The sequence below is a fragment of the Urocitellus parryii genome, chromosome 13 (assembly GCF_045843805.1).
Source record: "Urocitellus parryii isolate mUroPar1 chromosome 13, mUroPar1.hap1, whole genome shotgun sequence".
NCBI classification, from domain to species: Eukaryota; Metazoa; Chordata; class Mammalia; order Rodentia; family Sciuridae; genus Urocitellus; species Urocitellus parryii.
Window position 1 is genome coordinate 40,015,323 of NC_135543.1, and position 60,948 is coordinate 40,076,270.

Here is a 60,948-nt window from a genome sequence, read left to right on the forward strand (position 1 = left end):
TCGGTCATAAAGAAGTTAGGAATACTGGGTAACTACACATTTTTAAATTAAATTTCCCCCTTCTAAACCTCATTGTCAGATTCTAAAAGGGTTTGCATCAAATGACAGTTACAAAAACAAGTGACATTTAGACCAATGGAACAGAATAGACAGCCCAGAAATAAATCCATGCTTTTAGAGTTAATTGATTGGCTAAAGAAGCCAAGAACACAGTCTCTTCAATAAATGTGGATGGGAAAACTGAATATTCACATTCAAAAGAATAACATTAGACCTTCATCTTATATCACTTATAAAAATAAACTCAAAATGGATGCAAGACTTACACCTAAAACCTGATATTGTGGAAGTATAAAAAAGAAAACATGTGGATAATACCCCATGACTTTAGGCAACAAAAACAAAGAGACAAATGGAATTGCATTAAAATAAATAACTCTGTACAATGAAGGAAACAAATCAACAGAGTGAAGAGACAGTTTCCAGAGTGGGAGAAGAGATTTGCAAACTATATATCTGATAAGAGGTTAATATCTAAAATAGAGAGGATACTCAAACAATTCAATAGTAACAAAACAAGCAACCTAATTAATAAACGGGCAAAGGTCCCTAATAGATATTTCAAAAGAAGACATACCAATGGTTAACAGGTATATGAACATATGGTCAGCATCAGTAATTGTGAGTGGAACGTGACACCCGTTAGAAAGACTATTGTTAAAAAGAAGAAAGATGGCCAGTGTGGGTGAGGATGTGGAGAAAAAGCAAACTTTGTACACTGTTGGTGGAAATGTATTCCTAGAGTCTTTATGCAAAATATATGGAGATTCCTCAGAAAACTAAAAATAGAATTGAAATCAGTACATTGAAGAGATAGCTGTACTCCAAGTTCACTGCAGCATTCTTCATAATAGCTAAGGTATGGAATCAACCTAAGCATTCGTTAATTAATAAATGGATAAAAATGTGGATGAAAAAGAACTCCCTTCACCTCCTATAATGCAAGAATGAAGACAATTCTCAGCAATCAGAAAGTGTCATGATCACTCTGATGGGATGCACGTGTAGTCATTTCTCTCTCTCTTTCTCTCTCTTTCTTTCTTTCTTTCTTTCTTTCTTTCTTTCTTTCTTTCTTTCTTTCTTTCTTTCTTTCTTTCTTTCTTTCTTTCTTTCTCTCTCTCTCTCTCTCCCTCCCTCCCTCCCTCCCTCCCTCCCTCCCTCCCTCTTCTCTCTCTCTCTCTCTCTCTCTCTCTCTCTCTCTCTCTCTCTCTCTTTCTTTCTTTCTTTCTTTCTTTCTTTCTTTCTTTCTTTTTCCTGGAGACTGAATCCAGGGGTGCTTAACAATTGACCCACATTCCTGGCAATTTTTTATTTTTTATTTTGAGACAAGGTCTCACTAAGTTGCTTAGGGCCTTACTAAAGTTGCTGAGGCTGGCTTTGAAATTGTGATCCTCCTTCCTCAGCCTCCTGAGCCTCTGGGATTACAGTCATGAACCAGCATACCTGGCTCAAATTTAGCTGTTTTGTTTTAACAAGTCACAACAGTTAAAAACAAGTATCGGAACATTTTTGGACAGTATCTTTGTTTCTAAAAAGGACTAGTTCACCAGGCAGATGGATAAAATCAGAGTTATCCAGTTACAGAAACAAGATCCTGGGTTATTAGGATAATTTGTAATATTTTGATGAGGCAATAAAATACCTCTATTAAAAAAAAGTGGCATACACACACACACATTTGTATATATACACACACAATGGGACGCTATTCAGCCTCAAAAAGAAAAAAAAACTCCTGTCATTTGTGACAACATGGATGAACCTGGTGGACATAAGAAAGATTAAGTGACATAAACCAAGCACAGGAAGATAAATAATGCCTGATTTCACTCATACATACAATGTAGAACTCATACAAACAGGGAGTGATGTGGGGATTGCCAAAGGCTGGGGCAGGATGGGGTGGAGGGTTTGGAAAATGTTGGTCAAAGGACAGAAAATTTCAGTTCAACAGATTTATTGTACATCATGAGGACTACAGTTTCTAATGATGTATTGCATATTTGTAAATTGTTGAGAGAATTTGTTTTAAGGATTCTTAGCCCCACACCAAATGATAAATATGTGAGGTAGTATGTATGTTATAAAGCTTGTTTTAGCCATTCTACAATATGAATGTGTACATGTGTATGTGTATATATATATATATTTATATAAACACATCATGTAGAATATGATAAATAAATACACTTTTTACTTATCAATTAAAATAAAGACATACATACATTTCTCCAATTGCCCCTCCACACCCCTTCCCCCAAAAGAGCAAGTCTGGATTCCTGGGTCCCTCTGACTTGCTGTTTTACTTGGAGGAAGCGATTGCCCTTTAATTTCTACTCTCCTAAGGTTGTCAATGTTTCTTCGTTAAGTCTTCAAAATATTTGAAGGCAGCTCAGGTCAATTAAAATTAATTACCAGAATATTCATAAGCTGCAATGAGAATAATAGAATAACTTGCTGAAATACAAATAATACAGGGCCTTATTTTCTTTTTAAATTTTCATTCTGGATTTTAAAAATCTATACGTGTATTCCTTTAATAGGACACTCATTTCAAATACACAGAGCACACCCTGAGTAGTTTCTTCAAGACACGAGAGTCACGAATGTAAATATTTTTAACACTAGCTTACTTTGCTGTGTATTTTAGGCTTTAACAATGTCAAGCATTTTCATATGAGCTTTATGTCCTGAAGCATTTTCACATGAGGTTTATATCCTGGAGGAGTCCATAAAGAAATTTATCTCTGCTAAACCATGGGTCAAGGTTAATAGCAACAGAACTGTCTACTCCCAACTTCCTGAAGTTGGCAGGGTTCAAACTTTCAAGGCAAAGCTGATAGTGTCAAGGTAAACAGGAAGGTTTTTGATATGGATACCAATCTCTAGGAAGGCACTGTGCGCTCCCACAATTATACCATGAAACCACCACTGCCACTCAGATGTGCAAACGACATCACATTGTTCCTGATTATCTCAGCCAGCAATCAAGACTTTCGCCTGGGTTTGGTCTGAACTCAGGAGACTAATGGGGCAAGTCTCGACAAGGAGGAGCTGTGGGTCTGGATGCCAGGATGGAAACTTGTTCAGGGATGGGTCATAGAAACCGTCGCCAGCAGGACACCTGGAAGAGCCCTTGAGGCTGCCCTGACATCTTGATCGCTGCTGCTCCCTCAGACAATGGACACTGGACACAGGCCAGAAATACAAAGTGCATTCCTGTGTCGGTATTCAACACACCCAAATCTTGCATCTTAAACAGCTGTCAGGCATTTTAGCTTTCATGTGCTCTAAAAGAGTTTTGATTTTGAGATTTGTCTTTTTTTTTTCAATTTAGAATACACTTAGTAAATGTGCATTTAAATTTTAACTAGACTAATTGTTCCATATGTAAAGATGGATTTGAATATGTCAAAAGAATATTTTTGGCTAGGTGAGAGAGATGGCCTGTTTCTCTGACATGGCAGACCTTGAGTTGTCACCTCTTTGCAAGAATCATCATGAAGTCAATTGTTGTGAAAAGGAGCATCAGAAGTCAGCTGGAGTCTTGGAAGAAGATCAAGTTTTATCGGCTTAAATAAATCTACCAATGTCAGATTCTGAAATCTTCAGAGCTGGAAGATTTGAATTTGAAGAATTCAGACCCAAGAGAAGGGAGGAGGTGGTGATATTGGAGCTGCTCAGATGTCGTAAGAGGAAATCTTAGATTTTAGATCTGCACAGCAGGAAAGAACATTTTCAATGCGATTGATCATCTTACTGAAAGCAACATATTACTAAGACCCAAAGTTAAATTTTCGATATATAATCTGATTCTTGATGAATAACTGACGAGGGGGTGACTTTGATTCTCACTCAAGTAAATGAAAACTGGATACAACATAAACACTGCTTGTGAAATTTATCTAGATGAAGCTATTTATCCTAAATAATGTATGTGAATATTTCTCTTCTACTTGTGGTTCAGTGTCTCTATAATAATTTTAAGTAGGAGAAAAATGGAAGTATAGTATTGCCATAGGTCTTATTAGAGTGCAAGAGAGACTAAAGATGAAGATCATTTCAAAAGTTTAAAATGATTTGTAGTTTCACCACCTGAAATTCTAGCAATCACGGATGAATATTTAATCGACAACAATTTTCCAATTGGACTAAAAGGGAATATGCATAAGGTGCAGTTTAAGAATCATAAAATAAGAGAGCGAGGTGAAAATGTAGACCTGCCTCTTATCAAAAATAATATTTTTGGGTTAAAGACAATCTGACCTGTGTGAGATTCTGGGAGGTTAGAATGTGCTCCCAAAATGAGATGGTCCTGAGAAGTAATATCTTAATCTGTAGTTTGTTTTATATTTTCCCATGATGATAAGTGAGGGAGAGACCAATGGGAGAAAAGCAAAGTTGTGTTTCACTTGAGTGGATGCCAAATGCACAGTGACTCACCGCGTCCTAATCAGACAGGCGTGACACCTCACTAAAAAAAAAAAAAAAAAAAGAAGACTCACCCCACCCACCCTGGAAACTGTTCTTTGCTCAAGCTCAGCACACTGAAAACTACTTTCTAGACATGTCACCGTGCCTACTGTGGATGGGCAGGAAATGATATGACAATGCTGACGAAAGTAGGGGTTAAATCACTATATGACTAAGGCTGGTTTTTCAGATTCAGCCATGAGTACGTGTGGGTCTCTATGTGTGCACTTTTAATTAAAGAACTAAATTCTTTTATTTTTGGATTTTTGGTCTGCTCTACATTGTCTAGCACTATATATATATATTCTTATTTATATGATCTAAACAGTCTATTTGGGGGGAAGGGTACTGGGATTGAACTCAGGGGCACTCCACCCCTGAGCCCATCCCCAGCTGTATTTTGTATTTTATTTAGATACAGGGTCTCACTGAATTGCTTAGTACCTTACTTTTGCTGAGGCTGTCTTCTGAACTCTCCATCCTCCTGCCTCAGCCTCCCAAGCTGCTGGGATTACAGGTGTGCGCCACCATGCCGGGCATGATCCACTCCCTCTTGATGAAAATTGTAATAGATATTTCTGCTTACATTTCTTTTTCACATCTAATTTGTAGAATTTTTATGGGTTCAATAAGTTTATGTCTTAAGGAACTTTTTAAAATCATGTTATTCAAACTTGTCATTTTAAAGATGAGAAAAATAGGCCTATCTACCATTATATAAAATTGGGCTTTGGTCAGCAACATCATTCTTCTCTACTTGTCTTCTCATTTTTAAGAATGGAGTTATTTGAAGTTTTACAAGACGAATTTGCTTTACACATTATCATTAATGAAATCTGCGAAGAGATTAGACATTTGGGTTTAGATTTGTGGCTTCCCGACATGACTGTGCATCTGAATCATTTAGGAAATTAAAAAAAAAGCCAATAAAATCCAAAGCACTGTAATATTTTAAAAATTCTCTAGTTGTGTCTGATGTAGTGTGTGTGGACCAGTGTTTAAGAAATGCCAGTGTTGAACCAGCACGTTTGCTTTCAAGATGGTTGGATGGAAAGTGGGCTAAAGTATTCAGCCACATAGCTGAAGTATCCAGCTGTTTAAGAAATGCAATCCTAAAACCATAGCTTAGGGAAACCCCAGTAGTTTTAAATTCAAGCTGTTACTTTCGAGGTTTTCTGCTGTCACTATTTCATTATGGCCTTTGTAAAGGAACCTCTGAATGATTAGATTATCTAAATATTAGATATGCACATTGACTTTTTAACATAAGACTTTATAAATGATTCTATAACCAAAATGACTGCTGAAAGGTTTTAAAATAGGAACTTAGTGATTGATTAAATCCTGACTCCAACAAAAGTTAATGAAGACCATTTTTTTGTTAGTAGCAATATAAAGATCTCTGTATTGATTGCTATCTAAGAATAACAAAAAAGACAGAGTCCACTAAGTCATGTTATTGATCAAATAGCAACTATAGCCTCACAAATGTCAGGCAAAATCACAGGTCATGCTTGAGGTGTAGATGATACATTTCACATAGGATTTTGTAAACTTGGGTATTCTTAAAGCCTTTTTCATGCTATTCCTAATTGTGCCCTGCTTATCATTCCAATGAGCCACATAATTAGAAGATCAAGAAAGATGTTTCTGATTGTGCCACTTTTTGATACCCCAGTTAGACTAGAGTGCAGCACGTAGGACTCTGGGGACACTTATTCGTCACAGTGGACAGCTAATATTTCTCTCCTTAACACTCCTCCATTCTCTTGGGGCAGTACTTCCCTTCCTCTGGTAATTCGTTCTCCATTCCTTTTAACCCAGAGAGAGATTTTAATCCTAATGTTCCTTTCATCAGGCCACTGTGTAGACACACATGACACATATAACTCAAAGAATAACTGCACAAAGTTTCTTTGGGACTAAGATGGCAGTTTAAAAAGACCTTCACTTCTCTACTGGCAAAGGCACAAGACAATTAGGAATTGGTGGAGGCAAATGGAGGGAAAAAAATTAAAAAGGGGGACCACGGGCAATGTAAGAGTCCCTTTCCTATCATCCTGTGGGCCTCCTGTCCCCTCCCCCCAATTTTTGTTTTTGTGAAAACAAAAATTTTTCTTTTTGGCCTCAGTTGTAGAGACTAGATTTTTATAACTTGCAACCCAAGGAATATGAATTAAATAAAAATTCAAAAGCCCTCAATTTCTTGTACCATCAGGGAAAATTCACATTATTTGCCTTTCTCCCAGAATGCACCTGTTTGGGAGAAGAAAAAGACCAAGGCAATTTTACCTCAGGTTATTCTCAAGGAAATTCTTATTGTTGCATATTCTCTGGAAAAATAGGAAGACAAGAGAATAACAACAACCATGAAAGCCTCTTAGAAAATACAGGGGCAAGCCAAGAGAGGGACAACAAAGAGCAGATCTTGTCCTTTTGTATTGACAGTTTGTGCAAATATAATTACTTGCACACCTCAGTTTTTAATAGAATACTGCATTTTAAGTTCTACATACCAGTAATTTTGGAAAAACATTCCTAAGTAAACTAAATTTATTGTGCACATAATTTTAAGTTCTGATAGGGTCTCAGAGATGTTTTCTTCCATTGAAAAGACTTTGAGCCAGATGAGGTGGTGCATGCCTATAATCCCATGACTCAGAAGACTGAGGCAGAAGGATTGGAAGTTCAAGGCTAGCCTCGGCAATTCAGTAAGGCCCTAAGCAACTTAGCGAAACCTTGTCTCAAAATAGAAAATAAAAAGCACTGGGGATATAGTTTTATAGTAGTAAAGCATCTCTGGGGTTTTATTCCTTGTATAAAAACAAACAAACAAACAAACAAAAAAGGATTCTGTGGTTTAACTAATTGTGTTGTTTTACCAAAACCTTCTAGATGATTTGAAATGATCAGTGTTCTTTACAAAATCCATCATTGTTGTCCCATATTATTTAATTTATATGTACTTGTGTGTGTGTGTGCGTGTGTGTGTGCGTGTGTGTGTGTGTGTGCAATATTTAGAAAAAAATAAAGGAAGACTATTCCTTGTGCTAGGCTGACTATCCATCTGCAGGGGAAGCTCCTGTATAATAGTTTCCTGATCGAATGATTAACCCATGTACATTTGACCTGAGCAATGGCAAGGAGCTTCATACCTCTTAAAGCCCTTTATCTCGTCTTAGTTTAATCAGAATGCTCTTTGTGTTCAACAGATTAGTCTGAACAGAATGTTTTGGCCCCCTCTAGTCTGGCCCCTGTTGTCTACCAATCTTAAAACGTTCATTCAAACTGATGTCTTGTCAGTAGGAGCCGAGCTCTTGTCTTCTCATCTTATGTCCTCCAAAAAAAAAGGAGTGTTAGGATCCATGAGGCTACTTGGGATTGTGTGAAAACTCACATCTCACTGAGAACGCTACAAGATGAAGAAAGAAGTTTCAACTGTCCTATATTCATTTAGAACAATTCGTTCTAGAAATTATCTTTTGTTGTGATACAAGAGAAAGGGAAATGAATGGATAGAGATTTGAACTTCTCCAGAGTTTTCCTAGGTTCCAGGCCCTTCATGTGGAATAGGGATACATCTCCAAGTGTGATCCTCTTAACGACACTGTGAAAAGAGCATCATTCTCTAAATTCTTTATGAGAAACTTGAGGCTTAGAGAGAATAAGCAGAGTTGAACATTTTCTCTTCATCCATTGTGGCCTTACTATGTCCTTTCTTCTAAAGAAAGGTCTTTAAATATAAAACTATGCATTTAGGTGATTTTGTAAATTCTCACCCAATCTAGAGTATTTGAGAGTGAATAGGGAGGGGTCAATATTACAATTAGGCACAAAGTTGTAAACTGAGACTGCTTGGGTAAGCCTCGACCCCTGGTCATTGTTACTTAAGGTCACTAGCAAGCTGTCTGGAGACCCTAGGTAGAGTGGTGGTAGCTTGGGGGCTTGACCACAGGCACTGTAGCTTTAGATTCTCACTCTTATGGCCTCTGTCTTTAGGCACAGCATGAGACAGTCAAGTCTTACATTAACTTCCACTCAAGAAGTCTTCTCATTTTTATAAGAAATGAATTTTCATCCAAATTCACTTGGGTTTTCAACAAAATTCCGAACAAAGGATGATTTTTCTAGTTCCTTAGGACAGTAGTAGAGATAAATGTTAGTCATAGTCAGGGCATTATGTTTGCTATTTCTAAGGCAGGTTTCATTTGGGCTCCCCTTGACTCAGTTTCTCAAGGATTGAACAGGTTGGGACTGTTCTCCAACCTTTGCCTAGTCCTCTGGAATTGCTATGCCTACATACCTCAGGAAAAGGGTGAAATTAATGTTTGTAGAATCCCTTTGAGATCTCTGATGAAAGATGTTTTGATAGTATGAAGTATTATTATAATAAATAGGCCCTGGATTTTGTCTTTGGTGTAATGAACTATACTCTCAACATTAACTCCATAGGAGGAGATGAACTTCAAACATCCACTTGAGAGTATCTTTAAATAACTTTCATTATATTGGATCAGCAAATGTTTTATCAATCCATAATGACAAATACTTTGTATGATGGTTACTTAACAAGAAACTAAAACTTGTTCTACATGCGAAGATAGAATGAATCATATTCTGAGCTGGGATAAGCACTAATGATACAGGTAGAAACTTGTTCAATTATATACCTTGGAAGAGTCAGCTATCAAAAAGAAAAAGACTCAAAATTTGTCAGCATTTCCAAGATGACTCCAGAATGGATGTTAAAGTTAATAGAGTCTTGTCCAGTTAATTTTCTCAAAGTGTGCACATCTTAAAAATGAATTCTGATTGTTTTGTTATGTTAAGCTACAGAACAAGAAAGTTGAAGTTGACTTTAGAAATTAATTTTTATTCAATTAAAAGGTCTAAAACTAGGAAATGCACTGTGTAAAAATGAATTGACTATTTTAATTTGTATGTTTTCCTTAGTTCTCATCAACTTACAACTTTTAGACATCATTTTTTTAAGCTCCATTATATTTTGGATGATCTGAAGGGTCTTGTTATGATAAGTAATAGAATTGTAACATAACAGATATTTTTGCTATGAAGATTTTTAAATATTTTTATAGCTTAGTATTAGAAGATATGTTTTCAATCATAAAGCTACTTTAAAAATACATGATTTGATTACAAGAGCATATAGTGAGATGGTTTCACAACTATTTCGCACATGATTGGAGATACTTTAGAGCACCCAGAAATCCTAGAAGAAGGCAGTATAAGTAAATTAATGGATTTTTAAAAATTTTATAAATAAAATAAGGTTAGGTTACTTATACTGATTTTTTTTTTGAGGTATAACTGGTTCTCACCTGTAGAAAAAAATTGAGCTCTCCAACCTGTTTCTTTGCCACATCAAAGGAAAAAATTGAGCTCTAAGGTAGACAAGCTGGTTATTTATGATTGTGTCCTATACTAGGCCTGGAGAATTTAGGTAAGTCTCTTCACTTTGCAGTTATTTCACTATTGTAAGCCACAACAGAATATTCACAAGCAGAATAGTTGTAAAAGTGGTGATTTGCAAGCTAGTTTGCATAAATGCTACCTGTCCTGCTTGCCAAAGATGTGGTTTCCTTGATCCCTCCTCTTTCCCAATCCCAGGACAGATTCTTCTGGTCTGGAATGAGATCAGGAATTTCAGGTTTACAAGCACTTGGTTGTTTCCCAATGCTTGTAATTCAGATGCCACTCAGAAAACCTCCAAATTATTATGGACTGAAACAAGGGTTGAAAATTTAAAGCAAATAAAATAAATTTAAAAACATGTGCTGTTTCTCATAGCCTTGTCTAGGGGGATATAAAATTATGTGAGAATCAAAATTTTAAAAAATGTATTGTTTTGCTTATCACTTCCTTTATTTATTAACTCCTTTTTCCCTCTTTTTTTCTAGGATGATACCTGGTGTGAGTTTATAATGAGCCCCTTTCCCAGGGGGTGTTTCAATTTTGTTAGGGCATTCTGAATGTCTATTCTCCATCAAATGTGTCTCTATTTATAAGACAAGGAGTTTAGCATTATGGCTAACAATGGATTGCCAGGATTAAAATGCTGCCACTGTCATAAGCTGGTTGTGTGTCTTTAGATAGTCACTGTATGCATCAGGTTTGTTATCTTTAAAAAGGGATAATAATAGCTTCTATGTCGATGTCTGCTAATTTATTCACTCACAATTCCTAACTTGTGATAAATGAATAGGTGAATGTGTAAAACACTTGGAACAGTGTGAAGAGCATATCAAAGCTGGGTAAAGTTACTCAGTAGTTACCGTAGTTAAACAAGTGCATCAATTATCTGGACCTAAAAAAATTGATATGATACTTGAGTAAGGTTTTGAGTTTTGGATTTAGAGAAATGAAGAATATTCTGTACATTAGTCTTTAGAAACCATTGGCTTCTCTATATAAACATAAAGATATAAATATGCAGAGTAATCAATCTAAAGGAGGCATAGAAGGATTGTGAGAATAAGTTGAATATCTGTAAACAGAATTGAGTCTCTCTTCAGTATATAAACTAATAATAAAATTGTCTCAGAAGATACTCAACACAATTTGGTAGCTATTTCTAGTAACATTATTATTATTATTTTTAAATTCTAAGCAGAGAAGTACATTGTATTAACTTTAATAAAGCTCTGCCAGCTTAACAGTTACTAGAATACTTGCTGGGTTGCCTGATTTTGCCCTTGCAGGTGATTGACAGTTGTGGTGAGACTTGCTTTGCTTTTGCACCAGAGCTTTGCTTTAGGAATAAATACTTTATTTAGGGGAATGCTTTAAACAGCTTGTTGGTGATAGAAGGTAAGGACTTAGAGAAACAAGCACTGGGAGGACATCAAGAAGCAAAGAACTGGGTAAACCTTCAACCACCCCTAGAAAAATAACCACAGACTTTAAAGGAGGATAGAGAAAAGGGTGAAGCCTAAGTAGAAGAGTAAAGAGCAAGAAAAGAGAAGAACTCCATGTATTATCACATGGACCAGAGTCTGAGAGTTATAGAAGTGACTCAGAAATCCCTATTATGTGGTTGAGTAAATGGTTGGATTTTAAGAAGCATTTTTAATGTTATTTGAAGTTTTGTTTTGCCATTTCTTCTGAGTTTCTATCATCTAGTCTTATTTCTTCAAACCTCCAGTGAGGACTGATATGTCCATTTATTTCAATCTGGGTGAGTTTTGTGGTCAATAAGGGACCAAGCCTATAAAGGACCATGATTGGACACAGATACACAGAAGAGGAGGAAATTGTCCAGGAATCTCAGATGGTACATTTCTAGAAAGTTTAGTAAGTGATATGTTGTGGGCATATACTGCATGTCACAAACTAATTATGCAATTTACAAACATTATCACTTATACCTCTCAAGCAACAACTACCAGGTAGATACTATTATTATGCTTTTGGACAGACAAGAAAACAAAGGCATAGTCACGTTGATTCACTTGTCCAAGATCACATAGCCAAGCAGAACCAGGATGGCAGAATCAGAATGTAAAGAAAGGTGCCCAGATGTCAAGCAGAGTGTGTCACTCTTACCGTGGCATCATAAGCTTTGGCTGACTTTGGAGTGGGAGGAGGATAGCTTGGATTATGTATGATGGCAACAAAGTTGAACATTTAGTGGTATGGCCTGAAAGTGGGAACTGGAAGATAATAGGAAGAGTCCTGAGCTCAGCATTTTGTGAAATAGCTAAGGTTACCATCTGCAGGAGGATCAAACCCAGAGTGTTGGTCAATTCCTGGATTTTGTCACTCATGGTGACATGATTTCTTTGACAACCAGCTCCATTTATAGCATGTAAAGAAGGAAGAGCAGAAAATACTTACAGGTGATTTTAAATCAGAAATGAAAAGACAAATGCTTCACCTCACCATTTCTTAACATTATTCTGATAAATGAAATGTGACCTAAAACAGAAAATAAGATAGAAAATTGAAAAGCATTGGAAAAAGAGAACAATTGTAGCTGTCTGCACCAAACATTTTATCATCACCTTACTGAGCATAGAAATTAGTGAACAATTAATAGAGGGTTGTTTATTAGTGTCCCACAGGAAACCTTTGTGCAACATAGTACTATAATTTATTTTATATAAATATTTATGGTCAAGTAACTATAGTTCCTATTATTGTACACAGGTTTAGTCATTCTTAATAAATTCTTTTGCCTTCTTTATAAGTTCTTGAGTGTACCTTTGAGGCATTGTTAACTGTAAGTACATGGTCTTGATGGATCAAAATGTTGATACCTAGAAACTGAGTAACATCAGCTAGTATTTCTGCCTCCCAGTGGAACTTGGTCCCTATCAAATGTACTAGGTGTTAATGGAGAAAAGACAATTTCAAATAGTGTAAAAATGAATGAAAAGGTAAATAAATTAGTTAAAGCCAATATATTTTAAAATACATATTTTAAATACAAATATGTTTTAAAATCACCACTCCCCCATACACACACACAAACATGCGCCCTTATACACAGAGGACATGGTGTCCAAACTTTTTTTCTGGGAGGCACAGTTTCATGGCAAGTCAAACAGCTTGATAGGAGAAGACTATAGCCAGGTTTCATCTTCCACTGTTACCCTGATTCAGGGAAAAACTGTAATAAACATGCAATAGATTTGTGAAAAGAGATATTATTTGTAACAACTTAAAATATGTAATATAGGACTGACCTGAATAAAAGATAAACAGAATCAATATGAAGAAAATTATACACATTTACTGATAATCATAAAATAATAGTAATTTCTTATAACTGAATTGGAGGAACAAGTAGTTTAAAAATGTGAATAAATTGTCAATTATCTAACAAAAAGAGTCAACTATCATGCAAATATTTGTAGAGTTTAGAAGCTTTCAACTAAAATAGAACAGGGCCCAGGGAACATGGAAAGATTGTTTCTTAAGTCACAGCCTTATTTATGAACCTTGGTTGACTATCACATACCCCACAGAATTCAATGTCCTCCTCAACTCACCAAAGTTGTATGAATGACATAGCCTCTCACATGGGGAAATCTAATGCACAACAAGAGAAGAAAAGAGGCTGAGAATTTATTATATAGACTGACTTAACTCTGCACACTGTTGAGACACTGAGATGAGACTGAGATTAGTAGAGGGATATAAAATATCATTGTTTATTTTTATTGCTTTTTTGACCATCTCTACCTTCTCTGCCTTCTGGACTCTCATCATCCCCAGTGTCAGTATGTGACAGCATCCTTTACCATCAACTCCTTCCTGTAAGGGACAGCCATCATCATTCTCCTTAAAGACACAGCTTCCTTGCATCAGTATAGCCTTCATTTTCTTAGTCTGAGGAGTGTCATCTCAAGGAACAGAACATGGTAATGGGTTCTTCCATCTAGCGTAACGAGTACATTCAAATATTTTCTTCCCAAACCTTTTAGTACCCAACTCCCAACATCTCCATCTCATTTACTGCAGACCATTTCTATTTCCAAATTCTAAGAATATTCTCAGCAGCATGCTTAGACCTGCTCCAAGAACATTAATTCATAGTCACATATCAGAAGCATTCTTTCTTATCTAGTTTTATATTCTGTCTTCTCCAGTCCAACATCAAATTCCACATGCAATCCCATGGTTCCTGCAAGAAAAAATGGACTAGCATTTGCAATTCCTTTCTTATAAAAGCTAATTGATTCCAGAGCAAAGACAGCATTTCTCCATAAGTCTGTGTTGACATCAGTGCTCTGTCAACTTAGCTATTTTATGGGATCAGTTGTTTGATAAAACACAAGTCTAGATGTTGCTATAAAAGCATATGTTTAGACATGATTAGTCAGTAGATTTTAAGCTAAGCAGACCCTCTTCCTACGGGTGGACCTAGGTTGAAGGCTATAAGAGCAAAGACTGAGGTTCACCGAAGTAGAAGGAATTCTTCTCAAAACTCAACATAAAACCTCTATCTGAAAAATCTCTATAGAATCTGTCTCTGTCTTAGTGCCTCTGGAGCTCTTCCTTTCTCAGTCACTTACTTTAAGAAAGGAGAGTCTATCCTGAGGTTTTTGTCTTCCAGGGCACTTCTTATTATCACAGCCTGAATTCTCCCAGAAGCAGAGCCCAAGACAATGAGGAGTCTTCAGTGCGAGTGGTTTGAGAAGCAATCCTAGGGAGCAGGATGAGGGCAGAAGGGAGAAACATGGGAAGGAAAAGCCCTCCCCCAATTACTACAGAGTTGGCACCACCATTACAGCTGACTGATGCTTGATTTCATGTGAGCTCCTGAGGAGACTTTTGGAATGCCCCCCACAACTCCTTGGCCAAGAGATGAAGGGATGCATCATAGATGCAAAAACTTGCATCTTCTAGTATTTATCATGGTTTTCCATGTTGTACATACATGGGCACCACATGAATTTTTCACTTCCATGATGACCTTTGAAACTTATCACCCACAACTACTTTCAGGGTAAAATAATGAACTCAAATATTCTGTTCAACAACTGTACCCAGCCTCCAGTAGTTCAGTCCTCTGAGTCGCATAATCTATTTATGTTCTTTCCAACTCTTAATCTTTTAGATTCTGACATTTTATCCCAAACAGTGTCCTAGCTGATGCCAAACAGTTTCAAATCCTGTCTCACCATTTATATTGACTTTCTGTCCTTGTGGAACTTACTGAAATTCTCTCGGTGTCAGTTAACTTGTCCATAAACTTGGCTAATACCAAGTACCAACTTTATGGATTTGTTATGAGCATGATTTGAAATAATATGTATAAAGTATTTAATAATATGTATAACGTATAGAAACCAGTTAATAAATGATAGCTATTATAATTATGATGGTGCTTATGGTGACAAATTTGTCTAGCTTAGGTATCGTAGTCTATAACTTAACTTTTGACCTTTTGTTTCTGTTGGACCTGACCAAGAACCTTCCAATTTGAATTTTTTCATGTTTCCAATTCAATCACATTATTGAGCAGTGTTAGATATAATTACCAAAAGAGAGAAGATGAGGGCTTATATTATTCATGGTTTGTAGCAAAACTATTGATTTTCATACAGGAGTAACTCCAAAATTTACAAATCCTGCTGGCTTTCATTCTGTCTTTGAGGTGAAGGTCTTACTTACTCCGAAAAAAAGTTGAAATTAAGGCCTAGAATACTTCAAAACTACCTTTTTTTTTTTTTTTGCTTATACACACATACTTTGACATCTCCACCCATCTTCTGCTCTTTTCCTCTCATCTTGGAAGATGTTTTCTACTATTATTCCCTTCAAAGAATTCAACATTTGTTCAGGAGCTCACCTGCTCTGGTCTTCTCATTTCACTTCATCCCATCAACACACCATTACTACTTAGATAGGCTGGTCATGAAGACTTTGCCTTACAAGAGCTCCAGAACCCAATTGCCCAGGATTCAATCTTTGCTCTGCTCATTTCCAACAGTGCAACATTTAACAAGTCACTCAGTTCTGTAATTTTTTTTAGCTCAATCTCTACTCAAATGGAAAAAAAAAGGCGAAGTTAATGTCTACAAAGTGCCTAGAACAACGCTTAGAATATAATGACTATGTAAGAAATTGCTGTTTTTATTATTCTTAATGTAGGGGATATTTTGAGACTTATTGAAAGGCAGAGATTCCCTTTCCTTGCCTTCTGACATCCTAAAGTAGGACATTAGATGCCTTCTCCCAGAGATTCGCTATTTGAACAAGGGGAACAAAGACTGATCGACAGGTGAGAAGACAGGGTTACACTAGGATTGGGCTTGAAGAATCTCAGTGGGTGGCAGTGTCCAGTGTCCTGGGGTGATGTTGCAAGTGAGAGGTCCTTCACTGTGTTTTTTTGTGGTGAAGTCTCCCTGGCTCCCCCCAAGATTTTCTGAGCCTGGTTCATCAGCTTTTCTGTTGATTCTATGGTGTACTTAAAATTGTTTTGATAAATTCCTCTTCTGTCATGCCAGCTGGTGTCCATTCTTCTTTTCTGAATCCTGGAATCCTGACAAGTACAGTGGTCACTATAGCTTCATGAAACTCTTTTTTTCCTTTAGGAGATATTTTTATTTTATTCTTACCTATGTGCTGCCCAGATTCACTTTTTCCCTGATGTCTCTGTCAAACTCTTCATAATTTTTCTCTAGTTCCTTCTTAGATTTTCTTTTTCTTTTTTCTTTTTTTCTCATTCTAAATACTCCCTCTGATTGAATTCACCCATGTCAGTATCTTCAACTACTTCAACTTTAATGTAAATGGTTCCTAAACTTATATTTCCATTTAAGCCTTCAGTCCTACATTTCAGATTCAAATTTTGATTTCTTACATGTTATATTACCTGGATACATTCACTATATCTTTCACATCTGCTCATATCGCTGTCTTCTTGGAGGAAGTAATGCATAAGCCAAAATCATGCCAGAGTCATCCTTGACTCTTTTTTTTTTTCCTATTTATTCCTTCTGTTGCTATTGCTTTACTATGATTTCTCTTCTTTAGGCAAGACCTTCTGAACCTGGGCTTTTTCAAGTGCAAATCTGATTAGTTCCCCCACTTTGTAATTTTGGATGGTTCTATTTATTTTTCATATCACACAAAATAATTCTAGTCAAATTACTTCAATCCCAAACTAATCAACTCAAGGATCTCTCCAGTGGCCTATGAGGTTTGAAGTATGAGAAATGAAGAGATACATATAAATGATTCCTTCTTCTTAGTGAATTCAAAGTCTTCTAGGAAGGAACCTCGCTGGTACAAGGCATATCTTCCATTCCAACTCAGTTGCCCCCCTTAACTCATCCCAGCTCTCTCTGAGCCCTGCATGGTTCCTAGTAGATTTCTCATGAGCATGCAGATGGACTTGGCCTCCTGCTCACACAGAGAAGCCTCCGCCACTTCCTTTCCATATTCCAGGCATCCCACTGGATTGGAGTGGCATTAAGTCCTCGATAAATCACTCTTCGGGAAAATGAACTATTAATATCACAACATTTAAAGCACATCAACACTAATTATGAGCAGAGCTTAAATCAGAGCAACTCCATATGGCACATTGGAGAATAATTAGGGATTTTTATGTTTATATTTTTAGATCATCTTTAATAGACTTCCAGCTTAATAGACTGACAGTGGGAGGTGTCTTTATAAAGGAAATTATTCCAACATGCCCAGAGGCAACTTTATTGTGTCAATGGCATAAAACAAACATCCTAAGAATATTGTTTAACTTTATTTATGGGTGACTACTAAGTCATTAAGTTAAAGCTAGAATTTCACATTTAATAACCTTGGCAAAATAAAAAAGGAGCCACAAGAGTTTTAATTAAATATTCCCTCTCTTTCAAATGAAGAGGTAAAAACAATCAAAATCTTTTGACTTTCTATCAGGAAGGTGTTTGCTGTGAAATGTACTTTTTAGAAGACTGTCTGAGTATTTGTAGAAGAAATCAAAATGTCTGGATTATTTGGCTTAAATACTAACAGGTCAAAGCTACAAGATATTTGTTGGCTTCGTTTTTGACTTTTCGAGATTTTTTATTGTGAAATGAATTTAGACTTATGGGAGAGTTGGGTCAAGAGCATAGAGTTCTCATACATCCTGTATCCAGCTTCCTTTTACATTCAACTCTTACACAACTAGAGGGTCATTCTGGAAACAAACAAATATACCTTGGTACAGTAATATTAATAAAACTACAGAATTTTGAGGAATTTTATGGATTTTCCTACTAATTATTCCAGGATCCAATCCAAAATATTATTAGGTTTTGTTATTTTTGTGGTCCTGGAGATTGAACCCAGGGCCTCCCACAACCTAAGCAAGTGCTCTACCACTCAGCCACATCCTCAGCCTGGTACTGTGGTACACTTAAGTATACTACCACCACCTCTTCCAAACCATAACTCTTCCTTAGTCTTTTTTTCTCTTGCATTGCTTTGACATTTTGAAGAGTCCTGATCACTTATGCTGGAGGGTATGCCTCAATTTAGGTTTAGCTGACTTTTTTTTTTTTATTTTCATGATTAGGTTGAGATTATGCATTTGGCAAATATTTTCAAATTTACAAAGTATTAGCAATATACCTACTCAGAAAAAATTTATTTGTATTTTCATGTTTCAAATAGTGGACAGCAAGCTTCACAGATTGTCACTGATTTCATGGAGAAGTTTCTTTATGAACTCCGAGCACTTAAGGGCAAGAGGCAGAACCAGCATTTTAACACAGGTCTGTTTGACTTTAGCCATTATACTAGCTGGAGTCATTTTCCTAGGAGCTTGGAAATGCTTCTTCCTTCTTTTTCCTTCATCTTTTTATTTTTTCAGAAAACAAAATTGCGATAGATCATTCTTGAGAAAGGATCTTCAAATTCAGAATAAAATAACTTATTAATCTCTCTTAAAAGGAAAAGAGAAATAATGTATTCAATATTTTTTTTTCAGGTGAAACCACAGATAGCATCAGCAAAAGGTACAAAATCTGTGTGGTGGATACTATGCTAGATTCTAGGGCTACAGTGATAACCAGATTGTCATGGTCCTGTCTTAAAGGGGGGCACAATCCAATGGAGAAAACAAAGAAACAAAAACAAAGGAAATCTTAGGTTTCTTAGGTTATAATAACTTCTAAGAAGGAAATGAAGAAGAGACTCCATGGTGGTAAGAATTTTTTCTTTTAAGAATGGAATTGTGACTGGTAAATGAATGGAATTGGAGACCATCATGCTAAGTGAAATCAGCCAGACCTAGAATATCATGGATTGAATGTTTTCTCTAAAATGCAGAAACTAGAGCAAAATGGGGAGGTTGAGGGGAGAAATAAGAAGAAAAAGGTGGCAGGGGCATTCCATGAAAATATAAGAGAGATCAATGGAGTAGAAGAAGGGGAATGGAGGAGAGGAAAAAGGTCGGGAAAGAGGAATAACAGTGCAATAAATTTGTGCAAACTTTCCTGTGTATGTAAATGAATATACCACGGTGAATCTTACCTTTATGTATATCCACAAGGCACTAATTAAAGGGGAAAAAAGTTATACATAAATAGAAGAAAGATCACTAAATTTGAAGAAAAGTAATAGGGAGAAAGGAAGATAGGAGGGAAAGAGGACATACTGGAAACTGAATTGGAGAAAATCATAGGCCATGCTGTATAATTATGTCAACCGAATATATAGAAACAAATCATATGTGTGTGTGTGTGTGTGTGTGTAAAATTAAATAATAAAACATCCAGGAAAAATTATTTTTCTTTAAAAATTTTCTACTTTTCCCATGAAGTATGTGTTTTTGTGTACATTTGACTTCTCTCTTCTTTCAGAACATTCCAGAATCCATTTGCACATACATGTCCCCCAGGTACACAGGATATAAAAACAATAAACTAAATAGAGGTAAAATTTCTATGCATGCTTAGTCACTCCAAACATGAAAAAGACCCTTTCAAATGATGTGTGTATGTGTGTGTGTGTGTGTGTGTGTGTGTGTGTGTGTGAGTGTGTGTAGGAGAAGCATCTCTTTCTTTATAATCAGACACTACCTACGTTCCTCACTAATTCTGAAATCATCATCTTCTATTCAAATCAATTTGAGATTCTTAATTGGCATTCTTGGAGTATGACAGACTGGTGTAGGATGCTGCGTCATCAAGAGCATGTTGGGTTTCCAAGTCTTGCCTCCCAGAACACCTCACCTTCGTTCTCATTTGGGAGCTAATTGGGTGGGCAGGGAGCTCCATTCTGCCTATTGACCTTTTCAAGTGGCCCTGTCCAGTGGACTCCATGCAAAGATGCTTCTTTTTAGACAGGTGTCTTTCAACTAGGAAGCAAATTGCTGCTATCAAGTCCAGGTGGGTGGGATAGGGAGGAAGGAACTCCTAAATTATCATAATTTAAAAGTTACGTGTAGCATTCTAATTCATATATCTGTTATGAATATTTGTATTTCTCAAGTCAGCACAGAACTCTAGAAGTACGCATTTCACTTTGTGACTTATTTTAAAAAGATAAATACCTAGTAGGTGCTTCAGACATAGGAGGTTTTCCACATTTAGCAAATGAAATAAACTTAAGTGAATAAAACAACATCATCATCAAGGACAATAACAAAATAACCTACTTGATCAATAGTTCATAGGGTTCTCATTCTTTATTTTTATTCTTCATTATACTCTTCTCCTTTTACTTACGGGAATTTTTCTCTTAGATATCAAAAATTATTGCAGATTTTCTTAAATTGATGGTTAATATGTTTATTCTATTTTGATTCTTCAATAAGAAAAGTAACTATGTTCATGGAGCATTGGCACATGCCTCTAGTCCCAGTGAATTGGGAGACCGAAGCAAGAGGATCACAAGTTCAAGGTCAGCCTCAGCAACTTAGGGAGACCCTGTCTCAAAAAATATTTAAGTAAATAAAAAATTAAAAATTGAATGAAATGCGCTGGGCATGTAGCTGAGTGGTAAAGTATCCCTGGGTTCAATATCCAACACCAAAGAGAGATAGAGAGTTTGTGTGTATTTAAGGTCACAATTAAAGATAGAATAGAATTATCCTTGTCTAAAAACATACCAGAGCAAAAAGAACAGCTAATCAGTGTTTTATTATTAATGTTTAACAACCCAACTTTCTAGAAAAAAATAAAATTTGGATTCAGAAACTTTGATGATTTCTGTGGTGTAAGTTTTGAGTGCTTTTCTACTTTTTAGCATGGTTCGAAACAAGTGGATATTTATGGTTGTATTCGTTGTCAATAAAAAGGTTTTACTGATATTCTGTTTTTGTGATGTGAGTAAGCTTCATATACCAAAAAAATTGTATAAGATACCATGCAGCAAGTATGGATTCTTGATATAATGTGATGAAAATGGTATTGTTCCCATCTAATCATAGAAAAAAAGATCAGCAAATCTCAACAGGGTGTACTGTACTTGACCAGTACTCTTTAAAACTATCAAGGTCATCAAGAGCAAGGACGGCCTGAGAGATCATTAATCCAAGAGAAGCCTAAGGAGACATGACATCGAAATGTAATGTGGTGTCCTGGATGGGATTCTGGAACAGGAAAGGATACTAAGTCAAACCTAAGGAAACTGGGGAAACACCTGTAGGCATTCACCAGTAATACTGTATTCATTAATTCTAACAGTACATACCAATATAAGTCTACCACTCCAACCTAAGATATTAATAATGAGGGAAATGGTGTAAAATGTATGGAAACTCGCTGTACCATCTCTGTATTTTTTTCTGTAAATATAAAACTATTCTAAATCAAAAAGAAGAACAAAATAAGTGTAAGCTTTCTTAATTGATAGTATTTGATACCAACTATTATCTGATGTCATACTGAATTTTCTTTTCCACAGGTTAAAATTCCTCTTTTTAAACCATTCTTTTCATGACACAACTTCATGTTTTACCTCTATCCCAGAAGTTTCTGATCATTTCCTGAATGTTTTTTTTTTAATTTATTGGTGTTGATCATACACATCTCTGAACACTGTTTTTCCTTTGACTCCTTTATCTGATTAACTTCCAACAACTCTCAAGAGCCTTTAAAATATCACTTTCTCTCCGGTGGTGAATTGAACCTATAGCATTGCTCTCCTTGACCACCATGCTGTTACTTTCTCCCTTTTCTGTACTCCTGTACATGGTTGTTACTTCCTCACACTGGGTCATGATATTTTTCTCACATTGTTTCTTTTATTACACAGTGAATAGAAGCCATGTGAAATCCTAGAAAAGCCATTCTGAAATCCTAGAAAAGCATCAGATACGTAGAAGGGACATGCTAAATAGCAATTGAATACAGTTGGTCCTCCATGGACTGGCTTTCTCCTCCAATCCATTTTTTTCATCCCCTTGTTCACGAATCTTTCTGAGCCTCTCCTATTTCAGGGGCTCTCCATCGTTTTTTCTGCTTATCTAATTCCTATGTATGTGTCAAGTCTCCATTTACAGGATATGTTCATGTCTTTCTTAACCCTGGCTTCATTTAGTCAGGACACCATTGCTTTGACTCTCCTTGTTTTAATGTCTGTTTAATTAGTCTGAGTTCAGGATCCTTGTCTTATGTGTGTATTTCCCACAGTCACTTGGTCTTTATCTCATTCACATGTGATGGTTGTCAATATCCCAGTCTCTACTGGATGACCCTTTTTGAATGCCTGATTCTATACCTGTATTTAGCATGTGATTGTATATTTATTGTTCTGTTCTTTCTTTGACACATGTTTTTTTCTGTTTTAGCAGTATTGTACTCATTTTTAAGGTATAATTGTTTTTTTCCTATTCTTTTTGTTTTTCTCACATTTTTTCACAGTGTTTTAGATACAGGTAATTATTTTAAAAGAGTAGACTTATTCTACAAAAGCACTGAGAACCTGGAAAAGCACTGGGCCCACCCATTCTAATTTGAATCCAAACTCTGAGAGAGGAATCTGGGAGTTCCTAACCTCAGCATTTTCTAGACTCATGTTCCCTGAACACTCCCACTGCAGGAGAATTGTCTGTTACCAATTGATTGCAGAAGCATCATAATGAAATAATGATTTGAGCCCAGTGGCTAATTGAGGCCATTTCATAAAGGGAGTATGCTTTATGGGTGTAGTTTCTTTTGTTTAATGTTAATCACTTTTAATCCATTTATATAAAGAAAACCACAGTTAACACAAATGTAAGTGGAGAGATGTAGTCTTAATGTGGTTTAGGCTAAAAATATTTATAGGTTTCTATCTTCTTTTTCTTTCTCTATCTCATATACATTGCACACTATATCTGAAATGTAAAAGTTCTTACACACTTTACCAATTCATTAATAGATGAAGTATAATGGAAATATAATGGTTAAGAAAATATTTTTTTCTAATACATGTTTTGTCTACAAAACATTGACGATATATAGGATGCAACCAATAATATTTGAAATTCTTCCAGTGTTTGCCACTTCCTTTAACTGAAATTCACTAGGAGGTTTGCAGAATTTAGCAATCTGAATAATATGTTGAGATACTACAGTACCCAACATCCAGTTCTAAAAAGCTTTATCTTATAGTGCTGGCTTCTTATTTTCATCAAGTTATCTACTCAACCAATAAGCCAGGTACATCACCAACTTGTAAGCAAAGATTTAAATTCTGGCCTGATCTAAGACTATTAGTATCAATTTAGGCAAATCTTTTTCCTCACAGTTTTGTCATTTGTGAAATAGAATACTAAAGTGTGTGTGTGTGTGTGTGTGTGTGTGTGTATCAAAATTTTTTACAACATGGAGAAAAATCCAAACAATGCAAAGCATGAAAATCGCTCTCAAGTCTGAACATAATAAATAAAATAGGCATAATCTCATATTTTAACCCAACTTCTTGTCTTGAGGTGAATGTGTATAACTTATCTCTTTCTAGCAGAATGATTTTCTAACAGTGAGGGCAGAGGATATCTCAGGATCCACCTTCTCCTCTTTGCTAAAAAATATGCAGAACACAGCAGTACAGAAACATATACCCTAGAGTACAAATTATTCAGTTTCTAATATCATCTGCTGAGTTTTAGCAAAACACACTCTACTCTAAGGTACCTTCCAGAATAGTGCTAAGTAGCAAGAGAGCCAGCAGAGCAGTACAGGCTAAGCTGGGGTAAAGTTCACCTTTATCACTGTGCCTCAGACCTTCCATATGTCTTAGGAAAAAGACTAGTAAGCATTCACACTCATAGCCAAAGTGCAGACAAAAAGTCTCAGAAACTCTAGTTCAAACTCATAAAGGAGGAGAAACTTTTACCAAACATTTATACAATCTGCAATATTCTCTATCCACAAAGTAAAGACGTTTTATTTGATTGTGCAGAGAAGTTTCAGTTTCTCATTTTTCTGTACATAAGAAATAGTGGTAGTTCATAGTAACCATTGGGAATACTGGTTGTCTAACTCTTCATCTTTACTCGCAGACCCGCAAAGCAACACCAGGACCGTTGAGATTACAACCTGTTTGTTCATTTATCACCAGATAAGATCAAATTCTTAGAAGTATTTCATGAAACACCATTCAGAAGCTGATCAATAGCTATTTATTTCTGTCACATCCCAAACCAGCTGCAGGAAGCTTGAGAAATGGGGTTTACTTTTAGTTCAATGGCAAAGAAATTGAAAATGATTCTTTTGAGTATGGTTTGTTATGGGAATGACAATACTTGCCTTTCAATCTAGCCCACAAATCCAGCTATTTATTTTCTTCGTTGACCTCCAAAGTTGAATGATGGATTTAAAAAAATTGATGGACTTTAACTACCAACATTTGATTTTGGAATCCAACAAAGAAAAAAAAATAATTTGAGGAATTAAGAGGAAATGAATATAAATATAAAACATTTGTTATATTCTCTTCATCAGAATTTTAATCCCAATCATACTATGAATTACTTGAGCTAATATTCAAAATTTATAACAGATTATAGGTTCCATGAAGGCAGAGATGATGTCTTCAGCTTTGTGTCACCAGCACCATGGATAGTGGTTCAAGTAGAAAAGATTTCTAAATTCCTTGTGATATGTGCTAACTTTTTAATAAAGTATGAATGGATTATTGACTGGTATTATTAAAGTTACAATAAAGGAAAGGTTGATTTAATGGAAATCTATATAAATTCCTGTCTAGTCACTATTTCTACTTTTTGCTGTCTGTAACTCATTGTTATCCTTGAGTAATGGCTTCTCTGCCTCTTTGACCCCTGTGGTCTGACTCACTTCTGACCTTTAAGCTAATGCTTAAGATTCAGAAGCTCTGCTCAAATTATTGGGAACGAGCCATGCTCTTTCAACCATGAATTGGTAAACAAATAGGATTCGACCTTGGAGCGCCTGGTGGCCATCTTTGCCTATACACTGGAAAATCAGTGACAATGAAACAACACAAAGAGAAGCAGAGTGAAGCGATGGGAAGAGCCTGTTCCTGAGTCTTGGATATCCCTGGACTTTCCAGCTACATGACTCAACAGATCTCTTCAACCTAAGCAATTTTGCTTTGTTTCTCTTAAAGCCAGTTTGAATTGAGTATATGTGCTGATTAGAGAGATTTCTAAATTCCTTGCGATATGTGCTAACTTTTCTTTTCATAGGGTTTCCAGCAGTTTTGATAATACTGGGGAGTGGTCCTTTTATGCAAAATTAATCAGTATTCTATGCAAACAGCCTCAAGAAATAATTTATAGTAATTATCAAGGCTCATACTTTACTTCTAATTTTCAATAAGCCTTTACCCAGATAAAGTCTATGAGTTCCTTGGAATTGAAGGGACTTTCTGCTGCAGGAAGCTCATGGGACCTAAGAAGTTTTTGTCACAGCTAAGACTTTTTTCCATTGTTCATCACTCTTCTCATACTAAGATTGCACCTCTGTTTTCACCCCTGTGGTTTCTGTTATCTTTGGTCATGTGTATTGAATTCAAAGTGCCTTGTTGTGGCTTTATTTATAAGTGCAGCATTCTGACCAGTCTAGTCTTTTAAAATAAATTGGATCACCTGACAGACCATACTCCTACCTGCAAATGATTGTTTTAAAGTCTTGAATTTATTTATAACCAGCCCTTTCTATAAGTTGGCCATGCAAAAACAATTCTTAAGAAATTTGCTGCTATCTCCTAAAAAACACATAAAATCCATAGAAACGTATGCTTTCTTGATCAACTTTAAGCTAACTATTAAAGAAATACAAGTGTCATGCGGCTCTTTATATTTACATCTTTCTTTTTTATGTCCATAAGTCTGTGGTGGAAAACAGACTGTGCAATATTCATATATTCAAATAAACTCTTCTACTTGAGTCTTTAAGACTTTAATTATCATTAATTTTCCTCTTAAGTGCTAGGATATTTAACATTTGCTATAAGATCTTTTTCACATCCCCCTTGAGAAGGTGCACTGTTTTTTAACATCAGAAGCTTTCCAACCTCCTTTTTGATCTGAGCATGGTGTTCCTCTAGCAGAGGACAGAGCCTAGTATAGAGACCCTTAAGTATTTGTTCAATGAATAAACATCTCTGCATATCTTTAAATAGTGTCTACAAGTAAACATACTGACAAAAATAAGAGTAGCAATTCAGTGATTGAGATTTAGGTTCAGATGTCCACTTCTCCACTTTATACTCATGGACAAAGGACATCTTTTGCAATCCTATGGTTCCATCATCTCCTAAAAGGAGCCCTCCCTGGACTGTTGGGAAGATTCACTGAAATGCCTGCTATGGCTCCCGATTCATATCAGTAGTTCAGTAAATACAGATTTTAGTTTTCTCTCTATAGCTAAAAGTTATCGGTTAACATTTGAAAATATTTAACCTCCTCCCTTAACTCCATTTCTGCCCTTGAGTACCACTGATATGATTGAGCTCACTGAACTGTGACAGAATAAAAGTGATGTTAAAGTCATTACAAGTCATTGGTGTTCAGAAAAATCTAAACATGATGGCATTCTCGTACCATTAGGCTAGGAGATCTGGGATACAACTTGTAATGCACAAGTAATTAGAGGTGAACGGAGTGATTCTAATGAGATTTGCTCTCACCAATTGTAGTTATCCTAGAAGAAAAAAGATAAGAACAAAAAATATGGCTTCGTGTGCAACAAAAAGCAAACAATAAGAAAATCATATCCTAGCTACTTCTTTATTATTTTACTTTTATGAGGTTGAGACACTCTGGGGGAGTTCCTTGTGATGTCTAGAGGAGTAAACCCCCGTAGACAGAAAATAATAGGGAGCAGACAGTGTACCTGCGAAGCTACTGCTGTAGACTGGAATGCCAGATCTCTGGCACAGCGACAGTGCTCTATGTGACAGACTACACCTAAATGCTTCGATGGCGAGATAAGACCAGATGAATGTGATTGCACATGCTCATGCCCTCTGATTTGCCAATAGCCAGCCAAGGAGACATCACTTCTGTGCACGGAGTTTGTGCACAATTTACGTTTTTACCCAAGGGCAAGGCAGGTTAATAAGGCCAAGAAGGAGGGGAGCCCGTGGGAGTGGGTAATAACTGGGGAGGACTTCATAGCATCAACCTGGGGGTAAAGGGAGGAGGGCTGAGGATGCAGGGTGTTCCCTCTTGCTTCTGCCTATGTGTTAAGTGGCAGGAGAAATTTTGAAAGCTGCTATGAGGAGGAGCTAGTGACTAGGTTTGGGGTGTTTTGTACCTTACTCTCCCCACTTGTAGGAAAACCTCTTTACATTCAGAGGTCATTGGCTTGGAAGGAGGAAGACTGACCAGAGGACAGGGGGAAAACAATTCTCCTGCGGCTCCTCCTGACATCTATCACTTGCCTCCTGTCTCTCTTCCAACGCCAGCTTAGCACTGTCAAGGTGGCTGCAGAACATCTTGACAAGTGCCAGCATCTGCTTAGCTGCCCTGTGCATCTCAGGCTACTCCATTGTCTGGTCACTGTCCCTGGCCATTGGGACCACTTCTGATGGCTGTGGCCTCCGTTGCTCCAGGGAGCATCTTCTGTAAGCAGCTCCTTTTCTCTCTTCTGGTGAGTAACAACCCGAGGATTAGGGACTCAAGCATGTCACTACCCGCTTCCTGCCTCTAGTTTGGGCTTGAAAGAGAGAAGAGGTGGGGACGGAAGGCAGGGAAGACAGACTGGGCAAACAAAAGTAGAGTGAAGACAAATTCAGAGAAGAGCGGAGAGACTTGTGGTCCAGGATGGGGCGTGTTTAGCTTACGGTTCCAGTGCCTGCTGCCAGGATATTAAAGTTTTTCAAGGGAATCTCTTGTTCTGTCTTGTTGTGATGTTTTCCTAAGAAATAGTGGAATACATTCAAACCTTAGGCATTTGGCCCAGAAGTTTCTGAGTTTTACTTTTGTCATTAAATAAGCTCATGTACTTAACATGCTTCCTTCTACTGAGCTGCAAGAATGAGAAAAGGATTTGGGGTGAAGGTATGAATTTTCCAGGTCTTTCTCACTTTACACAGGAAGAGCTAAGAGAAAGGCAGAACTCATAGTTAACAAGCAGTTTAATTAGGAAACATAAAAAGCAAAATGTGACAGTTATTAAAAATACCATTAGCCTTCTTTCTGCTTGAATTTTTCATAGTTTGCAATTGCAGGAGATTCTATTTTTTTTTTTTTTTTGGATGGGAAGGGAGGATTTTTCCTATATCTCTTAACCAGAATTTCTGAACTGAGAATTTCCTTTTTCATTATTTTGGAGACATTTTATTTTCATTTATATTTTCAGAATTTGAAGGTTTTGCTGTATGGGGACAAATATTTTTTGCATATAAATTATATATGATGCAGGGTTGATGGTGAACTTCCTATCCTGTAATGGCTCGGGGAGACTCAGAGGCCATCTTAAGTTAGTATTAACTAAAATGTAGTGGTGTATTTCCAAGGGATTTCACACACTTTTCTTTTGGCTTTTGGGTTTTGGCCTATTTCCTGCTTCTTATCTTTTGATTTATTCTGTGCCCATTTATCCTTGATTCCCATGATGACAAAAAAGGTATCTGACCACAACTTCTCCAAATTACTTAGTCACTGACTCAACTCGAAGGCTAGAAGACCACTAATGATGGGAAACCTCTGTTGACTCTGCCTGCAGAGGGGAAATAACTGAGGTGGGGCATTAGGACCGGAAGTAAAGAAGATAAGGATGGGAAAAATAATGGGATGCATCGTATGACAGACACAGACACACAGAGATAGATTTATAGTATATGTACAAGTATATGCAGTTATGTGTATATATATGTATATCTATGTATGTATATATGCATGTAAATTATGCTCTTTTCACCTTATATATTTAGACCACTTTTAGATGACTACTAATACAAGGCCTTATCTTTGGAAAGTTCTTTGGATATAATTTAGCGCATTACTTTACATAAAAAAGTCAAATAGGTAAAAATTTCTCCTTTTTTAATAAGTGGTTATACAAATTTAAACATGTATGGCTTTTAAAATTCCAGCTTTTCATATTGTCTGGCTAAAAAAAGATTTGTAAAATTACAGTCTATTTTGAACAGGCTGCTGCAATATATTCCATAGACTTGAGTTGAGTTGGAAAGAAAATGCATATCTTTTAATATTAATCTCTCTATTCTTTCATCTACACAAATAATGTGTCCATTAACTCTAGAAATACGTCTTTGGAGAAAATCTCATCATATAAATGACCTATATGGTTCTGGTAAATCTAACTGATCTTCTGTCTATTTAAATAATCAAAATGCAATCATTTTGATAGAAGAAAAATTAAATAAAGTGCCAAGAAAAGAAGAAAAATATATTTTGGACTTATTGAAACCTTCAAAGGGATAACTTTTATTTTTCAGATAATATGTCTTATTTGAAATACCTAGATTTTTAAAATAATAACTGTGTCTTGAATTTAATTTGAAATCTTTACCCAGTCACAGAGAAGTCTTTATATTTTGAAAGATAGTCCTTTTTAGACTAGTTGTATGACTTGAGATCATTTAGTCTTAGAAGTTTTTGCCACGATAGTCTGAAAAAGTAATTTGAAAACAGAAAATATACCCTCCAATAGTGGAAATGATGATTTGAGAACCAGTACAGATAATGTAATTACTGAATTCTAGAGTTAAATAAGTTCTTCAGGCTAGATAATCAGAACACTTTAGGTATGGTGTTAGTGGCAACAAACTCCATATAAGGCCAATGGATTATAACACATTTTCTTGCATTTATACAATATGAATCAGATGAACTGTTCACTTAATTTTCCATTGATATTCAATGACTATGGTGACTCTAAAGTCATTCTTTGTTGGTTATTTTTAAAATAATTATGAAAAACGAAGGGATTAGAAGATTAATTTGCTTTCAAAATTGAAAATATTTTTATAAGCCAAAACTGCAATGTAAAAATATATTTCAAAATGCAATTCTTAGGTTTTCTTTCTTTCTTTTGAGGTTCTGATATTATTTTGTGATGCTTGTCAGAAAATTTCTCTTCAAGTTCCTTCTCATCTTCAGGCTGAAACACTTGTAGGCAAAGGTAAGAAAACCATACTGAGAATTTAACAGTTGTAACTTGCTACATTTCGCTTCAGGCTGTTTTTATGAAGTTTGGGATAAAAGCCACATAGTAGCTACTTGGCATTAAAATTGGCCATACAATAAAATATAGACTACTTGTTTTTTGTAGTGGTTAAAAATAATTAAAATAACAGTTACTGGTATGTTTTTCTTGCCAAAAAAATTAGCAAACATCAGAGAGTTTATTACTCCAAACAGATCAAGACACCAAAACCAGAAGCGCATTTTAATTCATATCAGCTAATCTGCTGTCAATGCCAAGTGATTAGACATGAAATGAATACTTCCTAATTTAAATGTTCCAAATAAAATTTGGACTTGAGGTTGATAACAATGAACAAGTATCCACCAAGAATGTATATGACCTACTTCACAAACTAGCTTGTGAAAGTCAAACAAAATTTCAGGGGATCTTACCACTGTAGTCATCAATACATATTAAGTGCTGAGTTTCTTTAATCTCAAAAAGGTATTATAAGAAGATTATTGGCAATATTAGTGAGAAATATTGCTTAACAATAAACTTGTTGCAAGATAGTTTTAACTGTCAAAGACTTATTGCAGAATCTACTGACATCACATAGTTGTAATATCTGTGATATAAAATAACAAATTTGTGAATGTGTATGCACTAGATCTATCTATATCTATGTCTATCATCCACAGCTGCTTGACTTAAAATGGGATCATAGCCCTATTGTAAATGGAAAATTTCAGAACTGGAAAATGCATTTAATACACTTAAACTGCCAAACATTATATCTTAGCAATATCTGCTGTAGATCAGCCATTGATTTTCCTGCTCACATGGATCACGAAGAGCTATTGCTCAGAGCACCTGCCCAGCATCACAAGAGAAGGTGCTACCCCATATGGCTAGCTGAGAAAACAAAAGAAATTAAAATTCACAATTCAAGTACAGTTTCCATTGAAGGTGTATTGCTATTGCACCTTTATAAAGTCAAGGGCCATCTCCACATGTGTGTACAAACCTGTCAGTAGGAGGTAAAGCGGAAGAAATAGACCAGATTCAATGTCACCAGGAAAATTGTTCCCTTTTTAATTCATGAGGAAAAGTAATGGGAAATCTGCCTCCACTGGTTTAATTATTTAATTCTTTTGGCTCCTCCATTTTAGAATAGCAGGTGCTTGCCTGTCACCACCCTTTCTGATTCTCATGCATTAACTCTCAGTTGTCATTCCTGTAAAACTTGTTCTATTCCTGATTCACCTGACAAACTGCTGTGAAATTTCTTCTCTGCAGTGAATCTGGAGGAGTGTCTCAAGTCGTCTAGCCAAATCCTGTCCAGCGACCCTGCCTTTAGAATTCTGGAAGATGGCTCCATATACACAACACATGACCTCCTTTTGTCTTCTGAAGGGAAGACGTTTTCCATTTTACTCTCAGACAGTCAGAGGCAGGAACAAAAGGAGATAGAAATCGTACTGTTGGCAAGAGAAGAAAAGGTATACTAGATAAGGATTTAAATAGCTTCATATACTAAGGTCCTTAGGAGAGTCCTTCGTTTCCTACACTTCCTTTCAGATTAAAATTACTTTCCTTGAGTAATTATTTTTGTCTTTTTCCATTTATAATTAATATCTACAAAGACTAGACTGTTAAGGAGTTCTACAGCTGTTTACACAGGTGTATAGCAATGAATGAATCTGTAGCAAAGTCAGGGGATCAAAGGTTTTCGTGAGTGCTTTGAGGTGTGGCTCTAAGAGATATCCACCTGAAGAACCAGGACGAGGGAGGGGCCCATCTCAAGCTGGAGGTGGAGTGAAGCAGCCTGGAGATGAGGCACTCACTCTGTGTGGCTCCTTCCCAACCAACTGTGGGTTGGATATTTGTCTCTTGCAAGAGGAAAAGAGATGGTCTAAAACTTACGCCCATCTTAGTGGACAATCCCACAGGGTTCCTTTCTTCAGGGAGTTGGAGGTGTGATCAGGCCAGAAGATTGGTATGAGTGTCTTGGATGGAGCCTCATTTTCTTGCAGTGAAGAGAAGTGATTAGTCTGGGAGTGAGGATGGAGAAAGCTGTGGAAATTCACATCTCATTTAAGCCAACTCAACACAACGGTTTTGGTCTTATAAAATCATTCATTAATAAGTGACCTAAAAAAAAAAGAAAAAGAAAAAGAAGTGATCAATTTAAAAGAGTATTTCCCAGCTAAATTCATTTTAATTACAAGAACTTCTCTTCACTGAGTTTAAAATATGATCAAGCCTTACGAATATTTTTTAATCTAAATTGCAAAGAATCACCACATTACATAAAATAAAATGTACTTTGAGCAAACACTGTTGTATATCTCTATGTAGGTATAAAAATGCTCACATTGTAAGATTGGTAAAATTTGGAGCCAGGTGTGTTGGTGCATGCCTGTAATTCCAGCAGCTCAAGAGGCGGAGGCAGGAGGATCGCAAGTTCAAAGCCAGCCTCAGCAAAACCGAGGTGCTAAGCAACTCAATGAGACCCTGTCTCTAAATAAAATACAAAATAGGAAATAGGGCTGGGGATGTGGCTAAGTGGTCTAGTACTCCTAAATTCAATCCCTGGTACAAAAATAAAAAGATCAAATTTGGGTTTTACCATTCTTCATGAACTAAAATCAATTCTTTTTACTTGTTAAAGGATCATCTATTTTTAGGGATGTCTACAGTATCTCAAGGTGACATTTTCCCAATGCACTATAAATTTCTTATTCACCCAAAATACTGTGTTAGATTTTAGCATTTATGTATAAAGGGTATGCCTATAAATTTCTGGTTGTTGACTGGTTAAATCAGGAAACAGGTGGAATGAGAGACTATACTGAGTCTAAGGTTTTAGTGTGTGTGTGTGTGTGTGTGTGTGTGTGTGTGTGTGTGTGTTATTATTGAAAAACAAAAATTCTTTGGAGATTATCCATCATATTGTTAATTGTTATTATCCATCATAAGGTATAGACCTTACTTATTTTCTCCATGCCAATGTATATGTGAAAATTGTATTCCTAAGAATGAGAAACAATGCTGTACTTCTTTGTTTCTCATTAAACATAGGCATCTAAGAAAAGACATACCAAAGACAGAGTTCTCAAGCGCAGTAAGAGGAGATGGGCTCCTATTCCTTGTTCATTGATGGAGAACTCATTAGGTCCATTTCCACAACATGTTCAGCAGGTATGTTTCATCTTATTTGGTTTCATATGTATAAACGATTTTTTGTTGTTAAAACTTTCCATTTGAATGTTTCCCGGTATATTGAGTCAGAACTTTTAAACTATTGATAGCAATAGAATCATCGGTTCATCAGAACTAGGATCACATAGAAGTGACCCAATATATTTTATTACTTTCTTCCAGAAATTGTATTTAAATAGTGAGAATCAGGTTTTACATTTTGAATTTATTATGTCAATATTTTGCATCTAAATTCACCTAGTACTATGATAGACTTTTTAGTGCTTATGTACAGAGGATATGCCTAGAGAGTTTGCATAATTCAACTTTTGCTTGAACACTTATCCTCCAAAACATCATCACTTTCTGTTTACTAAGTAAAGTTGTCTCACTTCCACATAGCTGAGATGCAAGGATAGACAGTTTTGGAATTTTGAGGTTTTTAAATAATTAATTGTGCAAAGTTGAATTACTTTGACAATATTTTTAATCATGTAATTTTCAATTCCAAATAATTCAAAATCTCTGTACTATATTTTATAAAGAAATAAGAACAAGTGCATAGGAATTACAAAGGCATATTACTCCATAAATTTTGTTGCTCTGCAGATATTAAAATAATTTAATGTGAAATAAGGGACAGAATCTGTGGCTTTGCACATTTCAGAATGCAAATGAGAAGTTGAAAAACATGGGAAATGGTTAGTAGATAATAAAAGTAATAATAATAGGTGAGTAAGCAAGAGAGTGATACAAAATAAACTCATAAGTTAGGTTGAAGGTATTCATCACAATATATTTGATCTGTTCCTAAATTGTCACTTGTTGTTATAGATCCAATCTGATGCTGCCCAGAATTACACCATCTTTTACTCCATAAGTGGACCAGGAGTGGACAAAGAGCCCTTCAATTTGTTCTACATAGAGAAAGACACTGGGGATATCTATTGTACTCGAAGCATTGACCGTGAGCAGTATGATCAGTTTTTGGTAGGATTACTGAAATATTTATTCAGAACTATATCTTTAATTTTGGTTGAGTTATATTCTTGGTGTTGCATTTTTACAAATTAAAAAAAATCAAATACTTAATTTAATATTTGCAATGTTACTAATGTTCAACATAAACTTCAAATTTTTATTAGTGCCATTGCTAAAGTGAGTCAGTAGATAAGAGACATAAAGGCGAGGGAAGGTATAGAAAATATAATGATAGCATTTTAAAGGACAGACTTGGTTCTGTAGAATTCTAGGGAAGTGACAACAAATTGTATTGAGTTCAGATTTCCTTATAACAAAATACCTTAATTATTCTCAATTATTGTTGTAAGCAGTAAATCACATAAGAATTTTTTTAAAAAGAAAAAAAAAATTGATGCTTGGGTTCATGCCCAGAAATTCTAACTTAATTGTCCTGGGCTGGAGTCAAGGTGATCTTAAATACACTTTAACTGCATTTGCTGCCTCAAACCATGGCATAGCATTGTGCATCTTTTCTTTTCTCTCTCTCACTGTTTTTCAGTAATGAAATCCTTGGGTACCATCTTATTTCCTTAGTAAGCCATGAAAAACTTTACCAGTCTTCTATCTCATCCTATCCAAAAAATTCTATCTCTTCTGAAAATTTAATCCTTTTTTTTTACTTCAAATTTACATGTCTCTTCAGCATTCTGATGCCTAATCTGATGTATAGCAGACATCCCCAGTGGTATTTTGGGAGGATGATGAATGATTTTGCTTTACCTCTTATTATCTTGAATTGTAAGAGAGTATAAAGAAGTTTTTTTGCTAAATGACATTATGTAAAAGAAACTTACCTCATACGTGGGTAGTCCAGAGAGTGAGATCTTAGCAGACTACTGAGAGTTGGTGGTCACAAATAGGCAACTCTGAAAGAAGGTAACAATATAGGGAGGGGGAGTGGAGAACTAAATGTTCCAGGAAGCTACAACCCCATAGAAAGATTTACTGGTTAGGAAGAAATCAACAATACAACAAACTCTGGTTGGAGTTTGTCACTAGGGAAGAATGTGAAATGCAAAGTTGGAGAGCTCAGAACATAGGAGAGTTTGTAATTCACACAAAGGAGACTGGACCCTATCCTAGAATGTCCACTAAAGCATTCTATAAGGTATTGCACATTTTAAAACAATATAAATTTCATTTAATGTATTTCATAATTAAGTACAGTGATATAATTTCTTTATAATTTTATGTTCCCTCCCAAATTTCCTAGATGAAACACATTTTACTCCTAATAATATAAAACAATTGATTAAAAAGTATTTATCCAAGCTCTTTTCTAATCCATTTTTTATTTTTAGTTTTTGGTACAGAAGATGGAACCCAGGGCTTTGGGCTCTACCATTAAGCTATATCCCCAACTCCATTAACAACCATTTTGATTTTTATTTCCATCAGCAAAATAAATAATTGATAAAGAACATATTAATTCCTTGCTAACATTATAGCATATTCATAAGAAGTGAAGATATGGCATTAGAAGCCAGTCTGTAAATATATAAAAAGCTATCTATTCTGTATGTTGCAATATACATTTAATTATCTATTCTGCTATGGAATCATTTTAAAAGAAAAGAGAAGATGGATGATAGAGGCACAAAATGCAGTACTCTCGAGAACTTGATGGCTGATTAATAAAACTAATTTGAGAAAAAGAAGAGTTTGATATCTTGGATTTGAATCCTAGTTCATTTTAGAAATGTTTACAGTAAGAAAATCAGGAAACACTGGAGTAAAGAATTGACATTAATACGGTTGACTTTGGGGCAGCTTTAGCTGGTCCTGTCAGTGAAGGAAATCTGTTTAATACAACTATGATTTATTGAATGCTTACTTCACACAAATCACATAGGAAAACTGCAAAAAATAATTTGAATGTGAAAAAAACATTAAATCCTCACGGTTGAGGTCAAGATATATCACTTTGAGATGGAGTTTGTGATACACGTATGCATTTATTAGCATTTTATTAGGAAAAATACACATTTATGATAGAAAAATGACAACCGGTAGAGAGATCACCCAGAGATAGTTGTGATTTTCTTTCTCTCTCTCTCTATCTAACTAACTTTTATTACTTTGAAAGTTTATAAACTTAAAAAAAAATACTTGTTATTAGAATATCTGAATAAGAAATCTACACACATTCTAACAAATAGAACAGCATGCCTTTATTTCAGAGAACACCTGTAGAACCCATGGTGCTGGGCAAGCATAGTACTTGGTGGGAGACTAATGAGAAAAGGAGAGAAAAAAAAACCCACACACACCTAAAAGGGATTGAAGCCATATGGCAGGCATGCACCGTGCCTGGGTGTTATCTTTCCATTGAATCATTTATTAGTTAGAGAAACCCTTGTGGATTATTTTTTGAATGACATATTTTGCCCTACTGCGAGGCTTACTTTCATGTTGTCATTTGAGAACAAGCCAGAGGCATTCTTCTTCCTTTTAGGTATATGGCTATGCAACAACTGCAGATGGCTATGCACCAGATTATCCGCTCCCCTTGTTATTCAAAGTTGAAGATGATAATGATAATGCCCCATATTTTGAAACCAAAATGACAGTTTTTAGCGTGCCTGAAAATTGCCGATCTGGTAAGTTCATATTTTATAAGGGTATAAGGAGATTAATTGACATTTGGTATTATAAGATAAAATGTTTGATTTTATCATTACATTTAGAGGTTCTTTTGTGTTTTTGACTATACGTATTCTTCCTTGGATATTAATGTTATATGACATCCCTATTAAAGCTCAAACTGTTCTGAGCAAGTTTGTAAATAGAATTCCATATGCATTGCCTTTTATTCCATATGCATTCCCTTTTATATCATAACTTTATAATTCTGACAATATTTTCTTGACTCAGTTCTTTGTAGGGTTGGCTGTGGTTGAAATGGAGTCTGGTCTAGATATGTATGCTTAGAAATTCTGTTGTGGAGAGAGGTGGCTTAGTTTCCTAAGGGACTAGCTGGGAATCCATCATGACTATGAAACAGAAGTTAAGAATGGGCCCCAAACCACTTGTCTTCCAGCAAAATGAGAAGTTATTATTTTATAGATTCATTGTTTGTTTTTAAAATTATGATTCACCTTAGGATATTTGAAAGGCTGGATGTCAACTTTCCTTTCCAATTCAGGAAGAGTAACAAAGTAAAGTGACATAACAAAACATATAGAAAATCCCATTTTATGGTGCCAAGGAATATTTTTTAACTGATATTTGAAATACAAAGAGGTAGACTTTTACACATTATATATACCACATTTTATTGAAACTTTACAGTTCAGTGTTGATTTTCTTTATTAATTAACTGTTGGATATTAACCTTTATTTCATCCTAAACATGTAACCTGTGCCTAGTAGGATGGAAATTCTAGGAAAACACTAAACTTCAACTTCAATTGAATTTCTTACTAATGTTTTAAAAATGATAGAATACTAAAATACACTTGACTTTTAAGAATAAATGATGTACAACTTTCTAGTTTTATAAGATCATACAGTTTTCAACGGCAAACCTTGTGAGGTTCACTTTGCTAGGCACATTTAGAAGACTGCTAAATAATATGTAAAGTTTCTATCTAGTTAATCTACTTTGGATCTGAATGTGCAACAGACAAATATTTGCATTCTCAGTTTTTGCCATGTATATGTGATCACAAGTGTTTTATAAAACAATATATAATTGGAAGCTCTATAAAGTTTCAACATATTTTCAAGGACCCAAAAATATATCATAGCATAAAAATCCTACGATTTTCAAATCCCAGATTTGTAACAACATATGTGTTGCTTTTCTTGGCATATTTTCCAAATTGAAAAAAAAAAGTAATTTGTTTCATGTTATATGAAGCCAAGATTATAACCTAGGCCTTCCAAAGAACATAATAACATAGTCTAGTTTATTTTAAGAATCAGCAAGAAATGCTGATTTCTTTATGGCCTCCTCCATTCTGTGACCAGGCACATATGTATGTATATTAGTCTTTCACAATCAGTGGCCTGCTGAAACAGCATTTCATAGCCATGTCTGGGCTGTAAAGTTTGTCTAAAAGTTACTCAGACTAATGCATAACTTTTATTTCTTTCTTATATTAATAATCACTTGCGTATATTAATAACTCAGAAACTCTGTTTATTAAAATATAAAAACATTTGTTACATGCAAAGTTGTACTTTTTCTTTCATTAGCATTATTAAATAGGGATATAAAACAGAGTATTCAAAGAAGATCTTGTTCAAAAATAGTCCATGAACTGGGATAATATGTTAGAAAGAATTTTAGAACTATGGTTACCAAGTGTAGGCTCCGTGACCAAAGGTAGGGTAGGACCTGTTCTGGTATATGTAGAATACAAATCCTGTTAATCACAGTAGCCACTTAATTGGAGTTCAAGATATGGGGCTTGGAGAAGTCTTGTAGAACATGTATACACTCCTTACATTATCTGTAAAACTCATTATTTTGTGCTTTTATTTCTTTCCTAGATAGTTTACTATAGCAATGCCTTGATTTTTATTTTTGTTTATAATTTTATTTTTGTTTAAAAAATCCTTTTGTTTATAATTTGATTATATTATAAACAAAAGGATTTAACTTTTCTGATTTATCTAACAGGAACTTCAGTGGGACAAGTGACTGCCATAGACAATGATGAACCTGGAACCCTTCATACTCGTCTGAAATTCAAAATTCTACAACAAATCCCTGATCATCCAAAGCATTTCTCCATACATCCAGATACAGGTGTCATCACTACAACTACACCTCTGCTGGATAGAGAGGTAAGAAATCTATCAACTTCTCCATCACTAAACTACATGTAAACTGACAATTAACTCCCAAGACAATTTGCAATATGGCCCTTGTGGCCCCTTCTTTAGTTTTCTTCTGTGGACTAGGGTTAGGGCTTCTCTGGAGACTTCCCTTTGCTCTACAAAGACAATGGGAAAGCACAAGGTGTTAGACAAAGTCTCACTTGCTTTTATTTACCTAATGTGATGCGGTGGTGCTAAAATTGTTTTGTTTATTCTATTTTGGTTTTACGAAAAGTAATTTCATTTGACTTCCAATAGATGTAGTTTTTAAAAGTTTAAAAAACTTGATTTGTTAAAGCAGCTTTAGATTCACAGGCAAATTAAATAGAAATACAAATGGTTCCCAGGTATCCCCTGCCCTGACACATAGCCTTCTGCGCTATTAACATCTTGCACCACAGAGATACATTGTTATAATCAATGAACCTAGACCAGCGCATCATTATTACCTAAAATACATTATTTCCATTAGATTCACTCTTGGTGCTGTACATTCCATGGGTTGGGACAAATCTGTAGGGACAGGCATGCATCATATAGTGTGATCTCACTGCCCTTTGTACTCCTCCTGTTCCTCTTTTCCTTTTCCTCTCTCTTGAAATCTACTGATCCTTTTTACTGAATCCATAATTTTTCCTTTTGCAGAATGTCATATAGTTGGAATCATACAGTATTTGGCCTTTTCAGATTGGCTTCACTTTCCTGATAATTTGCATACAAGTTTCTTCCATATCTTTTCATGACTTGATAACCCAGATCTTTTAGCACTTAATAATATTCCATTGTCTGAATATATTTTTACTTATCCATTTACCCACTAAAGGGCATCTTAGTTTCTCTGACGTTTTGGCAATTATGAATAAAGTATCTTTAGATTTTGCAATGTTATATTAGTAACATCAGCTTCCCATTGTATGAATTGGCCAGTCTCTTGTTCTGTATTTATATTATGGTGTCCTTTAAAAAACTGTATTAAAGGTTAAGGTAATACCTCAATGGTAAAACACATGCTTAGTATGTGCAAGGCCCTGGGTTCAATTATTAGCATCAAAATAAATAAATAAGTGTGTGAGAGTGTATAATTTGAACATGAATATTTGCAAAATATTTGTAAAATAATCACAGCAGAAAGAGTAGTTCTGACAATTATAAATTAGAGGAAATAGAAGTGTTCATCAATGTACCATTTTCCTTTTTTTTTTTCAGAAGTGTGATACTTACAAGTTAGTAATGGAAGTGCGAGACATGGGAGGTCAACCTTTTGGCTTATTTAATACAGGAACAATTACTATTTCACTTGAGGATGAAAATGACAATCCACCATATTTCACGGAAACTTCTGTGAGTGTATCTCTGTATTCATTTATCTGGATGCATTTAAGTTTTCAAAAAAACTGACAAATATGGAACTTGATAGCTCTGGGAGATAATGCATTTTTGACTTAAATAGTCTCCACTTACAAATAATAGAGAGAAAAATATGATTTTTGTAAAAACAATTGAAGTACCAGTCATTTCTGGAGGCTATGGAAATAACCATGCTTGTGGCTACCCAAGAGCTTTTCCACCCTTGAGATGGCTCATGTGTTCAACATTTTCTTGGTTGCTAAGCTCCAGGATCAGATTGCTTGGATTTAAATTTTTTATAAGGTGAAGAAATAGAAGAGTCTTTACATTTCAAGTTCTAAGATGAAAAATGATTTAGCTTTATCTCTTCTGCTGGACTCACTACTTAACACAGACTGTCACTTTTGAGCAAACTTTCCCAGTAAACAATGTAAGATATTTAGACATAAATATAAAAACAGATATAGATGATATTTATGCATATATATAATAGATATATGCATATCTTATATCTAGGAGAAAATAAGTAAGCTATGAATTAAACTCGTAAGTTATTTCCCAACATATGGGTATACATTCCATATCTCTTTTTCTTTAAATATGAATTTTAGAGTATAAGACCATATTGTAAAAGCTATAGATTTCTAATTTAAAAAGGCTTGCTTTTCAGTATTTTGCAGAAGTAGAAGAAAATAGAATCGACGTGGTGATTTTACGGATGAAAGTACATGACCTAGATTTGGCCAACACGCCTCACTCAAAGGCTGTGTACACAATCCTACAGGGAAACGAGAATGGAAACTTCAAAATTAGCACAGATCCAAATACAAATGAGGGAATCTTGTGTGTTGTCAAGGTAAATTAATAAAATAACCATGTTTTAAGGCATTCAAACTTAAGCTTGTGTGCTGATAAAAATAATTAATATTTCCTTATGTATATGACTAGAATATTGCAGTGTGGTACTGAAATCTTTCCTATTATTATTTTACCCTCATTTATTTTCTTAGAGGAAAGTCATGTCAGGCATAAAACTCATTGCTCTACATATGAGGAAAATCAAGGCAGAGAAATATTGAATATTGTATCAGATATTTGCCTTAGAAGTAATCTTAGTTACTCATCTGGTTCCTTTCTGAGCCCTTCTATCCATAGCCTCACCAACCTTTTGCATAGTTATTTTCCATCATAAATTTCTAAAAGACAACAGATATTCCCAGAATCTTTATGTAGAAATTGTTTTCCTGATAAGATTCCCACAAAATGGCCTTTAATTATTATATTACATTTTCTTTCTCTTTTTTTGGTTCTTCTAGATTTCTCTTTTTCTTTTTTTTATCATTTAACTTTTATTTCAAGAGTGTTTCTGATTCTTCAGGTTAGAATTGAGCACTTTGATTATAATCTAAACAGACCTAAATTTCATGTTGTTTAAAAAGATGCTGCTAAGTAATACAATGTCATCTTTTGACCTAGATGCAGCTGCATGGTAGCCAAATCTCATCAAATTATTTTATACATTAGCCTGGAAGAATTTCATGTATCATTATTATTTCATATGATAGGTAATGACATAATCTGAATTTTTTCAAACATTTCTTCTGCATTTCTATTCATATCTCAGCATTTAATATAAAATGAAGGTAGGATCTTCTAAAAGAAAAGTAAGAAGAAACATTGGTTGAGTCAAAAACAACAATTTTGTGTTGGACAGCATTTATTATTTTGCAAAGCTAATTATTAGTTTTTGTATTAGCAACAACTTTTGGTAACATTTTAAATGTGAAAATGATTATTCCCTTTATGTTAAAACTTGGAATCAAAATCATAAGTCCACGTTATGTATATACTGACTGATTAAAGTTATGTTTATTGAATAGCCATTGAACTATGAACTCAATCGCCAAGTTGTTTTGCAAATCGGTGTACTTAATGAAGCAGAATTCACTAAAGCGGCAAACTCGCAAACTCCTCCCTCAATGTGTACTACCACTGTGACTGTTAAAATCAAAGACAGTGATGAGGGCCCTGAATGTGAGCCACCAGTGAAAATTATTCAGAGTAAAGATGGCCTTCCAGCTGGTAAGGAACTCCTTGGATACAAAGCACTGGACCCAGAAACACGCAGTGGTGAAGGCTTAAGGTAAGGTACCTTTCAAAAAGCTCCTTCATTTTTATTGAAATCTAAAATTCTTTTCTGGTACTGGGGGATGGAACCCATGGGCACTGTGCTGCTGAGCTACATCTCCAGCCGTTTTTATTTTATTTTGAGACACAATCTAATTTGCCTTGGCTGGCCTGGAACTTGTGATCTTCCTTGTGTCAGTCTCCTGAGTTGTAGGGATTACAGGAATGCACCATGGTGCTAGTCTGGTGGGATGTAAATGAATTGCAAATTTAGGAAAGTTCTATGTATTTTTCAAAATGACAAATTGTAAGATTATGTTTGCTATTGGGTATCATCCTTTATATATTGATTCCTGAAAATTAGGTATCAGAAGTTGGGAGATGAAGATAACTGGTTTGAAATCAATGAAAACACTGGAGATTTGAGGACTGTGAAAGTCCTAGATAGAGAATCGAAATTTGTAAAAAACAACCAGTACAATGTTTCGGTGGTGGCAAGAGATGCAGGTAAGTGCCATTTTCTAGAAATAAATATAAAAGTAGGGTATGTTTCTAAGTAAACTTTGGGTGGAATCTGTTCATTTCTGGATCAAAAGTTAATGCAAGCCATGTTTGCATTAATGTAATCATAGGCATACTGCAAAAAAAAAAAAAAAGCAATGTTTGTGTTATGATTGGAGTCTACCCAGTTCAGGCTCCCAAGCATCAGTTATGCAGAGCTACAAGGGAATAAATGATCAGTCTAAGTTCTGAGGAAACAGTGGCCTATTCAAGGAACTCTATTTTTTTTTCCAGAAATGCAGGTTTAGATTATTATGATTTGAACATGCTAAATAGTTTCAACCCTCCTAAAACAGTTAAGTTCCAGATAGGTTTGTTCTGAGCTTTCCTTAATGGAGAACAAATCATTTATCCTCTTTCCTAAAGAAGGGATAAAAAGCTATGGTTTGTAATCTCCAAGGTTAATTCTAAGAACTAGTCTGTAAAGAGCATCCTTCAAATACTGTAGTGATCTTTAACCCTTTTTGAACTTATATCAATAAATCAATTTCATTATGTTTGTAAATATGTTGCAAAGTGTTTGCTAATGTTTTATTTGTATACATATACTACTATGCTAATATATTATATATATCATAGAAATACACAAAATAAATATTAAAAGTGCCAAAAATATAAATAGAAGTTATGCTAATTTACTTCATCATGGCAATTATATATTTACTCTTTAGAGGAAAAAATTTCACAAATAATAATGAACTTCAGCTTTTCTAACATAGCCAATTCTTTTGACTATCTTCCTGACCCAAGAAGGTTTCCACTGTTTTCATCTACATAAAATATGCTGTTTTCTCAGCTATTATACCCTACTTTTTTTTCTTGTTGACATAAAACAAAAGCCATATCTACTAAGAGAGACATAAAAGGTTTAAACTAACAGAGATGCTAGGTGCTTGCAGTTTATATGGAGAAGGGGAGCTGACTCCGACATAAATCTGCCCCATCTATCCTTATTTCAGTCCTTTGACCCTTGGTGTAGAAATACCACGTTGCACACTCTAATTAGTGCGCTGACCAAGCTAAAGAACAATTTTTGTGAGCTAAAACATTTGGGCTTCAAAAATCTGAAATTGCCTTTGAAAGAAACCCTAAATGTGAATATGATGAATGAATCACCTACATATGATCTTTCTTTCCTCTTGATACTTCTCATTCACATACTCTTTTTGAATTTTTTATGTTTTAAATTTTTTTCTAATTAGTTATACATGACAGCAGAATGCATTTTGACACATCATACATAAATGGAGTGTAGCTTATTATTCTTCTGGTTACACATGAAGTAGAGTTACACTTGTTGTTTAATCATATACACATAGAGTAATAATATCTAATTCATTATATTATCATTCCTACCCCCATACCCCCCACGCCCTTCACTCCCATCTTTCTAATCTAAAGTACCTCTATTCTTCCCTAGCCCTGCCTGCTCATTGTGAATTAGTATTCGTATATTGAATAAAACATTCAGCCTTTGATTCTTTGGAATTGGCTTATTTTGCTTAGCATGATGTTCTCCAGTTCCATTCATTTACTGGCAAATACCATAATTTCATTCCTTTTTAAGACTGAATAATATTCCATAGTGTGTATATACCACAATTTCTTTATCCATTCATCTGTTGAAGGGCACCTAGGTTGGTTCTATAGTTTAGCTATTGTGAATTGAGCTGCTATAAAACATTGTTGTGGCTGCATCACTGTAGTATGCTGACTTTAAGTCCTTTGGGTATAAACCTAGGAATGGGATAACTGGGTCAAATAGTGGTTCCATTCCAAGTTTTCTGAGGAATCTCCATACTGCTTTCTAGAGTAGTTGCACCAATTTGCAGTCCCACCAGCAATGTATGAGTGAACCCTCATATCTTCTCCAACATTTATTGTTGATTATTGATGATTGACATTCTGACTGGAGTGAGATGGAATAATACACATATTCTTGATATAATTTTTAAATGCAATTTTGGGAGGAAAAGACCTGCTAAAGAATGGGGAAAACATTCCCTAATAAATATTGTTAATTTACTATTACTCTATAATTTTGGATTATTTACTCTTCTTTTGTGAGTAAAAATGAAATCTAAGTGGTTCAGGAACACAATAATGACAAATAGGGAGTCCTATTTACTCATTTATTCTTCTATCAGGTTCTAAGTACCAGTCAAGTTGCCATGGAAAGTAGGAATCATAGGAAAAAATTATGCAGAATAATGTATAAAAAATTAACTTTGCTCTTTAGAGCTAAAAAGCATGGTTTATAACCACACTGAACATTGTACAAGGAAATTAAAAGTTTACATTAATCTACCTCCCGGGGTCATAGTTAACCTAGGTAATAGAAAAATCATGTGGCAATATGAAGGATTTTGCTCCTTTGAACTTTAACCTATCTGTCTATCTATCTATATTTACATATGAACATATAAACATTATATAAGATATGTATTATATAAATATAATATATAAACATATGCATATATATATATATATATATATATAGCAAGGATTTTGTTTTGAAGCTCGCAAATATTTCTGGATGATAACCTAGTTATTCTTATAGCTTTCTTAGAATCAAGTTCATGTTCTTGTATTTCTTGTGTGCGTCCTCTTTGTTAGGCTGATTTCCTTGCTTATCAATCTAGAAAACACTATTTTATATTCTTTCCACCTAGAATACTATTGCCCTCCTACTTTAAATTCAGGTCTATTAAAGTCTTAAAGTGAATGGCAATAACAACTTCTATGATCATGCCCACTAATCTTTGGTCTGTTCTTAATACCTTTTCACATTCCTGCAGTGAGACTGATATGCTAATTATCACATATGATGTGTCTTTACTCTGAACAAGGTACTTTCATTGTTTCCATGTATATTCTTTCTCTAAATTATAATAATGATGAGCTCCATTATTAATAAAGACTTCTCCACCGCCCTTTTTATAAACATTCTTTCATCTAGCATCTGGCATAGAATATGGCATAGGTTAATCAATGCAGATACCAAAATGTCTCATTCCTCATTGTTTGAGAGCCCTTTGAATCTCCAGGACTACATTATAAAGTTCAATACCAAAAGCTACACAATTTCAGGGGCATGTTTTGCATTTGGAACAACCACTGGTTCCAATGTAGAAAATTGAGTTCAAAAATTTACAATGCATTTTGGGATTCTGTAAAGATAATTTTCTTAAAATAGAAAATGTAGAAGGGTTGTCATGTGGAAAGTAATAGGAGGCATGTTGTAGCTTCAATTCTGTAAATATTTCAATGAACTTGACACAACCTATTAAAATAGGTTGGAAATCATCTAGAGCTCATATATATTATATGAATTAACAATATAATTATATTATAATTGTTACATTACCATTCTATATTATATTATCATTTAACGGCATTATGTATCATTTTTATAGTTGTCCACATCTGGGGTGATAGATTAAGAAGGAAGAACCTGAAATCTTTCTAACAATTAATTAAAACACTGTATATATGCTTCCCAGGCTGGCTCATGATGCAGTGAGCTTCCAGTTACTGAAAACATTTAAGTAGCACTGGAGAACTATGGCTTCCAGAGACCCTCTTATTGAAGCATTATCAGTTTGAATTTTACCTAGTCCACATGTACTTAGCAGCTCTGACTCTATGATGTTCCCTTCTCACTGATACTTGCCATTTAATTCTGTCCTTTCAAGGTAGACAAATGTAGTTATTTACCTTTTCATGATATTTGACAATTGTCAGTTACTTACTTTTGGTCTATTTCCTAGGGATAAGGCATTTTGATTGTTTTGGTTTTGACTTTTGTAGACATCCATTTAAACAATTCCAAGCATCTTTTATTCTGTTTTCACCAGCATGTTTAAAACAGACCATGATAGCAAATGATGTCATGTAATAAATGTTACTTGAATACAGGATTAAGTGAATCTTGATTTGTTTTCCTATGGTTGCCATATTTTTATTAGCTTTTTAAACTGTGCCCTTTATTTCTCCATAAAGAGAAAGGCTGTTTTATTAAGTGTAAAAGGTAAATCAGTACACATCAACTCATGTGTAATGTCTGTTTCTACATTTCTTTAACTTTAGAAAAGTTCCTTTTTTACAATACTCATTTTCTTTTTTGGTTAGTTTGCTGATTTTGAAGTTCTTACTCATATTCAGATTTATTTATAATTTTCTGGTAGCCTTAAAATATTTATATGCCATTGTAGGTATTTTTCCCTAATAGTATATCTCTCTTTTATTTTTGGATATTTTGAAACTTGTTTCAGCAAGATTAGTTTAATATATATTTATACATATAGTATATAATATATATAGTAGTTATTTTGTAGCTTTTATAAGTTTAAAGTCATATTGACTAAATAAATTTTGTCATTATTTAACAGAAAAAAAGATTTCCTTGAAATATACAACATGATATAACTTAGATGTCATTTCAAACTAAGAAAAAAATGGATTATATTTGATATGATTTATGGTAGACTTTATACTTATAGCAAATTCAACATATGTTTCAATATTTAGACCAGCATTCAATGTAAAAAGTATGAGAAATTTGATAATTTTTTGGAAGTTTGTAATCGTTTCACAAATGATAGAATTTGAACATGTTTTTAAACTTTACTGTCTTTCAAACTCAAATTATATTTATATATGCAGTGAGCTTCCAGAATATATGTGTATGTGTATATGTGTGTGTGTGTGTGTATTTTTTTTTCTTGTACTAAGGATTGAACCCCTAAACCACAATCCCCAGCCCTTTTTACTTTTTATTTTGAGACACAGTCTTGCTAAGTTGCTTAGGGCCTTGCTAAATTGCTGAGGCTGGCTTTAAACTCATGATCCTCCTGCTTTAGCCTCCCAAACCACTGGGATTATAGGCATGTGCCAAAGCACTCAGTATGGAGAATATTTTAATTAGACATATTTCTTAAGATTTATGTGTGAAACATTAGGACAGTAATGGTGGTAATCAGCAGTTGAGTGAGAGTTTCTATTAACAATATTATATTGATTGAATTAGGGTGAAAGTACACACTCATTTTTCTGAATTATTCAATTAATTTTTTTCAAAGTATAAAAACTATGTCTGATGTGGTAACATTCAAGCTACAGTGAGCCAAGAAATACTGGGCTCTCAAGATGAAGGTGACTCACTGTGTTACATGATCAATATTTAGTGTGTCATTCAAGGCAGGAGCAAAGTGTTCTGAGAAAAACAGGGGGTTGTGACATCGTTGTCTGTAGACGTCACAGGTTTCATGAGGCAGTGACATTTTAGTAGATTCTTAAAGATAACCGGATTGGACTGCAGATATAGCTCAGAGGTAGCACATGCTTTGTGTGCATGAAGCCCTGGGTTCAAAGCCCCAGCACAGACAATAATACTAATAACCATAATAGGGTTTACCAGGAAGAGGAGAAAAATACTCCTGGTAGAAGCCACAGAAAGTACCAAAGCAGAGAGGAAATGAAGCACCTAGAGGTTTTAATGTGAAGTTTTATAAGTTTTGAGCAAAGAATAAATGTAGAAAAGGAGAAGATGCTGAGAAGGTAATTTATGACAAAATGTAAAGTATTTTTATTCTAAGGGTGAATATATATATATATATTTTTTTTATAAAACAAGTGTACGAAATCAATTTTATTTTCAACAGGTGTTTCTGTAATGACATTGGAATCTCACACCTTTTAGTTTTAAAAAAGCACCTGAAAAGATCATCTGATCCAGCCACCAGTCTTCTAAGAAGAGTGTCACTAGTTTGCATTAATAGTGTCTGAGATTTGGGAAGATAAATGAAAGCAGATGTCAACTGTATATTACATAAATGGTTGAAAATAAATATATTTCTTAAGTTTTCATAACTTATTTTTAAAATCTCTCCTAGTTGGCCGATCTTGCACTGGAACACTCGTAGTTCTTTTGGAAGATTTTAATGATCATCCACCAAAAATTGAAAAAGATGTGACAATTTGTAAGCATGATAAAGATTATGCTCTTCTGGAACCGGAAGATGACGATGGGCCTGATAATGGTCCACCTTTTCAATTTTTTCTGGATAATTCTGCCAACAAACTTTGGACTATAGAATCAAAGAATGGTAAAGAATTGTGCTAAATTTTGTACCCAGTAGTGGTTTGAGATGGCAGATAGTCTTGATTTTCACCTTAGTTTCTCATAATAAACATGTTAATTTTAGGAGATTATCTTGTAGATCCTAAAAAAGGAGAATACTTTGCTTTAAAAAAATATATATATATATATATATATATATATATATATATATATATATATATATATATTTATGTTATGCTTAGGTTCTTATTGTAAATCTCCTAAGAAAATTTATGAATACATTTTAAATGATCACTTGAATAACATGTTAAGTTTGGGTTAATCTAATGTGAGCACAAAATAAAATGAAATTTGATTTCCTGGTTTACTGTGAAATCAAAATAATTTTTAAGAAAGAAAAATGAACAATTAAGAACAGTGGAGAAGCTGAAGAATGAGGGGGAGGGAGAAAGTTTGAGAAAGAGGAGGAGAGCAGAATAAATTAGCCAAACTATATCATGTGTATCTATGAACATATCACAGTAAATTCTACTTTTATATATAATGATAATACACCATTTAAAAAATAAACCGATAAGGAAGAAACATTAGAGTTTTATTTCAAATATACCCACCTCCATTCCCAAGGATCCCAAGTAGGAATAATATTGCTATGGAAAGGTCATATCAATATATATTATTTCTACCTTTTCCTCCCTAGGTAAACAAGGTGTTCTTCGTGCAAAGCAAAATCTTGATTACAACTATTATTCTGTGCCTATCCAAATACAAGACAGACATGGTTTGTCTGCAAAACATGTGTTGTCAGTGAGAATATGTGACTGCACAACTCCATCTGACTGTAGAATGGCTGTTAAAGATGAGAGAGATATTAAACCAGGAAATGTTATACTTGGAAAATGGGCTATTCTTGCCATGGTGTTGGGTTCTGCATTATTATTGTGTAAGTATTATCATATAGAATTTGTTAACCCATGTTTTACCTAATGTTTCTGTTGATTTTCCATTACTATAACAAAATCACCAAAGGTAAAAATTTATAATGAAGAAAGGTTTATTTTGGCTCATAGTTTCAGAGGTTTTAGTCCATGGTCAATGGGCTCTGTTGCTTTGGGGCCTGTGCTGTGGAACATGTGCTGGAACAAAGCTGCTTGCCTAGTGGTAGCCACGAAGTAAAGAAGACAGGAAGAGGCCAGAGTCCTCATATCCCCTTCAAGGTCACTCCCAATTATTGGATTTCCTCCCTCTGGGCCCCACATCTTAAAGATTCCAATCTCCTAATAGCTCTATGAGCTGGAGGGCCAAGAATTTAATGCACAGCCTTTGGAGGATACTTAATCCAAATCATGGTCATTTAGAAAAAAATAATATGACCATTCTTCAAATTAATTACCTGTATAACCTTTAATGCATGTGCTCTAAGTCAAAAGAAAAACATACCAATAAGAGTAGATTGAAATTTTTAAAGTAAATTCCAAAGGCAGGAGCCTCAGTTCTTCAATAATGTTTCACGTTTCTTCTTCTTTGAACTCATTTTTTTCATATGTAAAATGCAGAAGTTGGATAAAATTACTAAGATTCCCTCCCATATAAAATATAGTCTTCCAAGCAGTAGTCACATTTACATAGAGAATACATAAATACAAGAAGATAAGGTAGTTCTAAAATTCTAGATATTTGTGTTTCATCCTAGTAATAAAGTGATTTAGTACATATCATAAGAAGTTCCCAATGAGTGAAAAAAAATGATCATATGTTGAACCACTAAGGGGACATAATGCAAGCAAAGGAAACTTAGATTTTGCATTCTACAAACATTTTTTTTTTTAAGTACTGGAGAATGAACCCAGGGCCTCATGCATGCTAACCAAGTGCTCTGCCACTGAACCACAGGTCTAACCATTACAAATAATTGTTTGAAGACACAAAACTAATGGCAACCTTTCTCAGACTTCAGCTTCTGTCTCTCAACTACAAAGAACAATTGCATCTACAAACTTATCCCATAGCATTTACTGTGTCCTAATTCATTTGAATTTGAGTTTCAGGATAAACTGGATGTTCCTCATGACACTAGATTAGTTAATATACACTTTCAAAACCAGACACTGGTTTTATGTTATTGTCTTGTTTATATTTATATCGAAATTTTTTGTTTTGTTGTTCTAAGTCTGTTAAATGTGTTCTGTATCACTTCAAATACCAATAATACTATCTTAAAGCTCAAATGAAGTCATTTTTTTAAAATATAGAGAATGTAAGAGATACATAATTTTGGACCTAGGAAAAGAGATATTATTACTCTAAGACAGAGATTGTATAGGTGAGTGCATTTTACAAATATTCTGCTTTAAATTTTATGACCAGAAGTGACCTCAATTTGTGGAATACATTTTTAAAAGTTGTGCAAAGAAACTTCAAAACAGTCTGATCATCAAATTATTTAGTGTATACCGAATTGAAAAAAAGAATACTATTTTACTTCAATCTTTTCCTTTTTTTAGGTATTATGTTTACATGTTTCTGTGTTACTACCAAGAGGACAGTAAAGAAATGTTTTCCAGAAGATGTAGCACAGCAAAATTTAATTGTATCAAATACTGAAGGACCTGGAGAAGAAGTGACGGTAAATCAGATTTAACTTCCCTTTGAATTGTGTGGTGACCCAGTGTTGCAGTGTGATGATTAGTAATAATGGCAACAATAATAACCAGTAATGTTTATGGAGCACTATGCCAAGCAGAGTTCCAAGTGCCGTGTTTTCATTCATTTAAACTTCAGAAGTCTGTTGAATTAGTTTCAAAGGACTGCATAGCAAATTGAGTGACTTAAACAATAGAAACTTGTCTCACTGTTTTGGAGGCTACAAATCAGAGACAAAGGTGTTGGTAGGGCCATGTTCCGTCTCAAGGCACTAGGGAAGGATCTGTTCAGGTATCTGTCCTAGCTTCTTATAATTCCTTGGCTTATGGCAGCACAAATGTTGACATGACCTTCTCCCTGGACATGTGCCTATACCCAAACCTCCCTTTTTCTAAGGACATTGGCCATATCAGATTAAGGACTCACCTAATCTGGTATAACTTCATCTTAACTTAAGCAATTGCATCTACAATGACTCTATTTCTATCTAAGGTCACATTCTAGGTCCTGGAGGTAAGGACCTCTCCATGTGAGGTTTTAGGGACTCAATTTACACCATAACACCTATGATGTGGCTATTGCTGTAATCCTGATTTGGGGCCCACTGGGGCACAGAAAGTAAGAGCTATGTCTGTGGTGAGAAATTCAAAATGAAAGTGAACTGTGAGTTTCAGTTGGATTCATCTTATAACTCTCACTTTATTTTTTAGGAAGCGAATATTAGGATCCCCACACAGACATCCAACATTTGTGACACAAGCATGTCTGTTGGTACTCTTGGTGGCCAGGGAATCAAAACGCAGCAAAGTTTTGAGATGGTCAAAGGAGGCTACACTTTGGATTCCAACAAAGGCCATCACACCTTGGAGTCCAGCAAGGGAGTAGGGCAGGGAGGTGTAGACACCGGCAGATATGCGTACACGGACTGGCAGAGTTTCACCCAACCTCGACTTGGCGAAGTAAGTCCCAGTGTCTTCAAGTTCATGTGACATGAATGTTAGACATCATTTATGACCCATAATTTCCCCCAAATTTTACTCCTCATACACCTGCAACATATCACTTTTCTAATGTTGAAGGAATTGTCATATAGATGGATGTCAGGTCCAAACCTCAAAGCAAAAAGTTCTGAAAATTTTAAAAATACAGTTTACAAGACTTTATCTAGGAGTGACAGATGTAGATATATTTATGACTGAAACCTTCTTTCCTAAAAAGTATCAGAAAAAAATCTGGAGTAAAATATGTGTTATAAACAACAGATCATGAGTTAACAATAATTGTCAGTGTATTTGAGTTCTGCATATAGTTATGAAGTCCTGGCTATCAAAATAAACCGGGTAGATTTTTGAATTTGTATTCTGGGTTTTGTTTCATTACTTTGATTGTTTTGTGTTCAGATTAGTCAGTACAGGTTGATATTAGCCAGTACAATATATGACACTATTATACTACAATAGTGTATTCTAAGAATTCTAGCTTATATTGGTTTTCCTCATATATGTGAAAAGGCTACAGAGGTAAATTTCTACTATACACATTTATTTTCAAATGGGAAATTTTAAGTCATGTGATGTATATAAAGCCTTAATCTTATAAATGTGTTCACTGGGAGAATTTATTTATTTGCTATATTTTAAAAATGAATAGAATACAGACCAATCATGTGCATTTTTTATATGTAGGAATCCATTAGAGGACACACTCTGATTAAAAATTAAACAGTAAAAGGTAAATCAAAGACATCATTTTTCTGCTAATATGTTTAGGTGTTTTTTAAAAAATAATAATAAAATGTGCTCTTTCTCGAAACAGAAGGTGTACCTGTGCGGACAAGATGAGGAACACAAACATTCTGAAGATTACGTTCGTTCTTACAATTATGAAGGCAAAGGCTCTATGGCCGGCTCGGTAGGGTGCTGCAGTGATCGGCTGGAAGAAGAAGGGCTGGAGTTTCTAGATCACTTGGAACCCAAATTTAGGACATTGGCAAAGACATGTGTACAGAAATAAATGTTGTTTTTTTTTTTTTAATGGAGTAACATCTACCGATACATTTGTAAGAGTTTATTGAATGTAAACTGATAGCAGCATCTGCTAATTATTTTGTTTATTGGAGACAAACTTCAAGTCTCATAGACAAGCGTACTATAACTATGAGACTCCCCTAAATTCTCCTTGTCTGATGGAACTCTCATATTCTCTAGACATAAAGTTTTCATTGTTTATTTTCTTTTACATGCATGTATATATGGCCCCTTTGGGACTGAAATGTGTGCATTCTGGCATCTTCCATGGTATTTGAAAACTTAGGCCACTTTGTGTGCTATGGAAGACTGTGGGAAAGTTGGGTATTGTGGAGGCTAATCAGAAATGACTTTTTTTTTTAGCTGTACAAATTAAATACTTTCTTTAACATCTTGGGGAGAATTATGTTTTTATAAATATTTTCTCTAGTGCCAGAGAATTGCTTTCTTTCTACCTGACTGGTTTAAAAAGGATTTTAAAATGTTCTCAGGTATAGCCTTCTGTTGGGTATAAAAGCTCCTTTCTCCATACTTTCTACTCCTCAGAGGTGGTGTTTCTAGCACTGCTTCTTTGGGAACCATCAGGGCTTAGGGTTTGGATCTAGTTCATATTGAGGTGTCATAAGGTTCCTACAGATTCTAGGATTGTTGGAAAGACATAGAACAGGACAACTCACAGCAACTTAAGTTGCAGAGATTTGCCAAGGAGGATAGGAGAGGATTTCTATGAAAGACTATCAAACCTGAGGCCCATGGGTTGACTTCAACTCACAAATGTTCCATTTGTCCACCAGATAGACTCTTGGCTTAAAAAACTGTACGAATGCCTTGGCAATAACACTTGTAATGTAGTTTGACACAGATCCACCATCTCTGCAGCTCCCACCTCGCATCTTCAATTATTTGTACAAGCCCTGAAAGCATTAGGCTGTAGCCCTGATTGACAGGGCTTAGCACTTTGAACATGCCAAAAATTGAGTTGGCATTCATATTGGAACTTAATGCTCATTCTGCATTGGTAATTATTTTAAAAACTAGAAAATTAGAAAGAGTGTTTGGTTTGCATATGTTAAAATATTAAAATCTATTAGAGTAACACTGACAAAAAATTTGTTGACTGGTAGATAAATGAACAAACAGTTAAGTAAATAAGTTATTTTGAAGGCATAACATATTAATAGAATATCATGTTTTATTGATTTACAGAAAATTACATATTTAAATAATATTTTATTAGTCATTTGTGGCAAATTCTGAATCTATAAACAATAGTAATATATATCACAGGGCAATTTTTCATTCAAAAAAACCTATTTTTAAAAAAATCTGTTAACTATTGAAAATGAGCGACAACTGTTTTAAATATTGTGAGTGGTCTCTTATTCTCAGTTTCTTAGAAAAGGTGCTTTTTGATAGGAAATTGGATATTGAAACAAAATGTAGTCTTAATAAGTTAAATTTGATTTTATAAGATATCCATAATGTGTGATTTTTATAACCATTATAAGACAATTTGAGGGTGTAATGTAATTTTCATTTCATGACGTACATGTTACTCTGAAAATAATATGCATTTAAAAAATTTTAAGTATAGCATTATAAATTTAGACATATAATAATATTGTCAATTATATTATTAGATGTAGGTATAGAATATACTCTGAGATATTAAAAATTGTTTGCTGAATGTAAATTTATATGTGTTTGTTTGTCTTCATATTTCTCTTATACTTGTTTAAGTATGGAAAATAAAATTTATAACTCAACATAAAAGTACAATTAATGTCCATAGTTAGATTTCTCAGTTAGCAAGCAAAGACACGTTAAAAGTATTATAAAAAATATTTTTAAAATGTGGGAAATGAATTTTGTATTAAGTAGTTTGGATTTTATAAGTATTATTAAAATGTGTCTCACAGCCATGTACAGTGTTGCATATCTGTAATCCCAGTGACTAGGGAGGCTAAGGCAAGAGGATGATAAGTTTGAGGCCAGACTCAGCAACTTAGTGAGACCCTGTTTCAAAATAAAAAAAATAAAAAGAACTAGGGATATAGCTCAGTGGTAAAGTTCCCCTGGGTTTAATTCCTGGTACAAAATAATAATAATAATAATAATAATAATAATAATAATAATATCACAGAGAACCTATAACTGTTGTTTGATTTATTTCAGCAATTCAAAATCATTTTCTGTTTCTGCACAAAGTAAGTATAAATTGTAAGATTGATGAAATTTGTGAAACTCCACCAGACTGCTAATAAATTAGTTTGTTAATAAAATGCTATATTTCATATAAGTTGTCAGCTAATTGTCAATTCACAAGCTGATAGTTATACTTAAGTCTATAGTGAGGGAAAAAACAATTCAAATTTTCTCATCTTGATTCAGATTTCAAACATTTCATGTAAAAAAATTCCATGAGAACCCCACGTAGATGGAAATTGATCCGTGTAATTTTTTAGAGTTTCATTAAACAATTCCTAACTTTGAACTTTTAATTCCTCCTGAGTTTATTAAAAGCATTTCATAAAACCTGATACCTATGTATATGTTTATTTGTAGAAAATGCCATATGTTGTGCTTTTGGGAAAATGTTCAAACTAGGTGTTTTCGAGTTGAGGATGTTCTTGATCCCTTTTGAAAATTTGTTGGTTATGAAAGTCTTTACCCATTGAAAATCTTAACTACATTGCTGCATTGATCTAGCCTCTTTTACCACTAATAAATCTGAAAGTGTCTGACCAAATAAATTTAATCGTACACTGCCTTTGTCTTTTTGCTTGGATATGGAAAAGGAAAAAGAAGTATAGCAGGAGATAGCATTACTAAGGATGGGTATAATGCCCTTGCAAATTTTATAGGGCTTTAAAACTCTTGGAATAGGTATTGTTTGCATAAAAGATAAAAATTATACTTACCTCAAATCTTTAGTACCAACAATATGATAATAACTGCTTTCAAATATATAAACAGAGACTAAGTATAAAAGTTCTATGAAAACAAATGTGTGAAGTACATTCAAAATGTATATTTTATGAAAAAAAATGATTTTTAAAGTTTTTACTTCTTAAGGTAAGCTTTTGATTGATGGAAATAAAATACCCTTTAATCAATGAATTTACAGAATTAGATATTGCTTATTCCCTAACTTTGGTGGAAAACCAAACAAAAAAACAAATATGGCCCTCCTTTGATTTGCATTTTACCTGAGAATACACAGGATTTTAAAAAAAGAACTCTTATATAATTGTCAATGTGCAATCGAGATCTGTAGTTCTGGATTTTTTTTGTGTCCATGTTTTAGGAATTTTTAAATGACAATTATTAATACTAAAATGAAAAGTCAAGACTTCATTTTAGAAACATGAGCTTTTATCTAGAATTCACACTTAAGATAGATGGAGAGTTATTTCAACCAGTGAAGTTCAAGAAAAAATTTACAAACAAAATAACAAACACTCGTCCAAAGTGGAAATGAAAAGATTTCCTTTATTTGCTTTTGCCTTCCTGAAAATATATAATTAGGAATTAAAGGGTAACTAAAGGGGGGATAAACTTTCAGACTCCTTTATAATGGAAATCCATTAGGACATTTTATCCATGGCAGGTATCCTACGAGGATGTGCAGCTATTCTAGACCTACCATATTTCTCTTCTAGGAGTACCATAGTTAGGGGAAAAAAAATTAAATTTCTGTTGGGGATTGAATTCCAGACCTCACTTTCTACCCTTGAGCTACAACACTGATCTAAACCTGAACTCTAAAAAAACCCTCAGAAACCCTCAAAAACCCTCAACCCCTATACTAAAATTCTAAATCACTGATTCCAGATGTGATTCTTGGACCAACAGGATCAGCATCCTCTCTACACTTCGTTGGTGTGTTAGAAATGCAAATTCCTGGATCCCTTGCCCACATATACTGCAGAGGAAGCTCCAGGCTGTTTTAACCAGATCCCAGGGGGTTTCTGATGTCCTATCAAGTCTGAGAATGCCTGTCCTTGTGACATCTTTCTCCTCAGCACCAGCTCTTAGGTTTCTAGTGTGCTATGCAGCCCAGCAGCACTGGGGGTAGTGGATTCCTGAGACCCACTCCGCCCTGTGGGATCAGAATCTGCATTTTAACATGATCTCCAGGAGGTATGCATGCATTGTCAAGTTTGATAAGCACTGCATGAATAGTTAAGTGAGATGAAAAGCACCAAAAACTAGTAGGTGAACATCATAGTTAGTCAATTAGAAGGAACAACGCAGGCAGCCTAAGGCAGCAGGTTCATGACCAACCTACATGGAAGCAAGTTTGTCCTGGTTCAGTTAGACCCAATTCAGGACCTGAGGAGTCTCACCTCTCATAGGGCAGTAACTCCTCCCTCTGTATATCCTCACCGCCCTGGACACTGATTTACACTTAATTACTGGGACCACATATTGGAGGGTCTACAATGACAAAAAATAAATCAAATTTAAGAAAATCATGTATTCATTTCCACTTTACAGAGTAAATTTATTTTGATAACCTATAATTAAGAAATCATATTAGTTTTGGTCAAGCCTATTCAACAAATTTACCAAATTATGTTTGAAAACCAATGTAAATATCCCTGATAGTTGAGTAAAAAGTCCTGAGATCATTTTGACAAGTAGGTGCCTTGATGTAATCTTTGCTTACTAAACCAATTTATCCCCATGCATGCTCTAAAAACTTTAAATTTGTGGGTGTAGCTGACTTCTAATATCACAGGTGTGGCTAAGATGTTGTCAGAACCAGTTATTTATATTAAGCAAATATATTCTATCAAGATTATTTTTTTTGGACCTGGAAATCATGCAAAAAAAAGATTGACAGGTTTATATCCATTTTATTTCATTAAGAGTGGCTCTGTGCCTAGCTGAGAGACCATTATTTCCCAACCCCTTGAACTAAATGTGACCATGTTTTAAATTCTGACCAATAAGAAGTGAAAATGTTATAGATGAGACTTCTGAGTCTGTAAGGAAATTGATGATTTATTTTCCTGCTTCCCCAATTGTATTTCATAATATTTGAAACACAGATGTGATTCTCAGTGCCTGGGTGGTCATTTACTGATCTTCACATTGGAAACCTGGGACTTCCCTGCCTTTGTTTGCTCATGTGAGTGAATTAACTTCTGTGTGTTTAGGTCAGAAAATTACAGGTTTTCTATAATTTATAACTGAGTCTAATTTGACATAGGGAGGAAACAAAGATTGTATGGAGATAAATTTTACCCAAGTTATCATTCAATGAAGCTAAAATGCTGTAAAAACTCAATTTTTAAAAATGAAGAGTTAAAAAAAACTATATTGTCAATATCTTTCAGTGTTCTTTTAAACAGCCTCAAAGCATCGCAAAAAAGGGATATTAAGGGCTGGGGTTGTGGCTCAGTCATAGAGTGCTTGCCTAGCATGCACGAGGCACTGGGTTCGATCCTCAGCACCACATAAATGTAAAATAAAGATATTGTGTCCACCTAAAACTAAAATACAAATATTTTTAAAAGGATATTAATTATTTCATGGAAATCGCACAGTGTAACGATGGGTCCCTTGGAAGTACTCTTCCATCCTCTAAAGTCAGAAAAGCCTTACTTTGTAAGAATTCACAGATCTAGGAGCTGAGAAACTCGTATTTATTTACATACCTGCTGTGTGATATTTATTAAGTCATTTAATCTCATTTACTTTGACCCTTCAACTCTGAGAAGTATTTTATCTGTTGGTTTACCAAATTGTGGTTGTATGTGTGGGGTGGTGGGGAGAGGGTTGGAATTGAACAAGGACCTCGTGCATGCTAGGAAAGTGCTCTACCACTGAACTACATTCCCAGATCTTTTAATTTTTATTTTGAGATACATTCTAAGTTGCAGAGGCTGGCCTCAAATTTGTGATCCTCCTGTCTCAGATTTTAAGTACCTGGGATTATAGGCATGCACCATCACAACCTTATAATTAATGATGATGCAGGGATAATGTTGTATTAATTTCCCTCATACCTGTTGTTTGACAGGGTCTTGTTATATTTTGTTTTTAATACTCTTTTTCTTCTCTTACAATGCCAAGATCTAACCCAGGACCCTGTGGGTGCTGAACGCACCCTTTACTACTGAGCTCCAGAGTTATTGTTTTTTGAGAGTGAATACAAATGGAATTTAATATTTAACTGTTGCATTAAACTAAAAGTATAAGTGAAAACATATTAAGTATATACATTTTTTAATTGGCACTGCTTTCTGGGTTCCCAATGGTCCAAGGCTCTGTTTCTTTTACTTGATACTTTTTTTTTTTAATGCTTGCTCATATAGAACAGAATGAGTAAAGGTGAGTTTAACAAATAAAAATTGTGGCAGTTTCAGCTTGTGACAAACAATACCATTTTATGATTTTGTTGTGTGACAAATGGTGATTTCATACTCTAACTCACCAAGTTGGAATTCTGCTCCACATCAGAAGCTGTATAAAAAGACATTTTATTTTATTTTTTTTAATGAACTGGCCAGGACTTCCATGAAGCTGCTGGTAA

At 34.7% G+C, this 60,948-nt stretch overlaps 1 protein-coding gene across 2 annotated transcripts; it reads left to right on the forward strand.

Moving 5' to 3' along the window:
• The first annotated feature begins 27,995 nt into the window (after positions 1 to 27,995).
• On the forward strand, positions 27,996 to 54,390 carry Dsc1 (desmocollin 1). Of its 2 annotated transcripts, none has more exons than XM_026400751.2 (16): positions 27,996 to 28,058; positions 30,473 to 30,557; positions 31,863 to 32,065; positions 33,648 to 33,767; positions 34,602 to 34,757; positions 37,246 to 37,390; positions 39,418 to 39,584; positions 40,824 to 40,958; positions 41,635 to 41,820; positions 42,845 to 43,107; positions 43,456 to 43,598; positions 49,547 to 49,759; positions 50,435 to 50,677; positions 52,239 to 52,360; positions 53,088 to 53,336; positions 54,193 to 54,390. In XM_026400751.2, the coding sequence occupies exons 1-16, from the start codon at positions 27,996 to 27,998 to the stop codon at positions 54,388 to 54,390; spliced, it is 2,691 nt and encodes an 896-aa protein (XP_026256536.2). The 2 variants fall into 2 exon arrangements, with proteins under 2 accessions (XP_026256536.2, XP_026256537.2); XM_026400752.2 differs by lacking the exon at positions 54,193 to 54,390 and adding an exon at positions 54,063 to 54,098.
• The last annotated feature ends 6,558 nt before the right edge of the window (positions 54,391 to 60,948 follow it).

Bases quoted from the DNA above. Each gene is read 5' to 3' on its own strand.
- Dsc1 (XM_026400751.2), top strand. From the start codon at position 27,996: ATGGCTGTGGCCTCCGTTGCTCCAGGGAGCATCTTCTGTAAGCAGCTC. The intron at 39,585-40,823 runs GTAAGAAATCTA...TTTTTTTTTCAG, and splicing joins CACCTCTGCTGGATAGAGAG to AAGTGTGATACTTACAAGTT. The intron at 41,821-42,844 runs GTAAATTAATAA...TTTATTGAATAG, and splicing joins GAATCTTGTGTGTTGTCAAG to CCATTGAACTATGAACTCAA.